Here is a 72,089-nt window from a genome sequence, read left to right as displayed (position 1 = left end):
ATTTCTGGGAGACACAAAACTGTAATTAAGTCTCATTTTGGTGATGTGGGGCTTAGCATAAGGGACTCCATTTGGGGCCCAGTGTTTGCTTTTAGCCTTTTTTTTTTTTTAAACATGTATATGTCTCTGTGTGTTGCGTGTATGTATGATTCCATTTTTTTAAACCATGCATGTAGACACATATTTCTAAAGAATACGAATGGAATCACTGAATTTATTTTCCTGTGACTTGCTTTTTTCATTTAATATATACTACAGTATTCCATGTCAGTATATGTAGAGCCATCTCTCCTTTTTAACACATAGTACCTATCTTTTAAAATTAGAAGATGGTCGGGGCACCTGGGTGGCTTAGTAGGTTAAGTGTCCGACTCTTGACTTTGGCTCAGGTCATGATCTCACAGTTCATCAGTTCGAGCGCCCTCCTGCCTCCGTTCAGTGCAGAGCCTGCTTGGGATTCTGTCTCCCTCTCTCTGCCCTTCCCCCCACCCTTGCTCTTGCTCTCTCTCTCTCTCTGTCTCTCAAAATAAATAAAAGTCAACTTAAAAAGATAAAATGAGAAGATGGTTGTTTGTGCTTTTCTTGTTTTGTTTTTTGTTGTTGTTTTTTTTTTTTTTTTTTTTTTTAATTTTTTTTTCAACGTTTTTTATTTATTTTTGGGACAGAGAGAGACAGAGCATGAACGGGGGAGGGGCAGAGAGAGAGAGGGAGACACAGAATCGGAAACAAGCTCCAGGCTCCGAGCCATCAGCCCAGAGCCCGACGCGGGGCTCGAACTCACGGGCCGCGAGATCGTGACCTGGCTGAAGTCGGACGCTTAACCGACTGCGCCACCCAGGCGCCCCAGTTGTTGTTTTTAATTTAGGATTAGGAGGCAGGCAATGAGAATGACCTAGAGAGGGCCAAAAAGAGACTGGTGAGGCCACGTGCTTGACACGTGATGACCTGTGGGAAGGAGCCTTGCTGCTGAGCAAGTGATGTCAGTGGCAGGGGAACACTAATATTACTTGGCCTCAGCCTCTACATCTCTGCAAAGGAAGGTGTGGCAAGTTGAGGAAAATCTCCTAATTCCATCCTTTTGAAAAATGTCTTCATTTCATTTTAGGTCACCATAGCACAAGCCTATCAAACTCTCAGAGATGTTTTCATGTTAAATGACCTTCCCTTCCCTTTTATTTCTTTTTCTTTTCTTTTCTTTTCTTTTTTTTTTTCCGGAAAGAATCAAAGACAAACTTCAAATATTTAGAATGTCAACTTCATCAGTTCAATGCTTTTATATGTGTTGCTGAGAAAGAAATTCCCAGAAGCAAACATGTCAAAATGATTTCTGCGAAAGGGGGGTGGGTGGGGAAGCTTATTTTCAAATGTCAGTGGTGAACAATATTCTTGAAATAGAATTATAGCCTTTGAAAGTCATGTTTCTTAAAATTAATTGTCCCGAGATTACAGTTGTGCTTTTATTTCACAGAACTTTCAAAGAACGTCGAGTGTACTATTAGCTGACAATTTGTTTTTCGTAAGAATGGCACTGGATCTCCTTAGTAGTTAGTCCATGTAAGTTAATAAAACGGGACAATGCCGTGAACACCGGGCAGGGCTCAGGGCAGGGAGCCAAGCAGATGTGCCTTTTGTGGTCCCCACTCTAGCTTGGAGCTTCTCCAGGACAGTTCTGCCTTTTTGCCTTAGAATTCACTTGTTTTAACAACTGCCAAGACATCAGGGGACACCTAGGAGTCAGAGATGGAGAGACAAAATTTGAATCTTCCTCAAGTCAGCGCAGAGGGGATTTCACAAAATGTGTGTCTCTTGGCAAAATGCCAATGTCGTTTTTCAATCGTAGAACTGTATTTTCAAATTCTCTTCACCAGCACAGGATGGCAGAGGACCCACCTGAATGGTTCATTCCATAGAGTCTGACAGGGAGTCTGATCTGGGAAGTGGGAGGCCTGAAAGTTCTAGAACAGCATTTTCCACACCTGGAGAGGGAGCCCCCTGATGAGGCCTGGATGGTTTCAAAGCAGTGACTTCATAAATCAGATGTATTGTGGCAGGGCCGCATTTCCCAACTGAAGGTTAAAGAGGCTTCCTTTGTTACAAGTTAGAATGGTCACTGTTCTGTTTCAATTTTTAAAAATAATTCGGTAATTAAAAACAAAATTTATCCTTCAAACAGAAAGTTTGAGAGCCATCAGATGCTTACCCAATGAGCAGGTCAGATGAACCAGCTCACATATGAGTTGTTTGGGGGTTTACCACTCAGCGGACACAGCTGGCTCATTGGGTGGGGTAGACCATTATGTAGTTTTCATTCTTTTATCCTTAGTTCTGCACTGTTTAATTTAGTCTATATAAAACTATGGTGTAAAGTGAGGAAGCAGAGTGAAAGGGAAATCCACCGCATGGGAGAAAATATTTGAAAATCCTGTATCTGTTAGATATTCCTTATTAAGGAATCAAGATCCAGAACAAATAAAGAACTCCTAAAACTCATTAACAAACCAAACAACCTCATTAAAAGTAGTCATCTCGAGTAGACATTTCACCAAAGAATATATATAAATATTTCCCCCAATCAATAACATGTATATATCTAATCACAGTCCTTGAAGTACCTGGCTGGCTCAGTGGGAAGAGCATGAGACTCTTGATCTCAGGGTCGTGAGTTCAAGCTCCACGTTAGATGTAGAGCCCACTTAAAAAAAATTAAAAAACAAATTAATAAAAATAAAAAGCCCAATTTGGCTTTTCACTTATAGAGAAAAAAAAGTCCTCTATTCACAATGTATGATTTCTGAACAAAAAATAACAAATAGCAGTTTGAAGCTGTGCGGAAAATTTATAAAAATAAACCAACTGGCATTTTCTAACCAAAAACTGCAAGCATTTAAGACAGCTGCTCTGGTCTATTTTTGATGCCACAATGCTGATACATTTCAATCTAAATTTTATTCTTATTTAAACAAAATTTTATCAACATAATAAATGTAAATTGCTTTTTGAAAAAAAAATCACAGGATTTGTGATGGAAAGCGTCATGTCTCTTCCTACACCAGGCCTATTCTCATGGGCAATCACTTTTTTAATTTTCATCCTTCTGGTAGTTACTTTCATAATTCTAAATATTGTGTCCATATCACTACTTCTAGATTAAATAGATATTGTCCAACAGCTCCCAGCCCCCAAATATAAGGATTTAACCTACACAATTTGGCCTTCTCGTTTCAATTTTTGATAATTATTTTATTTTTAGTTCTTTTTTTTAACCTTTATAACTTGAAATAATGTACTTAGACCTCCATATCTTATTCCATTAATTTTATACAATATTTCTTGTCTCTTCAGGATGTAAAATTAGAATTCTTCTCCAAATTTTACCTCTCAAATTAAGTTTCTTAATAAGTCTTCTATGGATTGTCTGAAGGTTATTTTTAGAAGTTGAAAACCATTAAACAGTTTATACATTATTGTAGCTATGTAGTGTTATTAACTTCAGAGATTTTTAAAATGCTACGACCCTAGTTCCTTCTGTATGTGGTCAATGTCAGCACTCCAGAGTCACTGTCTTAGGTGACAGTCTTAGGATTGTAAGGCCAAAAAGATTCTCTTTTCTAATACTCTACCAATTGCTCAAAATTATGCTACTTTCTAGGTTGCTTCCGGTTTGAACCATGACTATCCTGTACAACTGTCTGTTTTTTCTGGAGATTCTAAGTGCCTTTCTTTTTCTTGTCAAAAAAAAAAAAAAAAGGAAATGTGCCTCTTCTCAATAGGCTTTTGGGTCAGCTTCACTCTCTTATATCCCACATATCCCACGTCTTCCTTTTTCTTGGCTTTCCTCTCATCTCAAGAACTACCTGTATGTGTGCAAATAGCTTAATTTACTTTCTCATGCAACTTGTAGGTTGACCATATATGGCATTTTAAATTGAAAATCATTTAAAATTAATGTCAGGACACCTTGACTTACCATTTGCTCCAAAATAAATATGTCTGTTTATTTTTGCATTTTCCTTTTCACTGCTTTATACATATATATATATTTATTTATATTTATATAAATATACATAAAGGATATATTATGTTGAGGATATGTATGGATATATAGAGATATATAAGGATATATATATATATATATCCTTATATATATCTATATACATATGTACACATATATGTATAGATGTATATCCTTAATTGCTCATATTTACTCTCTGGCCAAGTACACTTCATGAGACTACTCTTCACTAAGGGTTGCCATGAACAACCCTTAAGATGGCAGAAGAGACCTTTCAGTAGTCAAGTCAATTTTCCATTAATATGTTTCTCTGACAGAAATGATCATCTTAAACCTGTTGTACTGGAAGCTTTGCAGTCAAGAGGCCACAATTTCTTACCTCCACATTTTACAACATTCTGTAGGTAGTAAAAGTGACAGAATTGTTGATGTATCAAAGTCCCCAGAAAATTTTAAGATAACAAAAAGCATTTCATGAGGATGTTAGTGTTATTAAATAATAAGATAAATATAATAACTAAGAAGTCTGCTATTTCAAAGCTTAGGCAAATGAGTTGTTGTTTTCATGATGGAAGTTTTAAGGTGATAAGGGAGAAAATATGCATTAAGCAACTTTAGTAAAGTAATAAATATTAAGCAGTATAAGTGAATAAAAAATTATATTGGCATTGTATTCCTAATTTTTGTATATATATATATATATATAAGCTTTGTGATAAGCCAACTTTGTTGTCTGTATGCTTGATATATATTATAGATTTTTAATATTAGCCTATTATATCTCTCAACATTTTCAGATATTTATGCTGTTAAACTTTCAAAAGTACATGTTTAACTCCTGATAATTCTTCAAGGGTTTCTATAAGTTCACTTTTCTATTTTGTTTGGTAATTCTTTAGTTAGTACAAATTTTTTATTTAGAAATGCTACTTTAAATAGTAGATTCAGGGGTGCCTGGTGGCTCAGTTGTTAAAGTGTCTGACTTCGGCTCAGGTCATGATCTCACAGTTTGTGGATTCAAGCCCCGCATCGGGCTCTGTGCTGACAGCTCAGAGCCTGGAGCCTGTTTCAGATTCTGTGTCTGCCTCTCTCTCTGCCCTTCTCCACTTGCACTCTGTCTCTCTCTCTTTCTCAAAAATAAATAAACATTAAAAACTTTTTTAAAAATAGGATATTCAAATATGTATTATAATTAAGGGAACAACACAATGACTACTTCATTTGTTTTGATTTTTTTCATGCTTACTCTTTTTTTTTAAATGTTTACTTATTTCTGAGAGAGAGAGAGAGAAAGAGAGAAAGAATTAAAGCAGGGATGGGCAGCACGAGAGGGAGACAGGATCTGCAGCAGGTTCTGCGCTGACAGCAGAGAACCTGATGCAGGGCTTGAAGTCACGAACTATGAGATCGTGACCTGAGCCAAAGTGGGACACTTAACCAACTGAGCCACCCAGACGCCCCTCATGCTTACTCCTTCCAGAGCATGACTATTCTAATTGGGCACATCTAATCAGTCTAATAAGACTAATCAGAATATCCTATTCTGAAAAGTCAAAACAAACACAACATATTGTCAGGTTTTTCTTACCTAATTAATGTTCATCAAATTACATGATATCTGTAACTTATCAAATAAAAAAGTTGCCTTATGTATATGGATTTAGAAATATAATAATGCAGCTATTTAGGGGCACCTGTTAGTAAAGTATTTGACTCTTGATCTCGGCTCAGGTCATGATCTCACAGTTTGTGAGTTCAAGGCCCCAGTTGGGCTCTGTGCTGACAGCATGGAGCCTGCTTGGGATTCTCTCCCTCTTTCTCTTTCTGTCCCTCCCCTGCTCACACTTGCACTCCCTCTGTCTCTCTCTCAATAAATAAATAAACATTTTAAAAAATAATGCAGTTATTTAAATGTTTTTCCTATTATTATACTTAAAATAACTTTTCTATTACATACTATGCGAAAACTAAATAACTACCTGTCTGTCTATCTATGTATCCATGTATCTATCTATCTATCTATCTATCTATCATCTATCTATATTGCAAGGACCAATTCTAGAATTTCTATGAAAATGCACACAATCTGGATTATCCAAAGTAATCTTGAAAGGGGCACCTGGGTGGGTCAATCAGATAAGTGTTCTGCTCTTGATTTCGGCTCAGGTCATGATCTCATGGTTCATGGGTTCCAGCCCTGCGTCTGGCTCTGTGCTAACAGGGCAGAGCCTGCTTGGGATTCTCTCTCTCCCTCTTTCTCTGCCCCTCCCCCACTCATTCTCTCCCTCTCTCTCTTTCTCTCTCTCTCAATCTCAAAATAAATAAATAAACATTTTAAAAAACCCAAAGTTTTTTGGGTTGTCTGTGCTGACAGCTCAGAGCCTAGAGCCTGCTTCGGATTCTATGTCTCCCTCTCTCTCTGCCTGTCCCCTCCCTTTCCATCTTTTTCTCAAAAATAAATAAACATTAAAAAAAATTTTTTTTAAACCCAAAGTAATCTTGAAAAAGAACAAAATTTAAGAATTTATACTATCTGACTTTAAGAATACTATTAAGCTGCAGTAATCAGCGTACTGGTGTAATGATAGACAAATCAGTAGGACTGAGTAGAGAACCTATAATTGACCCACATTAAAAAATATTTATTGGGGCACCTGGGTGGCTCAGCTGGTTAAGCATCCGACTTTGGCTTGGTCATGATTTCAGTTTGTGAGTTTGAGCCCCACGTCAGGCTCTGTGCTGATAGCTCAGAGCCTGGAGCCTGCTTCAGATTTTGTGTCTCCTTCTGTCTCTGCTCTTCCCCCGCTCATGCTCTTTCTCTCCTTCAAAAATAAATAAACATTTAAAAATATATATTTATTTATTCATTTTGAGAGAAGGAGGGAGAGAGTGTGCTCACACGGGAAAAGGGCAGAGAGAGGGAGAGAGAGAGAATCCCAAGCAGGTTCTGCACTGTTTGCATAGAGCCCAATGTGGGACTTGAACCCATGAACTGTGAGATCATGATCTGAGTGGAAATCAAGTGTTGGACACCTAACTGACTAAGCCACCCAGGCACCCCCCCAAACTTATGCATATTTACACAATTACTTGATTTTTACCAAAGCAGTTCAGTGAGGAAAGGAAAAGTTTTTCATAAAATGGTGCTGGGACAACTGGATATTGATATGGAAAAAAAATGAACCACCTGTACCTAATCCTTACAAAATTAATCATTTAAAATGTATCATGACCTAGACTTAAGAGTTAAAACTATAAAGCTTCCAGAATAAAACATTAAAAGGAATCTTCATGACCATGAAGTAAGCAAAGATTTCTTAGACAAGACCCAGAAAATAGTAACTATAAAATTAAAAGTTGATAAATTAGACGTCAGCAAAAATTTTTAAATCCTACTCCCTGAAATGCACAGTTAAAAAGATAAATAAACAAGCAAAAAGAAAATATTTGCTAAATATATATTTAGTAAAGGATGTGCATCCATAATATAGAGAGAACTCCTACAAGTTAGTAATAGAAAGACAAAAAAACTATTTTTTTGAAAAGGCAAATGATTTGAGCAGACACCTTCCAAAGGAAAACGTACTAATGGCCCATAGCAAATAAAAAAAGGGGTCAACATCATTAGTTACCAGGAAAATGCAAATTAAATTACAATTAAGTTACCACTACAACTAGCCAGAATGGCCTAAATTGAAAACATTAACAACACCAATGCGGGGAGAGTTGAAAAGACAGGAACTCTCATGCATTGTTTGTTGGTGGGCGTATAAAATGGTGCAATCACTTTGGGAAAAGTTCTGATAGTTCCATAAACATCTATCTTATGATTCAGCAATTCAGTTCTTAGGGTTTTCCCCAAGGGAAATCGAAAACACGTTCACAAAAGGATTGTGCAGGAATGCTTTGTAAGGAGACAGTTCTCCGTGGCTCTCTGGTGTTTTGCACAGCTTGCGGCTTGTGAGCGAAGCACAGGTTGTCTTTTGTTCAGCGCTATGTTTGTATAGAGAACGGCAGTGGAAGATAAAGTCTCCCGCCAGGACCATCCGATTCAGGTTCTCTAAGCTCAAGGTTTGTCCCCTGTGCCATAACTCCTGTTTGCTGTTGTCACTTGGCCCTGTATGTCACCCCCTGGAGATGGGCTTAGGGAAGTGGTGCAGATATTGATAACTCTGGCTACTGCCATTGCTGTGAGCAACAAAACCCTTTGTGTCTTATTTAGCAATCTCACATCTTCTGCCAGCATCCCTGAACCTCTGTTGGGCTAGTCTGAATCCTGCAAGTGAGAGGAAGACTCAGACCCACACAGTTCTTGGCATGTTCATAGCAGCTTTTCCCCCTAATTACCCTGAAGCGGAAACAACCAAATGTCCATCAAGCGGAGAATGGAGGAAATGAATTGTGATACACTTACAGTGTGGAATATCCCTCGGTGATAACTAGGGATGAACTAGTGAAACACAACATGAATGACTCAAAAAACACACTGAGTGGAAGAAACCTTTCACAAAATAGTACTAACTGAATGATTGCACATATAGGCGGTTCTAGGATAGGCACACCTAATCTATGGTGTATAAAATGAGGTCAGATCTAGATAAGTGTTGCATTTTTCAAAACTCATAGAATGGTGGTACACTTAATATTTGTCTATTTCACCATATGCAGACTTGTCTTAAGAGAATAAAGAACTATAGGCAAATATTAAGATCTACTTAAGTATATGCAAGCTGAAGTGTTTAGGGATAAAGCATACTCATGTTTGCAGTTTACTGTGAAATACATAAAAAAAAAAGGGGGGGGGGCACCCAGCTGGCTCAGTCAGTGGAGAACACAACTCTTGATCTTGGGGTTGTAAGTTTGAGCCCTATAGTGGGTATAGCGATTACTTGAAAAAATAAAATCTTAGGGGCATCTGGGTGGCTCAGTTGGTTAAGTGTCCAACTCTTGATTTCAGCTCAGGTTATGATCTCACGGTTTGTGAGTTCGAGACCCATGTCAGGCTCTGAGCTGACAGTGCGAAGCCTGCTTGGGATTCTCTCTCTCTCTCTCTCTCTCTCTCTGTCCGTTTCCTGCTCTTGCACACACATTTCTCAAAAGAAATGGTTAAAAATAAAATAAAATCTTAAAAAAAAGAAATACATTAAGAAATAAGATGGATTGGTGGGTGGATAGAGAACATGGATGGAGAACAGATAGATCTGTGATCAAACAAATACAGCAACATATTAATACTTGTAGAGTCCAATAGTGGGTATATCACTGTATAATTCTGCCAACTTTTCTATATATGCAACATTTTTCATTTAAAAAGTTGGGGGAAAATACACATTAAAAATTCTAATGGGGTAGAGATATATTTTATTGTTAGAGGAGTTTGTTAATGAAAATGACATTGGGAAATATTAATCAATGCCAGATACATCTATCTTTTCAATTCTTGCGTATAAATCCAGTATAAACCCAGAGATGTCTCTCAGACACGAGAGATAGAGAAAGGGAGAAAAGGGAAAGATGAAGGCAAGGTTTCCATCAATAGAATTTTCAGATGTGTCCATTAGCTGCATACACTTGACTAATAAAAAAGAGAGGAGCACCTGGGTGGCTCAGTTGGTTAAGTGTCTGACTCTTGATTTTGGGTCTGGTCATGATCTCACAGTTCATGAGATTGAGTCCCATGCTGTGTTCTGTACTCAGATTCTCTCCCCTCTCTCTCTGCCCCTTCCTTGCTCATAAAATATTATTTATCTCTCAAAATAAATAAACATATATTAAAAAAAGAAGAAAGTATCTTTTAAAATGATCGTGGACAAGTTTATTAGCAATATGATCTATAGAAGTCATCCCCTAATTCCACCAAAATTCTAATACAACAATCAAAATTTTACTAAGTAATTGACATTTATTATATATTAATTGTTTCAGTTTAGATAGCTCAGACTTATGACACTATTCTATCTTTACATATTATATGTGTGTCTTTTTAAACTTAATACAAAAATTTATTCCAGCATTAGAAGCATTACAGAGATGATCAAAATTATGTCATATTTCCTTTGAAAAGTATATCATTTAGTTTGTATCGCAGTCCTCAGCAACACATTTTGGAAAAAAAGATGTACTACTTTTTTTTTGTACTGCTTGTATTTTTAAGTAAAGGATTATATTAGAGGAGTTTTATAACTGTCTTCCTATCTATATCCCATGTAAGGAAGTTGGATAGGATGACCATAAATCTGCTTAGCCCAATGGTCTGCTCTTTGCTCTGTCTTCTGAGCAGTGAAAACACAAATCACAGCTGCTTTTTTTTTTTCCAAACAGAAAGCATCATTATTTTCTTCCTTCATAATGCATCATTTTCATAAATAGTTCAAACAATGCAGAGACAGTGAACACATTCTCATACATATTCTGTCCAGATAACTAAGTTTGCTGTTTGCTGGATATCATGGACATTTTTCATGCCAAAAAATAAAAATACATAGTATTTTTAAAAGACACACTGTCTTCTGCCGCAGTGGATATACCGTAATTGATTTAATCAATTCCTTGTCATGGACCCTTAAGTTTCAATGTTTTAAGTACTAAAAATAACAATATTATAAATATTCTTGTCCATGCCACACTTGTCCTATTATAACATTGGAATAAGTTTTTGGATCACAGTTTATGCATACTTTAAATTTTGTTAGATACCCTAAATTTCTCTCTTGGAAGGCTGTACCAATTTACAATTCCACCAACGATGTAAGAGTTTTTTAGCTACTCCTTCAGCTTCTAGAAACCTGCAGCTCCTGTCTTGCAAAGTAAAATATTTAACAAAGGAACTCTTAAATATTCACTAGAGGGACATTTCTCATCCTTTATTTACCAGAAAGACTTCCAGCCATTTCAAAGACTCTATAAAGGTTATTTCAATTGATACTCCTTTGTTGTAATTAGACCCACACATAAACTTCCCAGGAGATGGTAACCCACTTTATTTTTAAAAGCCTGTCTAGTTTTAAAAGCTTTCAACAGCCACTCTAAGGAAATCCTTTTGATGGCAAACTTCAAAGACTTGTTTTGGTTAAAGCTCTTTTCTTTTTGTTTCAACTTCAATAAAAAGATGGAATACCTGATTCCTTTACTTGAAAACTAGATTTTTGGTCATTAAAAGCATGTCTCCACAAGCAGAGCTGAATCCCACAGGACTGAGATGCTGCATTCATTCAACAAGGCTTGACCTTTCTCCTCCTGTTTGGAAAGCTCTGTGCTAGGCACCAGGGGAAGTTGCAGGAGGGTGGGAGGCTCAGGAACCTAAGGTCTGTTTGACCAAATGACAAAACAAAACTATTAAGTGCTTTGGAAAAACTAGGAACTAAAATGAATGCTTTTGGTTGAGTCACAAATGGCATATTTGTGTGGTTGCAACCAGAGCCAGAACCACAGATATAACAGTGAACCAGAAATTCTAATGCTCCATTAAACAACCCTGTGCAAATTACGCTTTTCAGGCTTGGTCCAATCCAGCCTGACCATAGAGCTTAGACAGGTTTAGAAACTTGCCCATGGACATCTGTAAGCGACAAACCCCAGACTCAGCCTCAAATCTATTTGACTTTGGGGTACATTTCACTGTCTTGGTTCATTTTTTCCCCCAGATTAAAGTAAGAATTTTCTTTTATTTTTATGTAATTGACATATAACATTATGTTACTTTCAGGTGTACAACACGATTTGCTATTTGCAAAATGATCGGGACAATAAGTCTAGTTAACACCCATCACCACACAGAGTTACAAATTTTTTTCTTAGGATGACAACTGTTAAGAACTATTATATTATTTTATATAGGTGCCAGAACAACCTTACAGAGTAGTTAGTGTGAGGCTAACTTTTTTTGCAAAGGACCTAATTGAGTTAAGAAAATATGTTCATAGAACAGAGGTCAGCAGAGTAGAGCCAAAGGGCCAAATCCAGTTCTTCATTTGTTTTTCTAAATAAAGTATTTTTGGACATAGCCACACTCATTTGTTTACATACTGTCTATGGCTGCTTTTTTGTTACACCAGCAAAATGGAGTGGTTCTAAAAACAGATAGCCTGAGGAAATGTAGCAAACTTACTGTCTGGCCCTTTAAGAAAAATTTGCAGACATACAGTAGGAATTAGGGTCAACATTCAAATTCAGTTCTGTCAGATTCCAAATAATTAGTGCCCAGTTACCTGGTCTAATTATACCTGCTCCTTGTGTGTACAAATTTTGCAAAGTTTTTGACAGTGTTTCTCTTATCCTTATAGACATGTCAGAGTGCTGTGGTCTGGATGATAGTACATTTACCTGTTAATTCAGTGTCTGTGGGTAAATATCATCCCACAGTCACCCCAGCTGAGCTCCTTTGACCTTCCTGGGCACTATAGTAATGACAGCCACCTGGCCTCTGTTACTTTGGGCCCCATCTTCCTCCTGAGTATTGATAAACCTGGCTCTGTGCTTTCTTACCATCATCCCTGACTTGCAGAGAAGATCACTGAACCCCTTAGTGTTGCCGGTGCCCCTCTAACAAGCACAATTCCAATGGCCTTGGTGAGTAGCGTGTCCTGGGACCCTCCTGTGGGACGTAATCCTCTGGCAGGTCTTCTGGCCACCCCTAATATATCTGTTCCAACATGCCCACTTTCCTCAACCTTTTTTTAAGCTTATTTTTATTTACTTTGAGAGAGAGCTAGAGAGCAAGCGGGGAGGGGTAGAGAGAGAGGGAGACAGAATCCCATGCAGGCTCCGTGCTGTCCGTGCAGACCCGGCTGCGAGGCTCAAACTCACGAATTGTGAGATCATGACCTGAGCCAAAATCAATAGTTGGTCGCTTAACCGAATGAGCCCCCCAGGTGCCCCTTCCCTCAGCCTCTTTATTCTTCCCTCTCCCACCTGCCAGGGAAACTCAGACATTTCTGCTTCCCTGAGTGTTGGCCATTGCTTTTTGCAAGGAGTGCTGATTGCTGCCTGAGCCCCAGGTTTGCCCTATTCCTTTGCCAGCCGGTTCAAGCAACTCTTTTGGTGGAATCCCTTTCCTCCATCATCAGGCCCAGCATGTCCTCATCCAGGTTATTGCCCTAGCACCCAGGACACGTGGTGGGAGCAGCTCAGGTTTGCCCAACCAGAACTTTGACCTTAGCATAGCAGACTGGCCTCTGGCTGAGAATTCAGACCTCCCTGGAGCTCATCTATGTCTGCTCGACTGCTACAGGAGATAGGGCCCTCTTTGTATGCCATCAAAAGGGCCTATGACTCTTAGCCATTAACTGCTTATTAATGGTGCTGAGTCTCTAATCATCCCTCTGCAGGGTATTAATACAATTTATCAGCAACCATCTAATTCGACTGTCCTGGAGGACATGGTTCTCCTCATGCTTCTCAAATTCCTGAATCATTTTATCCGCAGGAGTGTTCTTCTCTCCCTGGAAATTTTTCCAGCTCACCGTTGGTAAAATCTTTAGCAACCGGGTCACAACCTCGTGCCAGGCGTGTCTGTGCCCAACTACCACTCAGGATAGCATTTTGAACACCTGCCAAGTGGTAAGTCAATAAGTTCCAAATCTCATCCTTCCATCTGGTTTCCCAGACTCCAATTTCTGTACAATTTGCAACAGTCTGAGTCCTCTGAGAGGCAAAATGCCAGCATGGGATAAGATGTGCAAGAGATTTTATTAGGGGAAACACTGTGAGAGAGAATGAGGAAGCTGGAAGGGCTCTCAGTCATGACATATGTATGACCCCTCTGAAGGAGGGAGGGAAGAAAGGAAGGGAGGGAGAAAGGAAGGAGGGAAGAATGAAGAAATGTCCATAGATTACAGTGCAGTTCTAAGAAACTTTTGGCAAGACCGGGAGTGTCTTCAAGTCAAATACACCCCAGAGGGGAATCCTGCATCTTGTAGGAATGGGCTTGCCTTAGTATTCCTGCCACTCTGAGTCACTGACTGGGACGCAGCCAACGTGGGAAGTGTGGCCTTGGGAAGAATGCAGTGATGTATCCAGAGGACATCATCTGGGACCATCAGCCAATTAGGATCCCTACAGTCAGAAATCTAAGAGCTACATGCCTCCACTGTCGCACCTCAGGTGCCAAAGGAAAAGGGGGAAACTCCTTTTTTTTTTTATAGGAATTTAATTATTTCCACCTTTACTGAAGTATCATTGACATGTAACATATGTTAAGTTTAAGGTGTACAATGTGATGATTTCATACATGTACGCATGGCAGAATGATTGTCACGATAAGGTTAGTTAACTCCTTCCGGGGGAAACATCTTTTAGGGGAAACCAACAGCATGACATGTTCAACAAAACAGCCCAGCCAGCCCACGCAACAGGGAATGAGGTCCATAAGTGCCAAGCCCCACCTATATATACAAGCTTCTTAGTTTCATACTTTCAAATACAGCTCGACTACCAAGAGTCACTGAACACTTGAGGAAAATCTCTGATCTGGAAATCAGAGACCAAAACAAACACAAACAATGGTCACAAAACCATCAAAGTCACAACATGAGAAGAATCAGAGATTATTCAAGGAGAAGAAAACTTTTGTTTTTTTTTTTCTTTTCAGACTCTGTATTTCCATTGCTTTTTAAATTTTTTTTCTTTTTTATTCAATTTATTTTTTTAAGTCACATCCAAGGTAGTTAGCGTATAGTGCAACAGTGATTTCAGGAGTAGATCCTTAATGCCCCTTACCCATTTAGCCCATCCCCCCTCCCACAACCCCTCCAGTAACTCTCTGTTTGTTCTCCATATTTAAGAGTCTCTTATGTTTTTGTCCCCGTCCCTGTTTTTATATTATTTTTGCTACCCTTCCCTTATGTTCATCTGTGTTTTCTCTTAAAGTCCTCATATGAGTGAAGTCATATGATATTTATCTTTCTCTGACTGACTAATTTCGCTTAGCATAATACCCTCTAGTTCCATCCATGTACTTGCACATGGCAAGATTTCATTCTTTTTGATTGCCAAGTAATACTCCATTGTGTATATAAACCACATCTTCTTTATCCATTCACCCAGCGATGGACATTTGGGCTCTTTCCATACTTTGGCTATTGTCGATAGTGCTGCTATAAACATGGGGGTGCATGTGCCCCTTCAAAACAGCACACCTGTATCCCTTGGATAAATACCTAATAGTGCAATTGCTGGGTCTTAGGGTAGTTCTATTTTTAGTTTTTTGAGGAACGTCCATACTGTTTTCCAGAGTGCCTGCACCAGTTGGTCTTCCAACCAGCAGTGCAAAAAGACCCTCTTTCTTTGCATCCTCACCAACATCTGTTGTTGCCTGAGTTGTTAATTTTGGCCATTCTGACTGGTGTGAGGTGGTATCTCATTGTGGTTTTGATTTGTATTTCCTGGATGATGAGTGATGTTGAGCATCTTTTCATGTGTCTATTAGCCATTTGGATGTCTTCTTTGGAGAAGTGTCTATTTATGTCTTTTGCCCATTTCTTCACTGGATTATTTGTTGTTGTTTTTTTTTTTGGGGTGTTGAGTTTGATAAGTTCTTTATAGATTTTGGATACTAACCCTTTATCTGATATGTCATTTGCAAATATCTTCTCCCATTCCGTCGGTTGCCTTTTAGTTTTGCTGATTGTTTCCTTCACTGTGCAGAAGCTTTTTATTTTGATGAGGTTCCAATAGTTCATTTTTGCTTTTGTTTCCCTTGCCTCCAGAGACGTGTTGAGTAAGAAATTGCTGTGGCCAAGGTCAAAGAGGTTTTTGCCTGCTTTCTCTTCGAGGATTTTGATAGTTTACTCTCTTACATTTAGGTCTTTCATCCATTTTTAGTTTATTTTTGTGTATGGTGTAAGAAAGTGGTCCAGGTTCATTCTTCTGTATGTCGCTGTCCAGTTTTCCCAGCACCACTTGCTGAAGAGACTGTCTTTATTCCATTGGATATTCTTTCCTGCTTTGTCAAAGATTAGTTGGCCATATGTTTGTGGGCCCATTTCTGGGTTCTCTATACTGTTCCACTGATCTGAGTGTCTGTTTTTGTGCCAGTGCCATACTGTCTTAATGATTACAGCTTTGTACTACAGCTTGAAGTCCAAAGAAAACTTTTAAAAAACTTGTTTTTTAATGTTTAAGTGAGAGAGACAGAGTGCGAGTGGGGGAGGGGCAGAGAGAGGGAGATACAGAAATGAAGCAGGCTCCAGGCTCTGAGCTGTCAGCACAGAGCCCAATGTGGGGCTCGAACTCACGAATTGAACTGTGAGATCATGACCTGAGCCAAAGTCAGACGCTTAACTGACTGAGCCACCCAGGTGCCCCGAGGAGAAGAAAACTTTTAATATATGTTTCACTGCTAGGTTCGGGAAGAAAAGATAGGTTATTATATCCAAGAACAGAATAGGATGCTATATAAAAAAAAAAAAATTAAAGGGAAAATTTAAGAGAAATTAAAAGTATGAAACCAAAATGAGAAACCTCAAAATAGGTTGAAAATATAGTGGAAGAAATTTTCCCAGAAGTTTAAGTAAAAAGACAAAGAGACAGAAAATAGGAGATAAAAGACAATAGAAGTAGGGGAGCATTGTAAGGATTCAACGGCAAATGGTAGGAATTATGGAAATACAGAATAGAGAAGTGCATGGTCCCCATGAGGTAATTCATGAAAAGATCCTACAACTGAAGTGCGTGAGTTTCCGGTGAAAAGCTCCACAAAGTGCCTAACCCACAAAAGAATAATATTAATCCCAGCTCAAGACATATCATTCTGAAGTTTCATAAAGCTATGGGCAAAATAGAGAGTTGAAAAGTAATTTTTCTTAAAGAAGGGGAAAATTTAAGGTGTTTGTTTACAAAGGATCAAAAATCAAAATAGCATTGGATTTTTTCCACAGTGACACTAGAAGCTAGGAGAATTGTAGCCAAGTCTTCAATATTCCGAGGTCAGAATGATTTATCATCTGTACTTGGTCAAACCAAGTCAGTTAATTGTCATCATAGAAAAAAAGATACTTTAAAATATGTAAGGTGTGTTGGAGGAGGGGCCCATAGCTGGTGTATTAAATCAAGAATATGCAGATTATGACCTGCTGGGTGGAGGGAGGTTATCCACACCCTTGGGTGGAGGCACAAGCCATCCACATAGGGTTGACAGGGAACTCCCTCAGAATTTGAGCTCCCACTTTGGGAAGGAGAAAACCTGGGGTCCTTTTGATTGAAGAAAGCACAGCTTTAATGCATACAAAAGAAGTAACATCACAAAACTTATTACTGACAGATCCCAGAAGCAGGGGGTGGGGGGGAGGTAGGGGGTGCAATGAGTGGGGGGCAGTCCTCTGGCCCAGTTCACTAGGAACCCGAAGATACTTTTAGATGTTTAGATTTGTCTAGACCAAAACTATGATCCATAAGCTCATGATCCAAATTAGTATTCTAAATAAAGTCAGTGTTATCACTGATAACTTTAAAAAGCAAATGTACTTTAAATTTAGGACATAAATTTTACCCTTTCTCCCCGAGAAATGATTAAACAATGCACTGTCTTTACAGCATATGATGGAAATGGAAATAGTTTCGCTATATTGGATGGAAGCTTGTAAGGTACATTTTTCTATCTGAATCAGCTTTGTAGTTTATTGAGTCCTAGAAAATCTTTAGGATTAGGGAGGATTGGTGGGAGGACACCGAAATGCAGTTTATACCTACATTTGACTTATGATTGTTTCAACCAAAAGGTGTCAGTTCACATTAATTTACAGACTTTGGAGGTTATAAAATCATTCCTTCAGGAGCCAAGGAGATTCAAGAGTTTCTTGTCATAGACTGCAAATAAATGGCCACAAATTCTTTTCAGTGCTTATACAGTTCTGACACCTGTTGTTGTCATGAGTTCTAAATATTATATCTTTATATGACATGTAAAACTATAACATTTATTATAGTATTAAATATATATATTATATAAGTATATATAACATTGCATAATTAAATATTTGTTTACACATATATAATTATATATACATTATATTTAATAACATAAAAATAGGAAATTTCAACCATATAACAGTGCTATGACCCAATGAACTGTTTAGGTGCCAGTCCTAAGGATACAGGCAACAGGAGCTGATTTTTCTTTTTTCTCTTTTTAAAAAATATTTATTTATTTTTGAGAGAAAGAGACAGAGTACACGCAGGGGAGGGGCAGAGAGAGAGGGAGACACAGAATCTGAAGCGGGCTCCAGGCTCTGATCTGTTAGCACAGAGCCTGATGCAGGGCTTGAACCCACGAACCGTGAGATCATGACCTGAGCTGAAGTCGGACACTTAATCAACTGAGCCACTCAGGCACCCCGGCATTGGATTTTTCTACTTTGCTCATCCAAGGGTGGGGTTGCCTTTAGAATATTTAATTCAATTTTCGTATCTTTTTTTTTTTTAATTTTTTTTTTAACGTTTATTTCTTTTTGAGACAGAGAGAGACAGAGCATGAACGGGGGAGGGTCAGAGAGAGGGAGACACAGAATCTGAAACAGGCTCCAGGCTCTGAGCTGTCAGCACAGAGCCCGATGCGGGGCCTGAACTCACGGACCGTGAGATCATGACCTGAGCCGAAGTCGGCGGCTTAACCGACTGAGCCACCCAGGCGCCCCTCAATTTTCATATCTTAAAAAAATAACAGCATTATTGAGATATAATTCATGACCATAAAACTAACCCTTTTATTTTTTTTAAGTTTATTTATTTTTTTAGTAATCTCTACACACAATGTAGGGCTTAAAGTCAACCCCAAGATCAAGAGTCACATGCTTTTATAACTGAACCAGCCAGATGCCCCTTGACCCTTTTAAAGTGTATAATTTATGAAGGATATTCTACTTTTTTGTGTTGCTGTTCGGTTTTGGTACCAGGGTGATACTGGCCTCATAAAATGAATTGAGGAGTGTTCCTTACTCATCTATTTTCTAAAATGGTATTAATAGATTTGGTATTATTTATTCCCTTAAAATATTTGATATATTTCACCAGTGAAGACATTTGGTATGGGCTTTTCCTTGTGGGAAGAATTGTATTTACCGATTCAAGATTTTTACCCTGATATATGTCTATTCATATTTTTTTACTTCATTTTATTTTATTTTATTTTATTTTATTTTATTTTATTTTATTTAGTTTTGGTAATTTGTTCCCTCTAGGAATGCCTCTGTTTTCAACTATTTTTAAAATTATTGGAATTACGATGTTCATAAGTATTCCCTTATAGTACTTTTCATTTTTGTAAGGTCTATAGTGTTGTCCCTGTTTTCATTTCTCGTTTTGGTAATTTATACCCTTCTTTTCTTCTTAGTCTAGCTAAAGGTTTATCAATTTAATTTTTTCAAAGAATGTGCTTTTGGGTCTTTTTCTCTATTTCCTTTTGGTTTTGATTCATCGATTTCTATTTTTATCCTATTTCCTTATTTCTACTTAATTCAGGCTTTTTCACTCCTCTTTTTCTACCTTCTTGAGACGGAAGCTTAAATTATGGTCTTCCTTCTAATGTAAGCACTTAATGCTATTAATTTCCCTCTAAGCACAGCTTTGGTTGCTTCCCTTAAACTTGATATGTTGTATTTTTGTTTCCATACAGTTCCAGATATTTTCTAATTTTCCTTGTGATTTCTCCTTTGGCCCATGGGTTATTTATTTATTTATTTATTTAAAAAAATTTAATATTGATTTTTGAGAGAGAGACAGAGCACAAGGAGAGGAGAGGCAGCAAGAGAAGGAGAGACGCAGAATCTGAAGCAGGCTCCAGGCTCTGAGCTGTCAGCACAGAGCCTGACGTGGGGCTTCAACTCAAAAACCATGAGACCATGACCTAAGCCAAAGTCAGACACTTCACTGACTGAACTGCCCAGGCACCCCTAGAAATGTGTTAATTTCCAAATATTTGGGGGGTTCTTATATTTGTTTTTGCTAATTTAATTCCATTGTAGAAAGAGAACATATCTTGGATATTTTAGTCCTTTCAAATTTATAGAGGCTTGTTTTGTGACTTGCTATATATAATCTATTCTGGATGGTGTTTCATTTGTTTGAAAAGAATGTGTATTCTGCTGTTGGAGTTTTCTACATGTCAAATATTTCAAGTTGGTTGATATTGTAATGCAGGTCTTCTATGTCCGTGTTGACTTTCTGTCTTCATTGCTGAGAGAAGAGTTTGAGATCTATAACCACAAGTGAATTGTAAATTTATCCTTTCAGTTCTCATGATTTTTGTTTTACCTGTATTAGAATTTCCTTCCTTTTGAAAGCTAGTTAATGTTCCTTTGTGTGTGTTTGTGTGTGTATATATGTGTGTGTGTGTGTGTGTGTGTATATATATATATATATATATATATATATATATATACACACGTATGTATATATATATATCTACATATATATGTGTATATATATATATATATATATATATATATATATATATATATATATATATATATATGTGTGTGTGTGTGTGTGTATATATATATGCCACATTTTATTTACCCATTCATCCATCAATAAACACTTGGGTTGCTTCCACTACCACAAACATGGATGTTCAAATAGCTCTTTGAGTCCTTGATTTTGATTCTTTTGGGTATTTAAGAAGTGGAATTGCTGGATCAAATGGTAATTGTATGTTTAGTATTTTGAGAAGCCACCATACTGTCTTCCACAGCAGGTGCACCATTTTATATTTCCTCCAGCTGGCAAAGCCATGGGTTTTTTACCTCCCAGCAGGAATGAAGTCCATCCCTTCTGGCAGAAAAGTAGCTAGTTTTCTTAGCTAGCCCAGTCTACACTAGTAAAAACTAGAGTTCTGTGGCAACAGGTGGGGCAGGACAGAAGCAGCCTCAGGCATGTCTTGCCTGAGTAGATGTCACAGACATCTACTATCTCTATTAGAATTTCTAGCAGTTTTTCAAGAATCGATAGTTCTCAAATTGTTGTCTGTGTTTGGTTTCAAGAGCCTTGAAATGGCTGTTTTTGACAATTTTGTCCAGTTATGTACTTGTTTTGTGTGCAGAGGAATTGTTGACCATGTCACATAGCTGCTGCTGAAAGATTCTTCCACAGTTTCTTTTTTCTTTAAATTTTTTTTTAATGTTTATTTATTTTTAAGAGAGAAAGACAGACAGAGTAAGAGCTGGGGAGGAGCAGAGAGAGAGGGAGACATGGAATCTGAAGCAGGCTCCAGGCTCTGAGTTATCAGCACAGAGCCCAATGTGGGCTTGAACTCATGAACCTTGAAATCATGACCTGGGCCAAAGTTGGCCACTTAACTGACTGAGCCACCCAGGTGCCCCGTTCCACAGTTTCTTTTTATTTATTTTTTTAGTATTATTATTTTTTAATTTTACGTTTTTTTTTTTTTTTTTAACGTTTATTTATTTTTGAGACAGAGAGAGACAGAGCATGAACAGGGGAGGGGCAGAGAGAGAGGGAGACACAGAATCTGAAACAGGCTCCAGGCTCTGAGCTGTCAGCACAGAGCCCGACGCGGGGCTCGAACTCAAGACCGCGAGATTGTGACCTGAGCCGAAGTCGGCCGCTTAACCGACTGAGCCACCCAGGCGCCCCAACACAGTTTCTTTTTAAGTGGGGACCTGTATTAGTCATGTAAAAGAAATCCAACTAAATTAGTTAGGACTTTAAGAATTTTGAGTCACAGAACTTCCCCTTCTCCCAAACTGGCTGAAACAATATAGGAAATTGATGGCTCACAATTTTTTTAACTATTATTTGTTTATTTATTTTTATTTTTGAGAGAAAGAGAAGGCTCAAGAGGGGCGGAGAGAGAAGGGGAGAGAGAGAATCCCACACACCCGAGATGGGGCTCAAGCTCACCAGCGGATTATGACCTGAGCCAGATGCTTAACCGACCGAGCCACCCAGGCATCCCTATGGCTCACAATTCTAAACAGTCTATAGGATAGTTTATAAGTTAAGTCAGACAGGGGAGGTTTGATAGTGCAGCTCTAATGATGCCACTACACGCCTAGTTCTCCTTTCCAGCACTCATTTGACGGTACTGACTCCATCTTCAGGCTTTATTGGTGCCTTTTCCCTAGATGCTATCCCTTCAGGCTTTCCCTTTGAAGGAACAAAACACTTGCCCCACTTTCAGACCTCATATACTCAACACCATACCAGAAGAGCAAGGAGGCTGCAGTTTATTAGAAGATCCATCTTAGGTCTCTGTGGAACTCACTGGTTCTGACTGGGTTCCATGACCATCTCAGAAACATGACCATCTCAGAAACTGCCAGAGGGAATGGTTATGCTCGATGGCTTAAATGAGAGGAATGAATGCTCAGGAGGCAACCAACAAATGTTATACAACCACACAAATTAGCCCTAAATAAGAATAAATAAACAACTGTATCAGCTCCCCCAGCGAGGCTCATATGCTCAAAGCACTTAAAGAAGAATTGGCCTTTGAAACTAAAACCAGAGTCTTCATGCTGTCAGCAATTGATTTCTCGTTCCAACCCACCCTCCCCTCCTGTTTTGGCCTCATTCATGGCTACTGCAGAAAAGGCTCACCTTATGAAGGATATGGCCATCAGCAGTTACCCCAATAAGCGGCTTTTCCCCCCCTCCCTTTTCTTTGTCCATGTAGCAATTTCAAGCAAGGGCTCAATAATGCCCAACTCAGGTCAGTGCCTATCCCTTGGCCCAAATAGTGCTGCCAGAAGCAAAGAGTATTGTAACTGACGTTGTAACATGCCCATCTCAGTGGTCAGAGGACACTCTTCTGTTGCCAGAAGGGCAAAAAGAAAGCTTCTCAAGCAGTCAGGAAACAACAGGTACCAAAGACCCTGCTGGGATCTAATTGTGGGAGGCTCTCGAAAGTCAGGCTGAGGGGGCTGAACTTTACTGAGTAGAAAACACGTGTACAAGGGAGAGACCTATTGTCAACTTGTCGGTTTATCTGGGAGGTACAGGGCAGGGCAGATCCCACGGATTCATCTACATAATACAATGAAGTTCTGAAGACAGTATTGCACGTAGGTATGTAAATGATCAGGAAGGCCATTTATCCCAAAGCATATCTTTCCCCTGATTAGCCACCCAACTTTTATAAAACAAGAACACTTCAAAAGACCCGATTTCCAGCCACGCATTAGCAGAATAATTCTTCAAGCCTAGGAGTCTTGGGGGGAAATTTAGTTATTGTCAGCCTTCCCCAGGATTGTTATTTCTCCTTGCAACCTAAGCATGCGGCCGGGCAGTGCTAATTCAGGTCTTCCTTTGCCAATGTTGAACCAAGGAGGGCGGTGGAAGACGGCAGTCCCACAGCACGGCACGCACCAAGGGCTGGCCCTTGTCAACACCTATTGTAGGAATTCTTAGAGGGGTCCCGACACAGAGCTTTAGGCCAAGTTTCGCCTCAGAGGCCCACGGAGCTTCCTTTAAAGAAAGCCCACAGCAAGAGTCCCCACCCAAGCAAAAGATTCCCCACCCAGTCCAAGGCCGGGAAGATGCCCCACCCAGCGGCAGGCTGGGCCGGCCTCCTAGGCTGGTTTAACTGGTTGGGACGACCGAAGCCTGCTGGCACAAAAGGTCTGCACTTCGGGAGCTGAGGAGCAGCCAGCCAGAGGGTGGAGAGGAAAGCTCTTTCCTTTCTCAAGACCACCGCAGCCGCTGCCCCAAAACCTCCTTCACTGATACTCGCTGGAGGTAGGTGTTACATCCCACCCAGTCCCCCAAGACCCGGGACTGCGCAGGCGCTCGCTGAGCACCCGCGCGGCGCGTTCTCTCGCGCGCTCCCTCAGCTTCCTTAGCGAGCCCCTGGGCCGAAGGAGGCGCGGTGCTTCCAGGGTGTTGTAGTGTGCTTCCTCGACGAAAGGCCCTCACGTAAACTGGGCGCTGGGCGTCGGAGAACTACGCCTCCCAGCGTGCCCCGCGCGAGGGCACAGGGCGTTTGCCCTTGACGGCTTTAGCCGTCAGCGCAGGGAGGAGGACCCGGGAAGCCGGCAGCGGCGGTAGGAGGGAATGCGCGTGCGCGCTGGGCCGGTTCGTCCCGTTCTGTCCCAATCATTGTAAACAGGCGGAGGCTGGGGCGGGGTGGGAATGGGGCGCCCGAGGCCGGCCAGGGGCGCAGCGCAGGAGGCGCCTACGGTGGCTGCGGCGGCACGGTGAGCGCGAGGAGGCGGCGGCTGCGGCGGGGCGGGCGGTCGCGCGGCGTCAGGCACAGGTCAGTGGCGGCCAGCGGTGGCGTGCGGGGGTCGTGGCGGTGCCCCTCGCCTGCCCGCGGGGCGCTCTCCGCACCCACCTCGCAGCGGCGTCTGTCAGGCAGCGTGCGGGGCTGGGAGCTCGCCGCGCGCGGGGTTGGAGTTGGGGGTGGGGGGCGTGGCTGCCCCGAGTGCGGGTTCATCCCGGGCAGGCTTCTCCCCAGTTCTCGCCCCCTTGCCGGCCGTTCCTCCCATTTGCCGGCCGGGCCTCCCTCGTGGCACCCGCGTTTGTGATTTGGTGCTCTCGGGGTCCGGAGGAGGAGGGTCGGGAACCGGGCCCCTCCCCCCTTGAGTCTCCAGGCCTCAGGGCAGCTCTTGGGCACCGGAACGGAGGAGAGGGGACTCTGTCTTTTATATAATCACTGTTTTTTCATCGCACCCGGAGTATTGACCCGTCTCCGGGACTTGTCCAGTGGGCTAGGAAAAGGCTCTTGATGTTTCCCACCGCTGGCATGGAAGCAGTGGAGCTCCTTTGAGTGCTTCGGTCTTTCGTTCAGGTTTCAGTGCGAATGGGGACAGATCTGGAGTTGAGAATCCTTCTTACAACTCATTCTCAAGTATGCTTGTGCCAAAAGGCTCTTCTTGAGGTCGCACCCCCCTCCCCCTTTTAAAATTTATCCTTAGCAGAATGGAACAGGTTTTACACAATATTCCACACCTCAGTCTTAACCTGAAATAATTACGCTGTTTCGAGTTTTGCGATTCATTACTTCCGAGCCTCCCTCTTGCCTAAGCAGCTTGTTACTTCTAAGGCCTAGTAGAGTTCTTGACAGTAATTAAAATGTGAAGTCGAGATACTTTGAATGTGCATGGTAAGAGAAGTGCAGTCGTTTGGACATGGAGTTCACACACCATCTAGCCTGATTAGAAAAGCTTTCGCTGAATTTTTTTAGTGGAGTGGGCATGTTCAAAGGCTGCTGCAACTTTAGGTAGCATTCCATCATACTTGGGAGTTATTCATAAAATATTTAAGTGGTGATAAGGAGCAAGCTCACTTTTGGTTTGGTGATTATGGAGGCAGCACTTCCAAATGAAAAAATGGGACTGCGAATAAGAAAGGTAACCTCACTTGACACGTTTCCAGTTATCTTGGTGATTTGATAGTTCCTTTCTGAGTGTCTTCCCGAAAATGAGTAATTGCTGTAAACTGTATTGGCAGTAGGAGAGGTAGGAAGGAAGTTAGTAGAGTGGTTCCCACTTTTCAAAGTGACCCATAGATTTAAGTGGAGTAGGCTAGTTTAACAGTAACCATAGGGCGGTAATTCTTTGAACAAAGAATCTTGAGGCCATGTACCATAACTTAATTTGCTCTCTCTTCAAAATAATCTCTCATTTTAGGTCTTTCTAATTTAGAAAACCAGAAGTGTCAGAAAATGAATATTTAATTTGTATCGTTGTGTTTGCACAGCTGTTTGCTTGGCAAGGAGAGATTGGGCCTGAATGTAACCCCCAAATATGTCCTTTTTGAAAGAAAATTCCTGATCGAAACCTAAGTTAGTATATGTGGGAGGAATAAGGAAGAATGCAGGTCATTTAGTATGGGAGAATTACTAGTAATAATTCCATAGCAGCAGGTACTGTCCCAGGTGAAGAAGACTTCCAGATGGATAAGGCACTGCCCCTGCTTTCAGAATGGTCAGATTCTATCTCTGACTTGAACCGTTACCAAGTACAGTACGTTTTTGAGATTATTTTGACTGGACAAAGCGTGGGCGTATACAGGGTGTACAAAGGAGTTAGTGGCCAGTTTCCTAAAGGAAGAGGAGATTGAGAAAGGTGGCAGCGGTAAGGAAAACGTTATGTATAGGAGGGGATGAAAAGAGTAAGGATGGGCATTTAGGTAGAAGGAGTGTGAGCAAAAGCACAGGGGTCTAAGCTGCCATAGTGAGTTGGCAGAGGCGAAATTATGGATAGTCTTATACACAGTTGAAGTAATCCCAGCTTTTATCTTGTGAGCAAATAGGAGTCACTGAGACAGGATAAAGAAAAGAGAAGCCTAGGCCAGCTCAACCCATTAGCTCCCTGCTGTGTGTTAGGTGTTGTCTTAGGTACTTCATGCTTTAAATTCTTAAACTTGAAGGTTTAGGCATGACTGAGGCAGAAAATGAGAGAAAGGAACTTAAGGCAGAAGGAAAGCTGGACATGATTAGAGAGAGCATAGAACACTTTTAAAAATTAGAAGTCGTTCTCTACAACTATGGCATTGGGTTTATGGTGGAAGTAGCAGAAGATGAGGCTGCCTAGATAGATCCTTGAGCATTGCATGCCATTCTAGGGATTCTAGAGGTTTTTTTTCCTATAGATAATAATAGAGTTCATGGATTTTAATCAGGAAAGATTCTTGAAAGGTTTTCATTTTAGAAAGATCATTCTGGTATTACAGAATGCAGATTTCAGAAGGGAGGGAGGGGAGGTAAGGCAGGGTGCAGAGAGACTGGTTAGGAGTTTTTGTAATAATTGAGGTGACAAGTAAGACCCTACGTTTAAGGTAGCAGCAGTGGAGATACACAGGAGTAAGTTCCTAGCACAAACATTTAGAAAGTAGAATTCATAGGATTCAGTTACAGTTGGATTTTAACTTGGGTGATTGAATAGACAATGGTAAAGTACAGTTGACCCTTGAACAATGCAGGGGGTAGGGGTGCTGACCCCCCTGCAGTCTAAAATTCATGTATAACTTTTGACCCCCTCAGAACTTAACCACTAATAGCCTGCTGTTGACTGGAAGCCCTACTGATAACAAAAAGTCAATTAACACATATTTTATATGTCATGTGTGTTATATACTGTATTCTTATGGTAAAGTTAGAGGAAAAAAAAGTGTTATTAAGAAAATTATAAGGAAGAAAAATACGTTTACAGTACAGTACTGTATTTATCGAAAAAGACCACATATGAGTGGACCTGCACAGCTCAAACTCATGTTGTTCAAGGGTCAACTCTGTACTGAGACAGGGACTTCAGGAAGAGGAGCAAACTTGGGGAGGAACAGTATTTTAGCTTTTGGATATACTGAATAGGGAGTTAATCTATGAAACATTCAAGTGGAAACATTGGCTGCAGAGTCGGGTGTGTGGATTTGGAGTCTCCGAGAAGTCTTACTGTGCAAGTCAGCAGGCTGTATTCTAGGTGGTAGCTGAAACCTTTGATTTAGGTAATACCATGTAGGAAGAATTTACCAATGGAGGATAGTCCTGGAAATAGACAATGGAGAATAACATTTAAAGCCAGATAGAGGAATAAGACCTGGAAAGGGAAATTCCTGTGTCTAGAGATGCAGAGAAATCATGAGAAAATGTCATAGAAGCCAAAATGGAATCATTTCAAAAGGAAGTTGTACTTCAAAACCAACTCTCCAGGAAAAAAAAAAAAAAAATTAAAAAAAAAAAAAGCTATGCTCTAACTGCTTTGAGAACTTGAGTTAAACAAGGATTGTTAGGAGTCTATTGAATTTAATAACTAAGATCAGTTGTAACATTCTACTTAATGCTTAACTTAAATTCTACTTAATACAATTAACTTTTGGGGAAGGAACTAGGTTTTATTGAATTGAGGAGTTAATAGAAGGTCAGAGAGTGAAGAAAATAAATGTAGATTATTTCAAGAATAAATAAGTCTTAGCTGTGAAGAATGGAAAGAGGTGTTAGCAGAAGGTAGAAAGGGTTAAGGGAGTGACTTTTAACATGGCAAAGATTTAAGCCTGCTTTTTTCAAGTGTACAATTTAGCGGTTTTTAGTATATTCATACAGTTGTGCAGCCATCTCCACAGTCAACTAGAACGTTTTTATTATCCCGAGGAAGAAACCTTTTACGCGTTGTCAGTCACTCACCATTCCCCCTACTCCCACCCATTAGCAACCACTAACCTACTTGCTCTCTCTGGATTTGCCTACTCTGGACATTTTGTATAAATGGAATCATATATATTATCATTTGTGACTGACTTCCTTTACTCAGTATAATGTTTTCGACGTTTATCATATTGTAGCATATATCAGGACTTAATTCCTTTTTATTGCCAAATAATCTTCCATTGCCTGGTTGCACCATGTTTTGTTTATCCAGTGATCAGTTGGTGACTGAGTTTTTTCTACTTTATGGCTATTGTGAATAATGTTGGTGTGAATATTCATGTGCAAGTTTTGGTGTGGATGTATGTTCCTCCTGGGTATATACCAAGGAATAGAATTGCTGGATCGTATAGCGACTCTTACGTTTAACATTTTGAGGAAGTGCCAAACTGTTTCCCAAAGCAGCTGTACCATTTCATCATGCAGTGTAGGGATTCTGGTATCTCCATATCCTCACCAACACTTGTTATGTTCTGGGTTTTAAAATTTTAGTTATCATTGTGGGTGTGAATTGGTATCTCATTGTGGTTTTGATTTGATGATATTGACCATCTTTTCAATGGCTTTTGTAGGTCATCTTTGGAAAAATACCTACTCAAGTCCTTTGCCCACTTTAAATTGGGTTGTCTCTATGTTTTTGCGTTGTAAGAGTTCTTTTTGTTTATTCTGGATGCTAGACCCTTATCAAATAGATGATGTGCAAATATTTTCCGTTCTTCAGGTTGTCTTTTTACTTTCTTGATAACATCTTCTGATAGTAAAAGTTTTTAATTTTGATGAAGTACAGCCTGTCCATTTTTTCCTTTTTGTTACTCATGATTTTGTTGTCATATTTAAGAATCCATTGTCAAATCCAAGGATGTAAAAATTTAGGCTAGTACTCTTTTAAGAGTTTTATGGTTTTAGTTTTTATGTTTCGGTGTTAATTCATTTTGAGTGAATTTTTATGTGTGGTCTGAGATATGGGTCCGTTTTTTTGCATGTGGAAATCCAGTTGTTAAATACCCATCTGTTGAAGAGACCATTCTTTTCCCATTGAATAGTCTTGGCACCCTTGTTGGTAATCAGTTGACCATAGATGTTTGGGTTTATTTCTGGACTCCAATCAATTCTGTAGGTCTGTATGTTTATACTAATGCCAATACTACATTGTTTTGGCTATTCTATAGTTTTGTAGTACCTTTTGAAATCGGGAAGTGTAAGTGTTCCACCTTCTTCTGTTTCATTATTTTTTGTGGCTTGATTCAGGGCCCATTGTAATTCCATGTTAAACTGAAGATCAGCTTTTCCATTTCTGCAAAAGAGATTGTTGAAATTTTGATAGAGTTTGCATTGAATCTATATATCCCTTTGAGTTAGGGCATTATTATTTTGTCTTAACATTGTTGAGTCCTCCGGTCTGAAAAGTCTATATTCCCTATGTTGTACCTTTTACCTCCACAAATGGAATTTTTTTAAAATTTCATTTTTGGACTGTATCATCATACACAGTTAATTTTCTATCTTCATCTTGTATCCTATAACTTTGTTAAACTCATTTATTGTCTCTAATAATTTTCTAGTATATTCTTTTGGGTTTTCTATGTAAGATTCTGTCATCTGTGAATGGAGACAGTTTTACTTCTTCCTTTGCAATGTGAATGCTTTTTTTTTTTTTTTTTTTGCCTGGTTGTCCTGGCTAGAACTTCCAGTTCAATGTTGAATAGAAGTGGCAAGGACAAATCTCCTTGTCCTGTTCCTGGTCTTAGGAGGAAAGCTTTCAGTCTTTCACCATTAATTGTAATGTTAACTATGGGTTTTTCACTGATGCCCTTGATCAGTTTGACAAAGTTCCCTTCTATTCTTAGTCTGTCAGATGTTCTGTTAAATGTTGGTTAAGGTTCCTACATACTTTTTAATTTAAAAATTATTTTTCAAATTATTGATTTTCATTGTTATTTCATTGTGGTCAGAGAATATACTTTATGTGTTTTCAGTCTTATAAAATTTATTCAGATTTGTTCATGGCCTAACATATGATCTTTCTTTAAGAATGTTCCAGATGCACTTGGGATGAATCTGTATTCTGCTATTGTTGAGTGGAGTGTTCTGTGGATTTCTGTTAGGTTTAGTTTAAAGTATTGTTCAAGTCTTCTCTTTTTCTTATTGATGTTTTGTCTAGTTAGTCTATACATTTTGAAGTCTTCAACTATTGTTGAACAGTTTTTCCTTTCAATTTAGTTAGTTTTTTTGTTCCATGTCTTTTAGGGTTCTGTTATTAGGTGCATATATGTTTGTAATTGTTATCTTACCGTTTTATCATTAAATATTTTTCTTTGTCTCTTAGAATATATTTTTGTTTTAAAATTTATTTTGTTACTAGTATAGCCAGTCCTCCCAGCACTCTTTTGGTTACGGGTTGTATGAAATATCTTTTTATTTTCAACTTGTGTCTTAGAACCTAAAGTGAGTGTCTTATGGGCAATAGATAGTTGTATCTTTAAAAAAAAAAAAAATCTGTTTTGCTAGTGTCTGCCTTTTAATTTTGGGAATTCAGCCAATTTATATTTGAAGTAATTATTCATTAATAAGAACTCCTGCCCTATTACTGTTTGTTTTCTATATATTTAAAATTTTTTTTATTCTTCATTTCTTCCATTATTGCCTTTTCTGTTTCTTTGCAGTGTACTATTTTAATTCCTATATTTTGTTTACTACATAGTTTTGAGTTAGCTCTTAGTGGTTAACCTGGGGTTATGATTAACATTTTAATTTGTATTAGTCTAGTTCAGATTAATAACAGGTTAATTTCAACAGTGTACTCCTATAGCTCCACTCCCCTTTATAGTGCTGTTGTCACAAGTTGTATCTTTATACCTTGTATGTCCATCTGATTTAAAACTGTTGCTTTATGCAGAGAAAATAGATACAAATGAAAAATACATTTATGCTATCTTTTACATTTACCTTTGTAGTTACTTTTACTGCCGTTCTTTATTTCTTCATGTGGATTCAAATTACTGTCTAGTGTCCTTTCATTTCAGCATGAAGGACTCCCTTTAGCATTTCTTGTAGGATAAGCCAATTAGCAATGAATTTTTTCAGATTTTTTTCTTCTGAGAATGTATTATTTTTTTCTTTCAATTCTGAAGGATAATTATACAAGATAAAGATTCTTGGTTGACAGTTTTTTCCTTCCAGTACTTTGATTATGTCATCCCACTGCCTTCTGGCCTGTATGGTTTCTGATGAGAAGTCAGCTGTTAATGAATGAAGATGCCTTGTATGTGATGAGTCACTTCCGTGGGCTTCTTTCAAGATTCTCTCTTTGTTTTTATAACTATTTGATGAAGATGTGCCTCAGTGTGAATTTCATTGAATTTCTCCTGCTTGGAGTTTAGTGAGCTTCTTTGATATATAGATTAATATTTCATTAAATTCGAGAAGTTTTTAGCCACAGTTTCTTCAGATATTATTTCTTCACTTTTCTCTCTCCTCTTCTTTTGGGACTGCCACTATACTTGGTATGCCAGATGGTGTACCACAGATCTCTTAGGTTTTGTTATATTTTCTTCATTAATTTTTCTTTCTGATCCCCAGACTGATATATATCAATTGACCTGTCTTTAAGATCACTGGTCTTTGTCCTGCCTTCTCAAATCTGATGTTGAGTCTGTATAGTGAATTTTTCATATCAGTTGTTATACTTTTTAATTCCAGAATTTCTATTTGATTCTTTAAAAAATAATTTTTTAATTTTTATTTATTTATTTTTAGTGTTTATTGACTTTGAGAGAGAGAGAGAGAGAGAGAGTGCACACGTAAGCAGGGGAGGGGTGGAGGGAGAGAGAGGATCCCAAGCAGACTCTGCGCCATTAGCACAGAGTTCGATGCAGAGCTTGAACCCGTGAAAGAGGAGATCATGACCTGAGCCAAAATCAAGAGTTGGATGCTTAACTGACTGAGCCACCCAGGTGCTCCTAAAAGTAATTTCTATCTTTTTATTGATGTTCTCTACCTGGTGAGACAGAATTCTTACGCTTTCTTTTAGTTTTTTTAGGCATCATTTCCTTCAGCTTTTGAACATACTTAAATCAGATCTTAAAGTCTTTGTCTAGTAAGTCTGATATCTGGGATTCCTTAGGGAGTTTCCGGTGATTGCTTTTTTTTTTTCCTGTGTATGTGGGCCATTCCTTCTTGTTTCTTTACATGTGCGTAATTTTTTGTTGAAATTGGACATTTTGAGTATTATAAAATGGCAGTTCTGGAAATTAGGTTCTCCACTTTCCCCAAGGTTGTTGCTACTTGTAACTGTTGTTAGTTGTTTAGAAACTTTTCTGAACTAATTTTCTAAAGTATATATATTCTTTATTATGTGTGCCCATTGAAGTCTGTGTTCTGTTAGCTTATTGGTCAGCTAATGATTGGACAGGTATTTCCTTAAAACATTTCATACCAAAAATATCTCCCAGTATGTTCAGAGGGGTGTTGTGCTACTGTTGAAGTATTCCTTGAGCACTCGGCCACTTTACAGCTCTGGTTAGTCTTAATTTCCTGTTTGTATAAAGGTCAGGGTCATCCAGAGTGAGCCTTCTTGGTACAGTAAACTCAGTGAGATTCACACTGAGACTCTTAATCAAACAGTTGAAAAACAAAGAGAGAATCTTGAAAGAAGCAAGACAGAAGTGACTCCCCACATACAAGAATCCTCAATATCACTTAACAGCCAACTGCTCTGACTTCTTAGCAGAAACCATAGAAGCCAGGAAGTGGTGGGATGACATAGTCCAAGTACTGGAAGAAAAAAAAAAAGTCAAGAGCTGACAAAATTCCTGAGCATGTGCACAGCCCTGGGCATACACATTGCGTCCTAGATTTCCCAGGAATCTGTTCAAGGTCTTTATTTCCCAAAACATCTCATCGCCCAGCCTTACCACTCAAGGTTTTTTGGTCAGTTTGTTTGCCCCAGCTTTTACTCATTGCATCAGGCAGCAGCGCTGAAAACATCTGCCTGTAAATGTTTTTGGCAAATACCCTTTGTGTCCTGTAGTGGCTTTAGCTTTGGGGAAAGTCTGAGGTAGCAGTATTAGGTGAGATAAAGCTCGACTTTTCAGAAAGTCTTCCAGGGAGCCCTTAGGTAGGTCAAAACAAATAGTTTCAGTTTGTTTGTGAATGAGGTTTGTTCTGCCGGCCAGTGCTGGGAACGTGTGCTGCTGTTTTCATGGCTGCCACTGATCTGCGGAGCTCAGGGTAGGACGAGAGTAAGTTAAATGCCACAAAGCTCTGTGTTTTTACCAAGATTTAGTGGTGTCTTGAATAAGTAATCCTGGGATTGCTGCAAGCTTTGGGTTAGTTTCTGCTGTTCTGGAAAAGTTGATTCTCACAGTTTTTAGTTGCTTTTACGGAGGGGTGGACTTTTGCTGTTTCTCATGCCAGCATTTTGCCAACATTCCATCTATTACACTACACTTAACTTCTAGGCTACCTGGTATTCGTATAGTTCAAGTGAATTTCATGTAGCATACAGTAAGCCAGCATATTCTTCTCAGTGCTTTATTTTTAAAGGATTTTAGATGTGTATAGAGATGCAATGTAAATAAAGGTTTCTTGGCTGTTATAAATGTGATGTTAAGTATCCTTTTACTTATATTCTTGCTTACTTTTGTGTGTTTGAGGATAAGGTTTTAATAGTGGAATTGCTAGGTGAGAATATTAATTTTTGATAGGTTTTGTTAAATTGCCCTTTTAAATGTATCAGTTTACACTTTTACGACTAATGTATTAGGGTGTCTCTTTCTACACACCCTTCCATTATTGGGTATCAGACCTGTTCATCTTCAGAAGATTTGCAGTTAAAAAAGAACATGTCTTTAATTTCCTATTCCTTAATTTTTAAAATCTCTTTTTTGTGTGTTTTGTGTTTATACCCTCTACCATTTTTTTCTTTTTAAAAAAATTTTTAATGTTTTTTTAGATTTTATTTTGTAATATAATTTATTGTCAAATTGGCTAACATACAGTATGTAAAGTATGCATGTTTATTTTTTCTGAGAGAGAAAATCCCAAGCAGGCTCCATGCTTTCAGTGCAGAGCCTGATGTGCGGCTCTATCCCACAAACCCTGAGATCATGACCTTAGCCAAAATCAAGAGTCAGATGCTTAACCAACTGAGCCACCCATGTACCCCTTGTTTTTCTTTCTTTTTACTTTTTTTTTTTTTTAATGTTTATTTTTGAAGGAGGGAGAGACAGCGTGTGAGTGGGGGCGGGGGCAGAGAGAGGGAGACACAGAATCCGAAGCAGGCTCCAGGCTCTGAGCTGTCAGCACAGAGCCCGATGTGGGGCTCGAACCCACAAACTGTGAGATCATGACCTGAGCCAAAGTCAGACACTCAACCGACTGAGCCACCCAGGCGCCCCTTTTTTTTCTTTTTAAAACATTTTATAAAATATTTGCCACATGCAGTGTCAGTATTTTTTTCCACGTTTCTTCTTGGCTTATTATTTTTTTAAAGTTTAAGTTTTTTTAAAGTTCATTTATTTATTTTTAATAGCATGCAGACGCTCTGGGGGCAGGGGCAGAGAGAAAGGGAAAGAGGGAGAATTCCAAACAGGCTGCACACTGTCAGCGCTAAGCCTGACACGGGGCTTGAACTCAAGAACCGTGAGATCATGCCCTGAGCTGAAACCAAGAGCTGGATGCTTAATTGACTGAAACACCCAGGTCCCCCTCTTCTTGGCTTTTTAAATGTGTTTACGATGTTTTTAAAATTTTTTGAGGGGTTTTCAAAGGGACAATCACAAAGAAAAGGCAGGAAAAACCTCATTTTTCAGAGTGTTAGATGGGGGAGAAATATAGTTTAGAAAATTTCAAGTTTTGTCCAGACATTTTTTTTTTTTTTTTTAAAGTTAGTGAAAGCTCGAGCGCCAGCATGAGCAGGGGAGGGGCAGAGAGAGAGGGAAAGAGAAAATCCTAAGTAGGCATCGGGCCTGTACAGAGCCTAATGCAGGGCTTGATCTCAGAGGGTGAGACCACGACCTGAGCTGAAATTAAGAGTCAGACGTTTAATCGACTAAGCCACCCAGGTGCTCTGTCCAGACATCTTTATACTCTTGCTTTTTTTTATAGTTAATAGCACAAGTAAATATTGGCTAATCTTCTTATTGCTTACTGAGTGCCTACTATATATGAGGGATTCCATTCTACTTAATCTTGCCAATGCCTTGCCAGATGTCAGTATTCTTTTGTACAGATAAGGAAATTTGGTCTCTGAAAGGTGATGGTACTTAGTCAAAACCCATAGTTGTGTTCCAGAGTTAAGATTCGAGCCCAGATCATCAGACTCCAGAGCCCAATATACTTCCTATTTACCAAATTAGCTCTCTGTCGGGATATTTCCCAGTTTCCTTACAGAGGGAAGGGAGTCTGCATGAGACAAATATGATTGTGTTTTTCTCAGCCGTTAAAGATGCTGCCAAAGGAAGAACAACTTAATTTCTTGTATGTTCTTGCAGAGATATTTTATACACATACAAAGATACATGTATATCTTTAAACATGTATATCTTCCATTCTAAACAGTTGTAGTACATGGAGTGAGGGAATCAATATTTGTTGAGCGCTTGCTGCGTACCAGGCACTAGGCCTATTTCTTTTTTTTTTTTTTTTAATTTTTTTAATGTTTATTCATCTTTGAGAGACAGAGAGAGAGACAGAGCATGAGTGGAGAAGGGGTAGAGAGAGGGAGACACAGAATCCGAAGCAGGCTCCAGGCTCCCAACGAGCTGTTAGCACAGAGCCCGACGCGGGGCTGGAACTCACAAACCGTGAGATCATGACCCGAGCCGAAGTGGGCCGCTTAACTGACTGAGCCACCCAGGCGCCCCAACTAGGCCTATTTCTTTGAGTGAAGTCCTTAAAACTGATTGCCTTAGAAAGTTGTACAAATATTTAGATATGAAGCTTCTGCATAAAAAATTGTTAAAAACAAAAGTACTAGTAAAACATTTGGAATTGCTTTCAGAGCCACCCAGGTGCCCCCAGTTTGGATACAGAAATACTGAAGAGAAAAAAGAGAGGGAAGATGAGGAAGAAAGCTCCCCTCTCCTATACTAGAAAGAAGACTTTGTAAGGAAAATTTATAAATTGTAGCAATTTAAAGATGTTGGCAATTTTAAGTAGTTTCTTCGGAAGTTAAAATAATAAATCAAGACCTTTGACGTTCCGCTTAGGAAAATCATGGGAAACAAAAGTGTGGATGTAAAACTGGAGAAGAGGCTCGTTGAAGTCTATATTGTTAACCCCCTAGTGTGGTAACACAATTGGAAAGCAGCAGATACCATCCAAGTTTTTCAACTTAAGTTTAGTGTTTTAAGAAAATGAGCATATTATGACATTAAATTTAGCCTCCTTAGGTTTTCCTTAGGTTACTTTTTCTTTTTTTAAATTCACAGACTTTTTTAAAGCAGTTTTAGGTTCACAGGAAAATTGAGCAGATGATAGAGATTTCCCATATGCCCCCTGCCCCCACATATGCATAGCCTACCCCATTATCAGCACCCCCTTCACCCCTTGCCGGAGTGGTACATTTGTTATGCTTGATGACCCTACAGTGACACTTCATAATCACCCAGAGTCCACAGTCCACATTAAAGTTCACTTTGGTGTTGTACGTTCTGTGGGTTTGGACAAATACGTGACATGTACCTACCATTGTGTTATCACACAGTGTTTTCACTGCACTAAAAATCCTTTGTGCTCTGTCTGTTCTTCCTTCCCTGCCTCCTTCCACAGCCACAGCAACCATTGATCTTTTAGCAGTCTCCAGAGTTTTGCCTTTTCCAGAATGTCATATAATGGGAGTCAGTACAGTATGTAGCCTTTAAATTTTTTTTGTTTTTATTTATTATTATGTTAAAATATTTATATATGTATTTATTTTGAGAGAGAGAAAGAGAGAGATGGAATCCCAAGCAAGCTCTGTGCTGTGAGCACAGAGCCCATCGCAGGGCTTGAACTCTGCTTAACTGACTCAGCCACCCATGCGCCCCAGTATGTACCTTTTTAGATTGGCTTCTTTCACTTAGTAACAGGCACTTAAAATTCTTCCTCCATTTAAGATTCCACTCATTTATTTTTATCACTGAATAATATTCTGATGTCTGAATATATCACAGCTTATTTATCCGTTCCCTTATGAAAGGGCATCTTGGTTGCTTTTAAGTTTTGGCAATTATGAATAAATGTAATTCTCTAAGCCGCCATGAACATCTTGTGTGCAGGTTTTTGTGTGTACATAAGTTCTCTCAACTCATTTGGGTAAATACCAAAACACCAAGGAGTGTGATTGCTGCATTGTATGTTGTATGAGGATGTTTAGTTTTATAAGAAACTGCTAACCTGTTTTCCAAAGTGACTTTGCCATTTTGCATTTCCACCAGCACTGAATAATAGTTCCATATCTTCATCAGCATTTGGTTTTGTCAGCATTTTGGATTTTGGCTATTCTAATAGGTATACAGTATTTTCTTGTTTTGTTTTTTTTAACTGAGGCATAACTGACATTTATTTTAGGTGTACAATGTTATGATTCCATATTTGTATATATTGCAAAATGATCACAAGAAGTCTAGTTAACATCCTTTGCCATACGTAGTTACAAAAACATTTTTTTTTAATGTTTTTAATGTTTATTTTTGAGAGAGACAGAGTGTGAGTGGGGGAGGGCCAGAGAGAGAGAGTTCCCTCTCTCCCAGAATCTGAAGCAGGCTCCAAGCTCTGAGCTGTTAGCACAGAGCCAGATGTGGGGTTCAAACTCATGAACCGTGAAATCATGACCTGAGCCGGAGTCAGACGTTTAACTGACTGAGCCACCCAGGTGCCCCAACAATTTTAAAAATAGATATATCATTTTTTTTTAATCTAGATTTTTTTTATCAGGTTCATCGTTTTAATTAGAAATGTTCCCTAATGATATGGAGCATTTTTCATATGTTTACTTGCCATTTGTATATTTTCTTTGGTGTCTGTTCTGCTCTTTTACCCATTTTTAAATGGATTTGTTTTCTTATTGTTAAGTTTCGAGAGTTCTTAGTACATTTTGGATAACAGTCCTTTGTTACATTATAGTCTTTTATGAATATTTTCATCCAGGGTGGCTTGTCTTCTCATTCTTGGTCTTAAGTCTCTTAATTTTTATGTTTACCCTGCCCACTCTCTTTTTCTTACAAAATATTAACTAAAGAAACTAAATTCCATACCCTATAGATTTTGAAGCTTAATCAGATTAAGATTTTATTTGCTTATTTTTGCAAGGCTGATGTGTGTGTCCATCAGAGAGCACATTAAGGTGTTTCTTTTTTGTGTAAGATATTAGCAGCCATTGATAATCATTACCAGTACCCATTTTTAACTCGCTTATTAAGTGGTGATAGTCTTTCATTTCTTTGTTTATTAGGTGGAAGATTTTGATCAAAATAAATTTGCTGCATCAACACTTTGTAATGGAAGTTCAGGATAAATGCCTTTTTCCCCCTTTATTTGCCAGCTATTGCAAATAATGAGATGGTTCTCTAGCATTCTGCAAAGTGACCAGTGAATTTTATTTTTGAGTCTATTATGAACTCATGGATTTAAATATACTTGATACATTTTAGTTCATTGCAATTATTTTATTAATTTTTGACCAGTGGGATCATCTTCTAGTTGCCTTCTGAGTCATTTGGACTTGATTTCAAGCATCTTTTGTAACTTTATTTTTTTTTAATGACATGATATTTCAGTCTCGTCTTGTACATATCCTGCTCTGAGATCTGGTGTCAGCCTAATGGAAATGTCTAATAGTTGCATGTTATGTTGTTATGTTCACACAACTTAATGTATATTTATGTCATGACAATTTAGTTCATATTTGAAAAAAAATACACATAAATTGAAAGAGAAGATAATATTTTTAATTCACTCTTAAATAACTAAATGCAGCCTGTGCCTGCTGGATACTGTACATATTAATAACTTTGTAATCAGATTGGACATTACCACTGTCATTTCTTATCCCATGTTGATTTTCACATGGTACTTAAAAAAAAATTATAGCTACTATCCCCAAAATCTCACTTCACAAAAATATGCCATTGACAGGAATGTAGCTCAACCTAATGTTGAAATTGAACTTCTTTTAGCTGGTAGTTTGTACAGTGTCTGACAGATGTTGAGCACTGCTCTTTGTCTCAAATTGAAGATGCCCCATGGCTCTATTATGACTTGGCTTATGATGCTCTGGGTGCCTCAGTGCACTGTTTGGGAACCATCGACTAGGTATTTCTGCCCAGTTTCTGTTGCAACCAGTGGTGTGCATTTTCAGTTTGTTTGTTTGTTTGTTTGTTTGTTAGTAATCTCTACACCCAACATAGGGCTTGAACTCATAACCCCAAGATCAAGAGTGGCATGCTCTTCCTATTGAGCCAACCAGGTACCTCCTTTGGTGTGTGTCTTAAAAGTTATTGTTAAATAAAGTTTGTTTGTCCTTATACTCTCCAGTTAAATTCTCATGTAAGATTTCCTTGAGAATAGATTATCTGATTATGAAATGTGGCAGGAAGGAGGCCTGTCTTCTCACCCCTCAAAAGGGTATACCATACCTCTAAAAATGTTCTGTTTCACTGATAAGTACCAAATGATATGTATTATGATTTTTTTTAATAAGAAAACTTTTTTTGTCCTGTGTATAGAATGACTGCTAGTGATACCACTTTGATTTTGTTTAAAGGCAAGAGTCCACTGTGGGTTTTCCCCTGATACTTAATATACATCTCTACTTTTTGATTTGGGCAGCTGCACATAGGACTGAACTGTGTCCTTTCCAGCCTACCTTGTAGACAGAAGGTGGAATTATTTTCTGTATGTTTTGGCTGCTCATTTTCCAACACTTGACATTCGAATCCTTAGAGTCTGAACTTTCACTTTAAATAAAGGACATAAGCTATGCTCTTTTATATTATTTTTTACCTTGAAGCATAGTTGACACACATTGTTACGTTACTTTCAGGTGTACAAGGTAATGATTCCACAAGTCTATACATTATGCATTGTTCATCACAAGCCTAGCTACCATCTGTCATTACACAACCCTATTACAATACCATTGACTATATTCCCCATGCTGTATCTTTCATCCCTGTGATTTATTCACTCCATAACTGCAAGCCTGTACCTCCCACTACCCTTTACCCATTTTGCTTAACTGCCCTCCCCTCTCCCTTCTGGCAACCATTAGTTTTGTTTTCTGTATTTATGAGTCTATTTCTTATGCTCTTCAGATTTCATTCTCATCTGGAGGTTGATTTTACAGATTGCATTATGTTAATTTCCTGAACTAACTTGTTAGTTTTTCTGTTTTCTTGTCATTAATTGTATAGTAGTTGTCAGCATTGAAAATGCATTCATTTTCATTATAATGAACTTCAGAATTTAAAATTTTTAAATTTTCTTTTACATGAATATCTTGGGCATATTGTTCCTTTCTTCTTCTTCTTTTTTTTTTTTTTTTTTTTTTTTTTTTTTTAGTTTATTTATTTTGAGAGAGAGAGAGGGACAGAGAGAGAAGGGGAGAGAGATTTACAAGCAGGCTCTGAACTGTCAGCATGGAGCCCTGTGTGGGGCTCAAACTCACATGAGATCATGACCTGAGCTGAAATCAAGAGTCAGGCAACACTTAACCCACTGAGCCACCCAGGCACCCGTAGGCATATTATTTTAATCAGTGACACTGATAATGTTAGAAAGCTGAGTAGAAAACATGAAATCACTGTGTCATTCAGTGAATTTCTGTGAGTGGCATGTGGGACTCTAATTAAATGTTTGTTTGGATAGACACCTGGGGGTAGGGGAGAAACTAAAGGTGAAGTCTTAGAATATATAAGAAGGGTATAGAAAAGAAACAATAACTTCACATAAAGAGTAAAATCTCTATTAAGGTACAGCCCTAAATAGTTGTTAGTAGATTTGAAAGGACTAATTATGTAACAAGGGCAATTGATCTGTGGGGATGTGCATGAGAAATTGTCGTCAAGCTTGTAAATGTGAATACTCGTGTGCATTTACTGGGCATAGGTCATAAACCTCAAGCATACTATCATGGGGATAATTTCACTGCTGATGTTTTGAACCCCTCTAAACCCTATCTGCTTCATCTGAAGGATTATATAGGTCCCATTTTGTTTATAAACTTAAAACATTTTTTTTCTTGGACGGTAACATTCATATTTTAAGAGAAATCCCTTTTTCTCTTTTATTTGGTTTTAAAATGAGATTGCCAGCATCCTTCTTTGTGTGTGTGAGACATGATTTTTTTAAGTTTTAAAATTGTATCAGAATAATTCTGAAGATAGTTTAAGGTATCCAGTAGTGCTCGTGTAGAGTGACTACCGCTGGCTGAGACTGCCGTCCATCGAAAGGCCTGCCTGCAAAGTCAGTCCCGGCTGACACAGGAAAACTTGATGTTGTGTTTTGCACAGTACATTCAACTTTTCCTAGATGAGAAGAGTGGCTTACTGTGTCTCAACTGTTGGTAAAAACAGTGCGGTTTCTGCTGAATATCCTGCTTTCTTTTTGGGAGTCTGGAGTCCTGTACGTGCTAGGCTCCACAAAGACCTTGTGCTCAGTCTAAGGAGCTGCCTGGCAGACAGCACTTCACACGTTACTGTTGAAAGAATTCAGCCTGTCTCTGTGAGCCCACTGCAGGAGGGCTCTTGGAAGCTTGAGCCTGGTTTCCTCTGGACTTCTCTCCATGTGCCTTTTCTTCTGCTGTTTTTGCCAACCTTTTATAGTAATAAATCTCAGCCTTGGGTATGACTATATGCGGAGTTATGTGGGTCACGGGATGATCTTGGGGACCCCCCCAACATAGTACTGAACGACTTACAATGGAAAACGCTATTCCCTGCCGCATTCTTGCACCCCCCTCAGTCTTATTTCTTTTGTTATTTCCTTATTTCTAAATAATATATTTACACTGCTGTTTTTTTAAGATACCAGTTGTAGGTGTTGTCAAATAACCGGGTGTTGTGGTAGATGAGGATTTAGGTCTCATACCTTTTCCAGAATTCCCTCCCTTAAGCCCTCTGATGCAATCCTGCCTGTCACAGAGCTTGATTGAGTCCGTGTTCATTGTTTTCATTATGATGACTGGACAAATGTGTAATGCTGAGCTAGGCGATAGACTACAATTTCATTTTCTCATCTGCCTTTTTCTTTTCCTTATAGTTAATGGTTGGTTACCTTCTGTTTTTATTTGTTTTTCTATTCTGTTCTTATGACCAATTTATTCCAAAAGCCCCAGCAGTTCTTCACCAGATTTCACTGTTCTTTTCCACATGGTCAGAGGTCTGTACATCCCACTGTCCTTGGGAACTCTTCCTCCTGTGTCACTGTGGACTGTGTCAGTAGTTGGTCACAGGCCTGCTTTTCCTGGGGCTTCCTTTGCTGCTTTCCAGGGTTGCACTCAGGTCTTTGGAACTCAAGAGAAAGTGTATGGGAAGTACATTCCTTGATGCTGTGTGTCTAAAAATGTCTATGTTCGACCTGTACACTTGAATGGTTGTTGGAACTAATTTTCTTTTAGAGTTTTGAAGATATTTTTTCATTGTCTTTAAATTTCCAGTGTTCCTGTTGACATATTGGTCCTGATCTTTGTAAGCATTTTTCCTGGAGGAATCTCTTAGTAATCTCATTCTGTCCCCTTACGCTCTGAAACTTCGTAATGTGCTTCAGGGCAGGTCTCTTCAGTTATTATGTGGGGTACTTAGTGGTCTCTTGTGATCTGAACTTTAATTCTGAGAAAGTTTCTTTCCACATCATTTGAAGAACAAGAATGTGTTGTGTGTCCAGATACTATTTACAAAATTTGGCATTCCCAAATAGTAGGTTAATGCTAGTTAGAGGTTCAGTAGGTAATGTATTAATGAGCCCGTATTTGGATTTTCTTGTGGAGATTTAGATTGGAGACTCTTAGTTTACAGCTTATTTTTTAAAACTATAAAAACAAGGAAGACCTGCTTCTACTGAGTTTTAGCCTGGTATTTATTAATAAAGAATGTTTATAAAATGCTAAATTTGTTTGACTTATAAACTAGTTAAGCAAGTTATTGGTTTTCTGGCATAGGTCTTTTTCTGTGTAGATATTATCAAGTATAATAAAACATTAGAGTTCTTCTCGGAAGCTCATTTTGGGAGACTTTAATTTAGTAATCTTTCTTTCTTCCCTACTTATATTACTTTGTCCTTCTGCATGGATGATTCTTATTACATGAGCTGATTAATACAGGTACCAGAGCAGAAAAGACTGTTTTAAGAATAATGTATATCGGGGCACCTAGGTGGTTCAGTCGGTTAAGTATCTGACTTGGCTTAGGTCATGATATCATGGCTTGTGAGTTCGAGCTTCGTATCAGGCTGTATGCTGACAGCTCAGGGCCTGGAGCCTGCTTCTGGATTCTGTGTCTCCCTCTCTCTCTGCCCCTCCCCCACTCATACTCTGTCTCTCTCACCTTCAAAAATAAATGAATGTTAAAAAAAAGAATAATTTTATTCTCTTAGTTCTTTGGAGAAAAGGTATATGTTTTTATTTTTATTTATTATTATTTTTTAAATTTTGGAGAGAGCAGGGTAGAGGAATGGGGTGGGGAGAGAGAGAAAAAGAGAGAGAGAGGGAGGGAGGGAGAGAAAATCCCAAGCAGGCACCATGCTGAGCGCAGAGCCCTATGAGGCTTGATCCCATGACCTGGGATCGTGACTTGAGCTAAAATCAAGAGTTAGACACTCAACCAACTGAGTCACCCAGGTGCCCCTTTTATTTTTATTTTATTTCATTTTATTATTTTATTTTATTTTATTTTATTTTATTTTTCTATTCTATTCTACTTTATTTTATTTTTTATTTTATTTTTTAGGAAAAGTGAATGTTTTTAAACCATTGAGTCTAGTTTTATGAAACTTTTTCTTTGCTTTACCTCAGCGGTAACTGTCATAAAAGTGCTTTATACTTTTAGTACTTTTTGTCAGATACTGCAGAGGTAACACTTTTTACCTTTAGTATAGTGCAACTCCTGGTTCTGTACTGTATTTTATATGCAACATATAATCTTTAGTATTTTAATGTTTGTGCATTAATATTTTCAATTTGTTTAATGATTTTGCTGCTAAGATTTCGCCATCCCATTCCCATTTTTTCCTTTACAATTTTATCTTATTTTAAAGTTTATTTATTTATTTTGAGAGAGAGAAAAAGCATGAGTGGGGAAGGGGCAGAGAGAGAAGGAGATTGAGTCCCAAGCAGACTCCACAGGGTCGGTGCAGATCCCAATCGGGTTGAACTCGCAAATGATGAGATCATGACCTGAGAGAAAGATGCTTAACTGACTGAGCCACCCAGGCTCCCCTCCTTTACAGTTTTAATTTTTTTTTAATGTTTTATTTTTTTTTTTGAGAGAGAGAGAGTGCGACTAAGGGAGGGGCAGAGAGAGAGGGAGACACAGAATCTGAAGCAGGCTTCAGGTTTTGAGCTGTCAGCACAGAGCCCAGTGTGGGGCTTGAACTCACGAACCGTGAGGTCATGACCTGAGCCGAAAAACCTACTGAGCCACCCAGGCGCCCCGTGTGTAATAATTATTTTTAAAGTGGACCTTTTGTAAAAAGCATACAGTTGGATCTGCTTTTTGTGCAGTCTGATTATCTCTGTCTTTTTAAAAAATGTTTATTTATTTATTTTGAGAGAGAGGTGTGTGTGGATGGGGGAGGGGCAGAGAGAGGGGGAGAGAGAATCCCAAGCTCGATGTGGGGCTCAAATTCATGAACTGTGAGATGACCTGAGCCAAAATCAAGAGTCAAGCACTTAACCTACTGAGGCACCCAGGCGCCCCATCCCTGCCTTTTTATTGGAATGCTTAGTCCATTGCATGTGATGTAATTACTGGTTTTAATTCTATGTGTTGTGATTTGCTTTCTGTACAATTAACCTTTTCTTTGGAGAATTAATTTTTTTCTCTTTTGCTTTTATTTTCCCATGTGGTCTCCATTGACACTCAGGTGGGGTGGCGTCACTACCACCGGGTGATGGTGAAAAATTCTGACTCTTCTCTAGGTGTCCTGTGAGACTACCCAGCAGCAATGGAGCAGGGAGCTTAGTTACTTACAGTTTGGGGGTGTGGGGTGGAGGTCCAGATTCTTCACCTGGTCTCCATAGACACTCCTGTAGGAGCAGAGCACTCTTAACCAGCTGGCAGGTGTGAAAGGCCCCAGCTCCCTACTTGTCCTTTTTTGACAACCTCCAGCAGGGGTGCTGGGCCACCACCTGAGGGCACAAATCTAATCTCCCTCTTACTGGTGCAGATAGGGGCAGAACTTCATGTTTTTTGGTGTTTGGCTAGAGAGAGCAGTTTTTGTTGTTTTATCTGTGCCTGTCTGGGATTCTGGGTTTCGGACTTCTTGAGAAGCACATCTGAGATGTAGAGGCAAAAAGAAAATGCAGGGAACTCACAGCTCTGTTGTTGTTAGAATCCTGAAGTCCCTAACCCACCGGCCTTCTTCTCTGCCTTTTGTCTTTTGTCTGTTTTTTGTTTATTTTTAACTCTATTATCCAGGATTTCTAGTTGTGCTTACCAGGAGGAATAGTGATAGGTATTCTTTCTTCAAATGTTTACAAATTTAGAAGTAGGAATTTCTAATTTTTGTTTTCTTATCTTTGGCTATTTATACTTAAACAAATTGGACCATTTGAGGCCTGTTCTGCCCTTTGATTTGGTGAAGTTTAGGCTTGTTGCGGCTCCCCAGTTCTCAAAACAGTGTGCCCTAATGGAAATACCAGTTGTTGTTGCCTTTAAATCATCCTGTTTTCAGGCCTTCACCCCTTCATATGCTGCTACTTGCTGCCCTTCCTTTCACTCATTCCCAACTATAGGGAAGCAAGTCAACAAATATTTCTCTAAAGTAGTTTTTGCAAGATAATCTATTAAGCACTTTATGGACAAACGTGTCTTCTTCATCAGTCTAGTATGGAAACTAAGTAATGATAGTAAGGAGCTGGGAAAATGTGTGTGAGTGTGCGCATAGGCGTAAGTTACAAAAGGCCGCAGGAACACGGGAGAGAATGACCACATGCCTGTGTGGCATTTGATTGTGCACGTTCCTGCTCTGACTCCTTTCAGTGTCAGTTTTGTCACTACTGGCTTTGGAACTGGTGATGAGTCAGCTCCCACATCAAGGCTGAAGTTCTCAGCTTGGCATTTGGTTGGTTTTCAGTTCAGAGTCCATCTTGTCTTTCCGAGCCTTCCCTATCCTCCTTCCCAGGAACTGCTCCCGTCAGACCAGGCTTGCAGCCATCCTGCAAATAAGCCCCGTGTTTTCTGCTTGTGCCTTTAACTGTGCTGTTCTGGCATGGATGTCCTCTCTTCTGGGTGTTACATGCAAAGGGCAGCGTAGTGGAAAGAAGATCCCAGTTTTACTTCTTCCTTGCTGTGTGACTAATGTAAGTTACTGCGGCCCTCTGAGCCTTGGTTCCCCTGTTTGTGAACACGAAAAAGTACTTCTTTTCTAACACTATGTACTAAGGTTAGTTAATGTATATGAACATGGCTGAAACCACAGGAGCTCAAATAAAATTCAGGCTCCATTGCTTTGTTTCCTTAACTAAAATGTACGGCTAAAGGTCAGGTTCATTCCTTCTAGTCTTCGTCTCATCAGCAGACACAGTATGTTGAGAACATGGAAAAAACTAAGTAGTTCATTAAGTAAATGTTTGAGTACTTCCCATAATGCTCTGTGTTGTGTTAAATGCTGGAGCTCACACATTTGCTGGACAGGACAAGTGGGTGTGCAGGCAGTGAAAACACAGCACGGTGCATGCAGTGCTGGAGGTGTTGGAGGTGTGTTCCAGAGATTTGGGGGGCACAGAAAAGGAGTGATGAGGGAGGATTCCTGGAGAAAGAGTTGCTGGTAATTGACCTTTTTTTTTTTTTTAAACAGCTTTATTTAGGTGTGATTTACATACACATCAGATCCAGCTACTCTAAGTGTATAATTCAGTGATTTTTTAGCAAATTAACCAGTGTGTGTAAGCATCACCACAATCCAAATCTAGGCTGTTTCTGTCACTTCAAAAAGATTCCTCATGCCCATTTTCAGGCGCCATGTCGAAGGAGGGGTAGCAGTTGGCCATGCAAAAGTGCTGGAAGGAGGGCTGGACTCCCGGGAGTGAAGACAGCCTTGGCAAAGCCAGGGGAGCACGAGACCGAGTGGTGGAGTGTGGGTGGGATGGATGCCTGTAAGGGGTTTTATTTCTGTGCTGTACGGCTGTGTTCTCGGGGGCTGTCTTCTGGCTCCTCCGTCTTTGGAGCTCAGTTTGCTCACCGGTAACGTGTAACTGTTATGCTGTCGGGCCCCAGCTCCACCTAAATCCTGTGAGTGTCAAAACTTACGATGCCTTCGATTGAAGAGAGAATAGAATGTACTTTTAAAAAACAATAGCCAAAAGAAAAACAGAAGAATTAGAGTGATGCTTACAGATCCTCTAATGGAACTCTCTCCTCTTTTTATGCAATAATGCATAGTGGGTACAAAATTTATGAAATGTAGAAGGGTAGGAAGAAAACTTACGTCACTTATGATCTTTCAATTCAGAGAAAATTGTTAACATTCTCGCTCTTATGATTTGTTTTGCATAAATGTTTATGTACTTAAATATTGATATTGTGCTGTAAATAAAGTTGTATTTCCCCACATTATTAAATAGTACTGAAAGCTTGATTTTAAATGCTGCATGATTTTTATGAAATTAAAAACATACTCTGTTCATTTTTTTCAATTTTTTACAATAATAGTAATAAAAGCACATGGTAAGTTTCAAACTACATAGAAGGAATAAAAATCTTTCTCCCATTTTACCACTTCCAAGAGTTAATAATTGTTAACTTTTTCTTTTCTTAATGTTTATTTATTTTGAGAGAGAGAGAGAGAGAGACAGAGTGTGAGCAGGGGAGGGGCAGAGAGAGACAGAGACACAGAATCTGAAGCACACTCCAGGCTCTGAGCTGTCAGCACAGAGCCCGACACGGGGCTCAAACCCACGAACCGTGAGATGACCTGAACCAAAGTTGGATGCTTAACCGACTGAGCCACGCAGGCGCCCCAATAGTTAACTATTTCTTACATGCTTTCAGAAACTGTGTGTTAATTTATATTCCATTATGTGGATAAATCATAATTGAATTGATCTATTGATAGCCTACGTAGATGATCGTGTTTTTGCTTTTACAGTGCTAAAATGAATATTTTCATGTGCACATCTTTGATTTCTTACAAAAATGTATGTGAAGGATAAATTCCTGAAAGAGGAATGCCTGGATCAGAGAGTACATTTTATATTTTGATATTGCCAAATTGCTTTTCAGAAAAGATTGTGCTAATTTATACTTCTGTCATTAGTAGAGAGTCTCACGAGTCCTTCTTTGCTTATATCTTTATCAACATTGGGTATTATACACTTTTTTGTTCTTTGCCAGTCTGATATTAGAAAAGTAACTTATTGTTTTAGTTTATACTTTAAAAATTAGAACTGTACCTGAACATTCTTTTTGCATGGATATTAGTCATTTTTCTGTGAATTATATCATGTCCTTTGTGTAGGTGTCTTGATTTGTTCATATTTTTACTGATTTGTAAGAGCTCTTAGCTCTTTAAAGAACTTAGCTATTGCAAATTTTTTTTTTTTTTTTTTTTTTTTTTTACAGTTTATTTATTTTGAGAGAGAGCTTGCAGGGGAGGGACAGAAAAAGAGGGAGAGAGAGAATCACACGCTGTCAGCACAGAGCCCAATGAAGGCCTTGAACCCACAAACCGTGAGATCATGACCTGAACTGAAACCAAGAGTCAGATGCTTAACCAACTGAGTCACCCAGGCGCCCTGCAGAATTTTTTTTTTTTTTTTTACATTTCTTTTGAGTGTGTTCATGGTCAGATTTATTAGTCTTGTCATTTAGGGCTCTTGGATTTATTAAATTGCAAAATAACCTTAAAAGTGAATGCAAAGAGAAACAAGTGATTCTAATAGTTTTCCAAAGGAGTATCATAAAGATATTAAAGTGGAATAAGAACTAATAATCCAAGTAACTTTTGAATAATGTACATAGACTGTGTTACCTCTGTCTAAAGAGGAAGAAAAAGTGACCAAATCTTGAACTCTTATTGCATTTGTCCTGTATAGTGTCCATTCTAGTGAATCTATTTAGTGTCTTTTCGGATTGAACAAATAAGGGTTCCCTTGTTTCTTTTAACATAACTGCAATACAAAATAAGTTATTATCAACACATGAACTACCTAATATCATGCACTGTAGAACTATAATGAATGATCTATAATTGTGTGAATCATCAAATACATCGCTATAAATATTGTAAATTTTAATTCTCATTCTGAACTATTCATGTGTAGTTGTATTAAGCTGTCTGTGTAATTTATTATTCATGGTTGTTTTTTCATGACTTAAAGAAAAATAGATTGCATGTTGGATAAAACAGTCAAAATGAAACCCCTTCTTTTTAAGAGGAACTCTGTATTCGACTTTGAGAACTCCCATTTTCATTTGGTTCATTTTTCTAATACTTAAAGGTGCCAGTGCTTTCTGCCTCTTTGAGAACTGAAATGTGTGATGAATGGAATGTAACTTGAGATGTTAAAATGAACGAGTATTTTCAAAAGGGTTGTAAAGAAAAATATTTTTGATTTGTAAATGCAAGGTTAATCGCCGTGCTTTGTGCGGTGCTTTTGTGTTCTGGTTGGTGTTGATGATCTTTTCTCCCTCTGTGCAGGTGTAATGGATAGGTAACAGAGAAACCCTCCTCACTGTCTCGTCAGGGAGGCAGAATGACTGAGTGCTTCCTGCCCCCCACCAGCAGCCCTAGTGAGCACCGCAGGGTGGAGCATGGCAGTGGTCTTACCCGAACCCCCAGCTCTGAGGAGATCAGCCCTACCAAGTTTCCCGGATTGTACCGCACTGGCGAGCCCTCGCCTCCCCATGACAGCCTTCATGAGCCTCCTGACATAGTGTCTGATGATGAGAAAGACCATGGGAAGAAAAAAGGAAAATTTAAGAAAAAAGAAAAAAGGAGTAAGTGCCATTTTTCTCTACGCTTTTGGTATATTTTGGGTAAACTTTTACTCTAATCACTGTGCCTGCTGTCTGCAAAGATTCTTGTTTGGCATTTTCTGTTCTTTACTTTTCTGGGTCTCAATTTTTGTATACTGGAGTTGTATCTTAGGGTCTTAGTCTTGCGAACAAAATTACTGAATTTCCAGAAGTGGTAAAGGTTTCGTAAATGGGTCATTTTAAATAATGTATAAAAAGTAGATATTGAAATTTTACCCTTACAGAATATTACTTTCTTGGCTGGGTTGTGTAGGCCAGTTGGGGTACAACTTTACTGGAACTGTGAAAAAGGTAGTTATTTGTTTGTCTTAAGCAGATGCCACAATGCATTCTCTCTATAGGTCCTATTCTGTAGGAAAGTCAAATTGTTTAAGCATAGCTCTTTAGTATGTTAAAAGCAAATGAGGTGATTTATTTTGAGTTTCATGTTATACTTAAGTCAATTTGGTTTTGAAGCATAGCATTGAGATAGAATGCACAAATTGTGTGCCACTTGAATGAGCTGTCACAAAATGGACATGCGTCCTTGTAATTACAAGCATCTGGAAATAGAGCATTATCAGCACGCTTAGAAATTCCCTCCCATTACCCCTGCAGAGGGAATCCCCCACACTTCCCAAAGGTAAGCTTCTTTCAGTATAGCTTGAAACTGCCTGATTTTGAATTTATGTAAATGAAAGCATATTTCCTTTTGTGTCTAGTTTCTTTTGCCCAAAGTTGTATTTGTTAGATTCATCCGTGTTATTCCACGTGGCAGTAATTTGTCGTTTTTATTACTGGATTTTGTTTCATTGCATTAATATGCTAGAATGTATCTATTCTGTTAATTGGTCATTTGGGTTGTTTTCAGTTTTTGACTTGTGAATAGTGCTTCTGTGAATGTCGTACGTGGTTATACATTTCTGTTGTGGGATTGCTCTCTTAAAAGGCCATGCTTATTTTAGCATTAGTAGATCCTGCAAAACGATTTTTCAGAGTGGTCGTACCAGATTGCACTCACACCAGCAGCGTCTGAGAGCTGCAGCTGCTCTGTATCGTGGTATTCTCGCCCTTAAGATTTCTGCTCTTCTGGTTGCTGTGGCGTTTGTGGTATTTTAAGTAGAGGGTAATTTGTGAAATTTTTAAATTTAATCTTCGTTATGAAATGGCTTATTAAGGTAGCTGGCTAAAGAAAAGAACAGGAAAATCATATTTTAAAATAACAACCAAACCAAAGTAGGATAACTGATAGGATATAAAACAAGTGTCAGTGTGTGAAAACCAGGGCTCAAGATGCAGAGAAGTGGGCTGATGCATTCGGCCACCATCCAGAGATTAGGGAACTTTCCTGGTTCTGCCCTCCACCCAGTTGAGACTTCAGCCTCTGCTGGTCTCCAGAAAGAACTTCACAGCTAGTGACAGGAGGGCAAAGTGTGACACGGGAACGGCTGGAGCATCTGAACGGCAGGGCCATTTGTGTCGTGGTGTCAGATTGCTTCAATAACAGGGACCAGATATATGAAAAAAAAAATCTAAATAAGAGGCCATTATTCAGATGATGATTTTTCATCATTTTTCATCATATATTATAGAAGGACTCCTTGCATTAGCCCTCTCTGCAGATCCTTTGTTGTGTGTTTACAATATTTGGTTTGGTTTGCCAAAATTCCACGGGCACACACATGAACCCGGTTACAAAGGTGCCTGGCACGCCGCATTCGCCCTCTTGTGGTCAGGAGATGTCAGTGCAGCATCTCATGTTAGCTGAGAAGAAACCCCTTTCATGACTGGCAGCACCCAGGAGGGATTGGCCATGAAGTGAAAAGCAAGGTAGCCAGTCCCAGGTGGCACTGTTTTTGGTCCTGTTTTCGAAAAGTTCATGGACGGTTTGACATGAAACAGGTGTATGACTTATATTCCCTGCATTTCTTTGGCAGCTGAAGGCTATGCTGCCTTTCAGGAAGATAGCTCTGGAGATGAGGCTGAAAGTCCTTCCAAAATGAAGAGGTCCAAGGGAATCCATGTTTTCAAGAAGCCCAGCTTTTCTAAAAAGAAAGAGAAGGATTTTAAAATAAAAGAGAAACCCAAAGAGGAAAAACATAAAGAAGAAAAGCACAAAGAAGAGAAACATAAAGAGAAGAAGTCAAAAGACTTGACAGCAGCTGATGTTGTTAAACAGTGGAAGGAAAAGAAGAAAAAGAAGAAGCCAATTCAGGAACCAGAGGTGCCTCAGGTTGACGTTCCGAATCTCAAACCCATTTTTGGAGTTCCTTTGGCCGATGCAGTAGAGAGGACCATGATGTACGACGGCATTCGGCTGCCGGCGGTTTTCCGTGAATGTGTAGATTATGTAGAGAAGTATGGCATGAAGTGTGAAGGCATCTACAGAGTTTCAGGTATTGGGCACACGCGCTTCTCTTAGGGGTTTTTAAAAATTCACTTCCATTTTTCAAAGGAAGGGAAAAGAAGAACTTGTGAGGAAAATTGTGGCATGGTTCCTAATAAGTCTTACTCATTTCCTCAGTCCTTCCAGTTGCACAGAAATCCCCCACACTGTGTGTGTGTGTGTGTGTGTGTGTGTGTGTGTGTGTGTGTGTGTGTGTGTTTTAGCAGTTTGCTTTTTTTGTGATATTCTCTTCTATCAGGAGCCTTGAAACACGAGTTGTTCACAGTTTTCAGGAGCCCGGATGAGTCTAAACAAAGTATATGAGTCATGTCCCTTCACTTGGGTGCCCTCAGACTATGCTTTATTCTTCTCACCTCCTTCCCTCTGAGCAGGGCTCAGTGTTGTGAGGGAGATCAGTAGGACAAGGAAAGCTGTCTTGGTTAAGGGACGCTTCTTGGCCAGGAGACACTTTTATTGACCTAATCATAGAATGTATTTCCTGAGTTCGGCTGAAAGAACGTGAAATGTTACTTGCTAAGTGTTTAGGCCCCAAATGTCAATGTTTTTGTCAGCCATGTGCAGCTATTACATATATTAGTGAAACTGATTTTCTGTTTATGTTTTCCATACATGTGAAAGTTCACATTTCTTATTTGGCAAGAATGTAATTCATATTGGATGTCTAAAATCCAGCTAAATGTATGCTACTTAAAGAAAAAAGATTTTATTTCTTTCTTTTGTACTGTACAGGATGGAAGTCCTGACCTGTGGCAACATCTGTGTTCTAAATCATTACTTTCCCATGATTTAGTTCTTGATACTGGAAATCTATTTATTTATTATTATTTTTTTTAATTATTATTATTTTTTTAATGTTTTATTTATTCTTGAGACAGAGAGAGACAGAGCATGAACAGGGGAGGGGCAGAGAGAGAGCAAGACACAGAATCTGAAGCAGGCTCCAGGCTCTGAGCTGTCAGCACAGAGCCTGACGCGGGGCTCGAACCCACGAACTGCGAGGTCGTGACCTGAGCCAAAGTCGGACGCTTAACTGACTGAGCCCCTATTATTATTATTTTTTTAACACATTTATTTCGAGAGAGAAAGACAGTGTGCATGTAAGTGGGGGAAGGGCACAGAGAGTTAGAGAGGGAATCCCAAGCAGGCTTTGCACTGTCAGTGCAGAGCCCGATGTGGGGGTTCCATCTCACGACCGTGGGATCATGACCAGAGCCGAGATCAAGAGTTGGACACATAACTGATTGAGCCACCCAGCTGCCTCTGGAGATCTATTTTATAAAACTTGTTGTTGGTCACACATTTTCATGGTGAGTCAAATCATACACATTTAGAATATAGAGACATTACACTTAGTTTTTCCATTGATTTGGTTCACACAATCAATTTTTAGAGGGCAGATTTGATATATTTGGCTTTTGGGGAAAGGACAGGCATCTCTGATAATTGGGGAACCCTTAACATAGTACCCCTTAGCGTATCATTGTTAAGAATATTTTGGCTAACATGCTACCATTTTATAGAAAATATAATCCACAGATAGGGCATTGCATTTGAATTTATAATTCTTTAGTAACATGAAAATAAACACATTTAAATGAACTTGAAAATTTGACTTTTAAAACTAATGATGAATCGATTTTTAAAGATTTAAATAATACCAACATAGCTGCTTCTCTCACTTGAGTCTGATAGGAAGGAATTTTGTTTTAGGTGAAAGTTTCTCTGAAGAGTTTCTACAGCTTTGTTCAAAGGATTCTTTTGTCTTTGACCTATTTTTGATGTTTGCATTCTTTTGGAGTTGCAGAACTCTGTTTGTGTGTCAGAGCACTCAAAGGGAGCTGTTCCCCTGATCATTGATTCCTGGAGGCTGAGCTCCTGCTTTGATCAATTTTTTATCATTTTTTAAGCTCTGACAGTGTGCTATATTCAGGATACCGTGGATTAGAGTTAATGGCTGTGACTTTTTTTTCTTTCTTTGAATGCTCATAAGACTGTTTTCTGCTGGAGAGTTTTTGGTTCTTATTCCTATTATAAGTGCTAGTTTTATTTTTTATTTTGTTTTTTTAAGTTTATCTATTTTGAGAGAGAGTGTGCATGTGCATGCACATGTGTGTGAGTGGGGAAGGGGCAGAGAGAGAGAATCCCAAGCAGGCTCTAATTGTCACTGCGGAGCCTGATGCAGGGCTCGAACTGTCGAGCCATAAGATTATGACCTGAGCATAAAACAAAAGTTGGACACTTAACCGACTGAGCCACCCATGTGCCCCTATAAGTTCCAGTTTTAAAACATACATATCATTTTGTGTATGCTCTCTCTCTACCTGAGATGTTTTTTTAAGCATCCAGTCTTTAAAAAGAAAACAATTTTGATAACTTCAGAGTAACAACAAACCAAAGACATTCTAATTGTTTACTTGTGCAGTTTTCTGGGTAGGCACTATTGGAGAGAAAAATTAGATGCATATAAATACATGTGAGAGAGAGAAGAGGTCTTTGCTAAGAGATTCAATTAAAGTTATCACTCACCATGTTTTAGTCATGTCATAAAAGTAAGAAAATGGGGATTATTTTCTAACTTTTATGTCAAAATGAAGATTATACAGAAATAAGCTTTATTTTGTTACTTTCATATTTAGAGTTATTGATTTTATTTTGTCAGCACTGGATAAGTGACACATTTTTTGTAATGCCTTTGGAAGGTTTTCACATAAGATAAGAAGCCCAGATGTAATAAGCACTATTGATTATAAAATGCTCTTCAGGTTAGATGACACTTAAGCATTTGCACCTGGACCATTACAGTCTCTCAGCCTTAATCTTGTTTCAGGTAATTGGCCTAGAATTTCAAGTGTTAAACACAACAGAAAGCTTCCTTGTGCTTTTATGAGCATTTGCTGGCACTGAATCCATATCACTTAAATTCAGATTGGACCGAGGGCTTCAAAACTTATAAAATGTTTGAAAAACAGCCATTTTGTGTGTCAGTGTTTCTGTGCAGTAAGAAAAACAAAACAATTGGATTTGAGAAACCCAAGTTTTACTTTTTTTTGTGGTGGTTCCAGCTGTGTTCCAGATTAAGAAAATATACAAAAATTCAAATTTAAAAATAGAAATTAGTTGGGGATTATTTAATGGACACTTTTTTTTCACAGAGTGTGTTTAGATAGCAAACCCACCTTTTGTATTTATGATACAACGTTTGCTTATCAAAAGTAATGACCTACAACTTGTTGGAACATGCTTATAAATACCGAGTTGTGCTGTATGTTGTCAGTCTTGTGACTTGTTAGAAAAGGCCATTGGCCCTTTTTTGGGGAGCAAGACTTATGCTTGGATTGTAGTTGAATTTTTGCCTGAATTTTTACCCACCTAGCTTTAAATTAAAAAAAAAAAAAAAAAAATGTCCCTTGAATCACTTGGCATGTTTTAAAACTTAAAACATTCCCTGATTGCTCTGACTTTTGTTCTGAATATTGAGTTTTCCTGGTATCATTTAGCTTTTGGTTGAATTCACCCTCACAGTGTAGTCTTTTATGTTATCATCCTTACGGAGGAATTGTATGAACCTCGAGCAGGTCATTGCTTCATAACTAGAGGTTTGGCTCTCCTCAAATCTCTTCCCACAGCAGTGGGTGTCATGGTGAAAAAAGTTGTGTGTTTGATTATTTTCTTGATACCCTCTTTCCCTTCGGAATTTGGATGTTTTTAGGAATTAAATCAAAGGTGGACGAGCTGAAAGCAGCCTATGACAGAGAGGAGTCTCCAAATTTGGAAGAATACGAGCCTAACACCGTGGCCAGTTTGTTGAAGCAGTATTTGCGAGACCTTCCCGAGAATCTGCTTACCAAAGAGCTGATGCCTCGCTTTGAAGAGGCTTGTGGGCGGAGCACGGAGAGCGAGAAGGTGCAGGAATTCCAGCGCTTGCTCAAAGAGCTGCCAGAATGTAACCATCTTCTGATTTCTTGGCTGGTCGTGCACATGGACCATGTTATCGCGAAGGAACTGGAAACAAAAATGAATATACAGAACATTTCTATAGTGCTCAGCCCAACTGTTCAGGTACATGGCCTTCCCTGCACACGTGCCCTCTGATGCTGACCCTGGGGAGTCATTTTCTATTGCTAAATCGCACACCAAGCAGTTAACCAGCAAAAGTAGATACTAGAGTATTGGTCTTGTTCTCTCGGAACACGGACAGTGTCATGACTAGCATGTAGCTGTGCAATTTGAGTGTTGTACGGTCTTTGGTGTGGTTCTCCAAACCAGTTCCTGATGACAGTGATCCCTCATGAGTAGAGGAGGAGCCCGTGGTACCCACAGTTACAAAGTTCATCTGTAGACTTTGGGAGATTTCATTTATTTCTTCAAATAGCTTCATTAAGCTTCATTGCTTAATTCTATTACACCCTATATCAGACTCCAGCACAGAGGGACCTGACATCATTTGTTTGGTCAGGGATTTATCCTGATGATTTCATTCATAAAGATAGATCCTAGAGAAGGATTTTATAGAATTTTAATCTGAGGAGGCATTTCAGGGAATTGGTAGTATGTTAATTGGTGTCTCTTTACAGCATAAATACTTGGCCTTTGTTTATTGCTGTTGACTGGGTGCTGGCACAGAGCGTTTATTGTCATTTAATTAGAGTTATACGGTATGCTCCATATTTTATTCAGGCCAGACACAAAAGGCAAAAAAAATGAAGTGATGATGTTTGTATTATTTTAAGCTCTCTTTTTGACCAGTATACTAGGTTATTATCAGCCATTGTTACAATGCACTGTTGTTGTAAGGGTGTATTTTCTTGTATTCAAGATTCTTTCATCGCTCATTGACTGTATTTTGGAAGCAAAATGTTTCTCAAATTTCAGTTTGATCGTTCAGACTAGTCAGAATTTCAGAATTTGGTAAATACTATATTGTTACTTAATATTACTATAGTAGGGATGATAGTTTCATAGAAGGTTCAAGTGTGTTGTTAAGTTTTAGGTAGAAAGTAATTGATGTCCTGATCTCCTAGCATATGAACGTGATATTTAAACACTGGTTGTGCATATGTGCCTGCAAAGCATTGATTTCCGGAGTAATGGCTCTCATGTCAAGCCCAGCTTGACAACTCCCGGTACTCTTCCTTGCCCTGTCCCTCGCTACATACACTGGTATGTGTTGAAGGTCTCAGAATAACTCGAGAGTAAAGAACATAAGATTTTTAAGATCAGTATTGCTAAAAAAAAAAAAAAAAAAAAAGAGAGAGAAAATTGATGATCATTGAGTTCTGCATCCTTTTTCCTGTCCTTTTGTTTATTTATTTTTTCAAATTCCTTATGGTGCTTGAATACATGCTTAAATATATGCTGTTTTTCCATTCTCTTAAGTTGGTCAGTAATTTAGCAGAGCATGTCCAGTCACTGCCTTGGAAAAAAGTCACTCCCATGTCTACGATTAAAGGATGTACTATGCAGCAGACACAAATTAAATGAAATAAAATGATAATTTGAATAGGTTTTTGGGGTTTTTTTGGTTGGTTTTTTTTTTTTTTTTTTTTTTTTTTGCAAATCTTTTTATTTATTTTTTCTTAGATTAGCAATCGTGTCCTATATGTGTTTTTCACACATGTGCAAGAGCTCTTTGGAAATGTGATACTAAAGCAAGTGACCAAACCTCTTCGATGGTCTAACATGGCCACTATGCCTACACTGCCAGAGACCCAGGAGAACATCAAGGAGGAGATCAGAAGACAGGTGTGTGTGTGCTCAGCCCCACCTTCAACCCTAAAGAGCCTACCTTTGCTCTGACCCTTTTGGATGATTATGATGATCAACAGGGATGGTTCGGAGGAGGAGCTCTTGTTCACTGAGCACTTTCTGTGGGTCTGGAAATTGTTGGGCACGTTGTTCGTGGCACTCCGAGGGCAGAAATCTCTGCCTGGCCCTATTTCATGCCGGTGAAGTCAGAATATTGTGGTAGAAAGAATACAGATTTTGAAACCCAAAAGACCTGGCTTTAAATTCTTGCTGTGGTTAAAGTTAACTGATTTTTAGGCATACTGCTTAACCTCTGTTAACCTTGATGATCCCGTTTTAAAATGGGTCATCTTGTGGTTTGGCATGAAGATTACTACCATAAATGAGATAATGGTGCCAGACACGTTGTAAGGAGTCCAAAAGTGTTAACTTATCTGGACAGGGTTGCTGTTATCAGCCATGTTTTCCAGATAGATATAAACTTGTGGAAATTAACTCACTGTGTCACGTGGCTTTAGTAAACTGTAGAACCAGAATTTGACCCCAAATCCAGTGCTTTTCCACCATTCTGTTTTGACAGAAAATACCGTTCATTTGATGTGTGTGTGTTTAGCAAAACTGATTACGAAATTCAGGGCCAAGAAATCTACCTATATTTGATTATTGTTATACTTTTTATTTGCATACATATTATCAAATTTTTGCTTGGTTTTCTTTCCTTTTATCTGCTCTGAGCTCCCATCATTAGTTGTTGATGTGTTGTGGGAAAGGGATGTGAATGAACTGTTACTGAACCAATGTAAATTAATGATGAGAACCTAATGCCCAGGCAAAAAAGGATTTTCAGTGATAGCCTCGAAGAAAATAGTTCATGCCATTATATCATTCCCTTACTAATAATTGAAAAATGGTTGTACATCTTTAGAAATTTCATATGGTTTTATTTTACGATGATGAGACATGGGATACCACTCAGTGTGTGGTATATTGTTTTCTAGGAGTTTCTTTTAAATTGTTTACATCGAGATTTGCAGGCTGGGATAAAGGATTTATCTAAAGAAGAAAGATTATGGGAAGTACAAAGAATTTTGACAGCCCTCAAAAGGAAACTGAGAGAAGCTAAGAGACAAGTGAGTAAATTTGGCATTTTGGTACGTCATGTCGATAATAGAATATAAACAGAATGCGCTGGGATTTTTAAAGTTAAGTTTCTCTTAAAACACAATATGTACATGTCTCCTGAAGTTCCCTGAGTGTTCCCAGTTCTGGATTATTGATCCTTCATTTTGGTATCAGGGAAATGATTATTTAGGAAGTTGGTTTTTTGGTTTTTGTTTTTTTTAAGTCAAACAGATGATTTTACTAAAAGCTGTTTTGTCATTTCCTGCTTGGTTGTACTTGTAAACAGAAGCAATTGGATAGTGATACATTTCAGAGACTGCTGGGGAATTTGAAGCCTTTGAGTCAGCTCTTGGGAAACATGAGGAGGCAGTTTTATTCACCTCATAAAAGGAAGAGTAGCTTGTGACTCCTGCTAAGTTTGGGGCACACGAATCAGACTTTTCATCTCCTCTCATGTATGTTTCTTGGTTCTGGGGCCGTGGGTTGCCTATCGTGTATGTTGCTTGGTTCTGGGGCCGTGGGTTGCCTAGCCAAAAGGCTGAGATCTCAGATCTCTGGACCCTCTTACAACCTGTGTTCAGATTCAATGGCGGGCCCCACAGTACTTCCAGGGAACGTTAGTCAGCATCCATCAGACTGCTAGAGCATGATCAGTGGTGGGTCACCATTGTGGTTGTGCTAACAGACAAAGACAGCTCATGTATTTATGTTGCTCTGAGATTAGAGATTTGCATTTATGTGGAAGTTAGCTTTGTCAGAGAGGAAACATGAGATGTTTGCACATGCCTTCTAGGACTGGCAGACTGGCAAAAGCCCTTTGTGTGTTTTTCTTCCTTCTTTTCTCCTGCTTACCAGATTATCTGTCTTTTTTTTTTTTTTTTTTTTTTTTCCCCTATGCCTGTTGTCGTTGTTCTCTTCATGCTTCAGTCTGGAACCAGTGACTGACCGATTAGCCCTCATGGTTGTAATTGTTACCCACGTGGCATTGCCTCTCAAACTTGAAGTGAAGGGTCTCTGACCTGTGACAGGGATAACTATGTTTGGTTTTCATTACTCTTGCTTCTCCTCTCTCTTGGTTAAAAGAATTGTGACAGAGCAAACCAGAGGCACTTTAGAAAGGATGGATTACTTTTACTCTACCAATTTTCTTTATGCTAACTCTTTATAGCTGCTCGTTCATTTATAAAATTCTCAAAAGGTTTTGTCAAGTTGATTTCAACCTTGAGAAATAAATTATTTATTTATTTTTTAATGTTTATTTGACAGAGAACAAGCAGGGGCAGAGAGAGAGGATATAGGATCCAAAGCAGCCTCTGTGATAGCCAAGAGCCCGATGTGGGGCTTGAACTCACAAACCGTGAGATCATGACCTGAGCTGAAGTCCGATGTTTAACCAGCTGAGCCACCCAGGCGCCCCAAAAATCCTTTATATGTAGACAACATGACTGTCTACATACAAAATCTATAAAAAAACTGATAAGTGAATTTAGCACAATTGTGGGATACAAGACTAGATACACAGAAGTCTGCTGTATTTCTGTATATTAGCAATGAGCAATCAGATATTGGACCTAAAAAGAAGAACGAAGACCGAAATAGGTGGAGTGATATATCTTAATATTGTTAAAATGTTAGGTTTTCTCAAATTTATCTGTGGATTTAATCCCAATCAAAATCTAAACAGGTGGGTTTGTAGAAATTAATAAGCTCTTCTAAAATTTATGTGAAAATACAAATGATGTAAACAATTGTAGAAAAAGAACAACATTGGAGGACTTGTACTACCTGATATTAAGACTTGCTCTGAAATTACAGTAACCAAGATAGTAGATGTTGGATAAAGACAAGCATATAGAGGAGAAAGTCCAGAAATAGACCCACCAATATATGGGCAGTTAATTTTCCACAAAGATGATAAGACAATTCAATGGGGAAGGATTTTCTTTTCAACAAATGGTGTTGGAACAATTGAATATCTGTATGCAAAAAAAGAATGACCAAAACAAAATCCTTGACTCTTTCTACACAGCATATGCAAAAACTAAGTCAAAGTGAATCTAAGACCTAAAAAGAACTTCCAGAAGAAAGCATAGAAGATCTTACCGACTCTGACTCAGGTCAGGCAGTAATTTCTTAAATAGGACACAATACCCATGAACTGTTAAAAAAAAAAAAAAAATTGTTAGATTACATCTCATCAGCATTCTAAAACCTCTTCAGGGGCACCTGGGTGGCTCAGTCGGTTGAGCACCTGACTCTTGGTTTCAGCCCAGGTCGTGATTTCACAGTTCGTGAGATCGAGCCCTGCGTCGGGCTCTACGCTGATGGCGCAGAACCTGCTTGGAATTCTCTCTCTCCCTCTCTCTCTGCCCCTCCCCTGCTCACACATGCACATGCTCTCTCTTCTCTCTCAAAATAAATAAACATTAAAAATAAATAAAAATAAAACATGCTCTTCAAAAGACACTGAAGAAAATGAGTATACAAGGCAGAGGCTGTGACAAAATATTTGCGAAAACACATACCTGATAAAGGACTCAAATATATAAAAAACTTAAGACAACAAAATTTTTTTTTTAGAGTTTATTTTTTTTAAGCAGATTTAGGTTCATAGCAAAATTGAGAGGAAGATACAGAGATTTCCCATATACCCTCTGCTCTCCCACCAGAGTATGGTACATTTGTTATAATAAGAATTCAGTTTTTAAAAGGGCAAAAAAGCTGGGGTGACTTGGTGGCTCAGTTAAGCGTCTGACTCTTGATTTTGGCTCAGGTCGTGATCTCATGGTTCATGGAATTGAGCCCTCCCGTTGGGCTCTGCGCTCACAGTGAGGAGCCTGCTTAGGATTCTCTGTCTTCCCCTCTCTGCCCCCCTCCCCCTTGTGTGTGTGCACACGCTCTTAAACATTTTTTTTTAAAAAGGCAAAAAAGTTGAACAGGCACTTTACCAAAGATCATGTACGGATGACAAATAAGCACATGCAAATAAACAGTGCTCAACATCTTTTATCATAAAGGAAATACATATTGAAACCACAGTGAGATACCACTACACGCCAACAAGAATGATTAAAAATAAAAATACCAGGTGTTGCCAAGAATGTGGGGCAACGGGAATGCTCATTGTTGCTCTTGGTAATGCAAAATGGTACAGTAATTTTGGAAAACAGTTTGGCAGTTTCTTATAAAGTTAAACATATGGTTACCATATGACCAAGCAATCCCACTTTTAAGTATTTAAAAGAAGGAAGCATATGTACCCACTCGAAGCATATATGTACGAAATGTACATAACAGCTCTGGTTATAATAGTTCAAAACCAGGAAGGATCCAAATGTCCATCAGCTGGTGAATGGATAAACAACTTGATGTACATTTATGTTGTGGCATGTTACTCAGCAAACTACCAATACAAACAACAAAATAGATGAATAGTAAAAGCTTTATGCTGAGGGCACCTGGGTGGCTCAGCCAGTTAAGCATCTGACTCTTGCTTTTTTGGCTCAAGTCATGATCTCATGGTTTGTGGGTTGGAGCCCACTGTTGGGCTCTGTATTGCCAGGGTGAAGCCTGCTTGGGATATTCATTATCTCTCTCTCTCTCTCTCTCTCTCTCTCTCACTCACTCACTCTCTCACTCTCTCACTCTCTCACTCTGTCTCCCTCCTTCCCTCCCTCCCCTTCTTTCCCCCTCCCTCTCTCTCAAAATAAACTTAAAAAAAAAAAAGCATAATGCTAAGTGAAAGAAGCTACATAAAAAAAGATATTCTTACTGACTGATTCAATTTATATGACACTCAAGAAAAGGCAAAACTATAGCAATGGAAAACAGGTCAGTGGTTGCCAGAGGCCAGCAGATGGTGGAAGAACCCAAGGGTACTTTGTGTGGTGATGGAAATGTTCTGTAATGTGATTATTGTGCTGGTTACTTAACTGTATTCATTTGCCAAACTAATTGAATTGTATACTTAAAATTGACAACATCCAAACAAACAAAAAGATCACAGACGGTCATTTATATGGATGGGTTCCAGAAATGGTGAGCACGTTAACCAGAATTAAACATTTTTCATAGTGCGACCACAGACTAAGATGCACACCTTACTTTGGAAGCACAGTTAACAAATGCTCATCTATCCAGTGGGTCACCTGACCGTTACTGCTACTTTTACAATTCTGGGAAGTGAGAAGGAAGTTTGATGATGGTGTGGAATTGTTGAATATGTGTTACATAGGGGCTGAGCAGTTCTTTTTCATTTGTCTTACCCAATAGGAGTGTGAAACCAAGATTGCACAAGAGATTGCCAGTCTTTCAAAAGAGGATGTTTCCAAAGAAGAAATGAATGAAAATGAAGAAGTTATAAATATTCTCCTTGCTCAGGTAAGCTAAACTTTGGCTTCAGGTAAGCTCTCTACTTTGCAAGATCCTTTCTTTTTTTTAAAAAAAAATTTTTTTTTTTAATGTTTATTTATTTTTGAGACAGAGAGAGACAGAGCATGAATGGGGGAGGGTCAGAGAGAGGGGGAGACACAGAATCCGAAACAGGCTCCAGGCTCTGAGCAGTCAGCACAGAGCCTGACGCGGGGCTTGAACTCACGGACCGCAAGATCACGACCTGAGCCGAAGTCGGACGCTTAACCGACTGAGCCACCCAGGCGCCCCTGCAAGATCCTTTCTTAAGAATAAAAATTGTACATAATTAAGGTATACAGCGTGATGGTTGATACACCTATACATAGTGAAGCGATTACTATGGTGAAGCTAATTAACATTGTTTCCTCATACAGTTACCTTTTTCTTTTGTGATGGGAACACCTGAAATCTATTCTTTTAGTACATTTCCACTAGTTAATACAATGTTATTAACTATAGTCCTCATGCCTGTATACTAGATCTCTAGACTTACTTATCTTTTTGTAATTGCAACTTTGTATCTTTTGACCAACATCTCGCCATTTTCCCCATCCCTTAGCCTCTGGTAACCACTGTTCTACTCTACTTCTAGGAGTTCTACTTTTTTTTTTTTTTTTTAACATTCCACATAGAAGTGAGATCATACAGTATTTGTCTTTCTATGTATGGCTTGTTTCACTTAGCATAGTGTCCTCCAGGTTCATTGTCATAAATGGCAAGATTTCCTTCTTTCTCATGGCTGAATAATATTCCTGTGTCTGTGTGTGTTCATACACACCCCGCATCTATCCATTCATGCACTGACCATGAAGCTGTTTTCATATTTTGACTATTGTGAATAATGCTGCAGTAAACGTGGCAGGGCAGGTATCTCTTCAGTCTTCTTTTCATTTCCTTTGGGTATATGCCCAGAGGTGGAATTGCTGGATCGTATGGTAGTTCTTCTGTTCTGTTTTTCATAACGGCTGGGTTCGGTTTACATTCCTACCAACAGCGTGCTCTGTGAATGTGGTCTATCACATTTATTGACTTGCATGTGTTGGACCATCCTTACGCCCCAGAGATCAATCCTTCATCATGGAGTATGATCTCTTTGCTTCTGTGTTCATCAAGGATATTGACCTGTAATTTTCTTTTCTTGTAGTGTCTTTGTCTGGCTCTGGTAATCATAATGCTGGCCTTATAAAAGGAAGTTTGAGAGCATTCCTTTTTCCATTTTCTTGGAAGAGTTTGAAAAGGATTGGCATTACTTCTTTAAATGTTTGGTAGAATTTACCTGTGAAGCCATCTGGTTGTGGTTTTTGCTTGGTTGGGTGATTTTTGAGAACTGATTCAGTGTTTGTACTACTCTGTTCAGACTTGCTATGCCGTCATGGGTCAGTCTTGGTAGGTACTGTGTTTCTAAGAGCATACCCATTTCTTCTAGGTTATCCAGTTTGTTGGTGTATAAATGTTGATAGTAGTCTCTCATGATGCTTTGTATTCCTGCGGTATCAGTTGTAGTTTTTCCTCTTTCATGTATGGTTTTGAGTCCTTTTATTGTAGCTAAAGGTTTGTCAATTTTGTCTTTTCAAAAGACGAACTCTTGGAGTGCCTGGGTGGCTCAGTCGTTTGAATGTCTGACTCTTGATTTTGGTTCAGGTCTTGATCTTTTGTGGGTTCAAGTCCCACATTGGGCTTTGCACTGAAAGCTCAGAGCCTGCTTGGGATTCTCTCTCCCTCTCTCTCTGCCCCTCTGTGCATGCTACTGTGCACGTGTGTGCTCTCTCAAAAATAAACATTTACAAAAATAAAAAAACCCAACTCTTAGTTTCATTAATCTTTTGTATTGTTTTTCTAGTCTCTATTTCATTTATTTCTGTTCTGATCTGTATTATTTCCTCCCTTTTGCTAATTTTTAGTTTGTTCTTTTTCTAGTTCCTTCAGCTGTAAAGATACGTTGTTTGAGATCTTTCTTTTTTCTTAATGAAGGCATTTATCACCATAAACTTCCCTCTTCGAGTTGCTCTTACTTCATCCTGTAGTTTTGACACGTTGTGTTTCTACTTTCATTCATCTCTAGATATTTGATTTCTTCTTTGACCCGTTGGTCCTTCAAGAGTGTGTTGCAAGACTCTAAATGGTCCTCATATATTAGAATTTGAAAAGCTCAACCACAGAGGTGTGAGTCTTTTAAAGAAACTCGAAAGATGATTAAGTGGCTTTAATGGGATCATGCCTGTTGTATTTGTTGGTTTTAACTTTTATGTGGTGTTTGCTGAAGTGTTCAGGAGAAACTATCCTCAACTGACTGCCACTTCCTGGACACTGTTCTAGATGCTTGATCTCATTTTATCCACACACAGGTCTGAGTTACAATGTTTTCCATAACTTACAGGGGAGTTGTAATTAATTTGTTTCATGTTAATGAGATGGCACTTTAAAAAAAATGAAAGTTTATTCTTTCATTTTGAGAGAGAAAGAGTGTGTGAGTGAGCGGGGGAGGGGGAGAGAGAGAATCCCAAGCAGGCTCTGCCCTGCCAGCACAGAGCCCAACGCGGGGCTTGAGCCCATGAACCATGTGATCATGGGCTGAAACCAAGAGTCAGACACTTAACCGATTGAGCCACGGAAGCGCCCAGACTTTTAATATTTTAAAATGTGTTTTTCCTGACCACAAAGTTTGGGATCCTTGAAATGTAACAGTATAGATTTTATCTGATTGTTGTTGCTGATAACACCTGTTTAGATATTTTCATTTTATTCTTTGTGGGTGAACTCATTTGTTGGAGATGAATTGCTTTATTATTCATTCATTGATTTGATAAATAGCTCTTGAGTACCTACTGTATTCCAGGCATAGAGTTGGAAATGCGCTCCTTTCTTTCTCTCTGCATTTCTCAAGTCAGCCTCACTCTGTTCTGGAAACTCCCAGAGGTTAACCAGAAATGAAGTCCTAGGTTCTGATGGCAGTCCGTGTGTTTCCAGAAATTCACATGTGTGGGGTACCTAAAGCTTTAAAAGTTCCATTCCTTTTCTGTCACTTTTTTTTTTTTTTTAATGTTTATTCATTTCTGGGAGAGAAAGTGAGAGTGCTAGTGGGGGGAGGGGCAGAGAGAGAGGAAGACTCGGAATCTGAAGCAGGCTCTGAGCTGTCAACACAGAGCCCGATGTGGGGTTCGAACCCATGAACTGCAGGATCATGACCTGAGCTGAAGTTGGGCGTTTAACTGAGCCACCCAGGCGTCCCCCTTTTCTTTCACTTCTGAGAAGGACATTGTTTTACCTAGCAGGAATACAGCTCTTCCCCTGAAGACAGGATAAAGTCCCAGATTATGTCTTTAGTTCAGAGTTTTTCAGTCTGACATTTTTCAGAACATGAGCTTTAATGGGTCCCCTGGGTAAAGGGAAAGCATCTGTGTTTAGAAACACATGGGGAGGGAACGCTGCATATTACATCTCTGAGAGCTTGCTTGTGCTTGCTGGAGGCTTTGAGTACTTCCCTCTAGAATTTGACCCCAGTGGCATTCAGGTTCAAACACAGGTGCTTATCCTTTCAATACCTAGAAGTTGAGAAGGAAATGCTGTAGACCCTTGCCTCCGACTCCTTGTTTTCTATAGCCTGACATTTCTGCCTCTGAAATTTTGTCTGCTTTGGTTCTTTTCTAGACTCATTTCTAGACTCATAGGTTGGAGGGGTTAGCTTCCCTTTGGTGATCCAGTTTTAGAAATGCGTATCTGTGAAAGCAGAATATTGACTGTTTATCATCTCTGGGGACGTGGGTTGAGGAGGACGGTGGATTTTGGTGAGGAGGAAAGATTTCATCTGGAATGTTTTCCCTTTACTAGGATTTGCTTTAGGGTGATACACCAGCTGCGTATCTCCTGGGTCCTTCTTTTCCTAGTTCTATCTTGACCCCGAAATAGATGAGAGAGGTCCTTACTGAGAAGTAGAAAGGCATTCAGGAGGGACTGGGAATCAAAAACAGACAGTCACTTGACCTTTGTGCCCAGGGTACTGGTTCATCGGGAGCCTTTGCAAATTGAGGACAGGGGATTCTGAGGTGGCATTTTTTGTCTTGGGAAAAATCTAGATATTCCTCCCAAATAACTTAGTCTACTTTTTCTCAGCCTTTCCGTGACATTAGTTAGGGAAACAGGATTATAAGCTTTGTAGTACAAGCTTTCCCATAACTTGTGTTACGTATGGGGCTAAAGAATTTAAGGCAACATAGGAGACCCCAAAAAGGTGACATTCCCTAGACTCATACTCTCGAAGGTGCTCACCAGTGGTCATTATTTCAGGAGAACGAGATCCTGACTGAACAGGAGGAGCTTCTAGCCATGGAGCAGTTTCTGCGCCGACAGATCGCCTCCGAAAAAGAAGAGATCGAACGCCTCAGGGCTGAGATTGCTGAAATTCAGAGGTAGAGGAAAGCAGAGGGTCTTAGTTTTAAGTTCGCAGGAATGTTTACTGGAAAACGCACGTAGTTGTTTCAGCTCTCAGACTTCCACGCAAAAGAACTGGGCATCCGAACCAGTCAGCTTTACCGTTTCTTCCTAAGTGGCTCCACTGAGTGGACCCGTGGAGCGCTGGTGAAGGGGAAGGAAGGGCGGGAGGGCAGCGGCGCGCTCCTCTGCTCACCGGCTCTCTCGGCCTCCCGCCCGCAGCCGCCAGCAGCACGGCCGCAGCGAGACCGAGGAGTACTCCTCCGACAGCGAGAGCGAGAGCGAGGACGAGGAGGAGCTGCAGATCATCCTGGAGGACCTCCAGAGGCAGAACGAGGAGCTAGAAGTGAGCACCGGCTTCCAGAAAGTTTCCCTTAGCAGCGGTCTTCCTTTCTGTGGGAACGAGCGGGAGGCTGAGGAGAGAGTTGAGGGGACGTCTCACCGGAGCCGGCCGGGCGCGCCGCACAGTGTGGCCTCAGCGGGCGTCCTTGGGCTGTGGCGGCTGCCCCGACTGCCCTCGAACCGCTGCGAAAGATCTGGGCTCAGTTCCCAGAGATGAGCAGAAAGAGCAATGCTGGTGGAAGAGGTCGAAAAGCCTCCTGACTCTCCTGTGGGTAAAATGGGGACAGAGCTTTCTCTTGTCCCTTAACCCTCGGAGCAGCCAGTGTGTCGGCCCCAGGGATCGGGGAGGCAACCGCGTGGTGAAAAGCAAGAGATTTCTGTGATCGCGATCGGAGTTCCCCTGCTTACCCCAGATTAATCATTGTCTCCAGATGTACCTCAGGGGTTGAGAGAGGAGAGCCGTTCTCGTCTTGCTCTAAGAACAGGGCGACGGCTTGCTTTCCCTCGTCCCGGTGCACTCAGCTGCTGGGGCAAATCAGCCTCCCACTGCATAGAAAATAGAATCCCGCACAAAACCGTCGCCCACAGAAGTCCCGTGGACAGAGTTCCGAGGGGCTGCCCACCAAGGTCCACGTCCCAGGACACTGGCTACGGCCACGGGTGTGTCGTGGGAGAAGCAGAGCAGCGGTTGAGGCCTGGGCCACCAGGTGGCTTCCCTTCTTTACAGGGGCCTCCCGTTGGCACTTTAGTTTGCTTTCCTAACATTTGGCAGACCACATGAAAATCCTAAGTAGGAAGATCTATTCCAGAATTGTAGTACTTGGGATCTAGGTGTAGCCGCTGTAAGAGAGGATACTCTCGCGGTTTGAACAAGACGGTTCTGTCCCTCGCCTGGCAGACATGCACGTCTGCCACCCTCCACACGGGAAGCCCTCCCCCCACTTGGAAAACATTTGGGGTCCAGAGTGGCCTTAGGTCTTGCCCACTCTCAGCAGGAAGGGGGAAGGAATCCAAGGATGCCTGGTGGTTAAGGGCCTCCGCTCATACCTTGTTAGCAGAGGCACAGTCACGTGGCTGTAGGTAGCCGCAAGGGAGCCTGGGAAACGCAGGCTGCGTAGAAATGCCACAGCACAGAGAGGAGAGGGTGCGCCGTGCAGCCAGTAAGTAGCCTGCTACCGAGGGAGGTTTGTAGGATTCTGGGATTAGCTACTGTCTGGCTACCTCGACTTTGCTGAATGCACGCGGATCATTTAGAACTGATAGTTTTCTGTAGTTTTTGCTTCAGTAGCACAGCTCAGGTGTAAAGTAATGCCATTCACAAAAGACAAAGGACGTTCACTTTGGAGATAAATCTGGGATTTGATCCTGTCTCTGACGTCCCCCTCTAATGGCTGGTCGAGTCGCTCTCATCTTCTGCTTACTTAAGGGCTAGTCAGGAGCCAGTTCAAAACATGCACCTACTTGAAACACTGAAATATTTATTATTATTAAGCGAACTGTTTTCTCTTGGTACATTTATGTTTTCCAGATGTGTTCACTCTTCTGTAATTAGCAGCAGTTTCGTTCTTGAATTTTGTGCATTCGGGGTCGAGGTGTTGACGTGTCTCATTTGCACATCCGTGTTCCTGTCTCCAGTCTCACAACTGAGTTGACTAAAACAGAATAGATTGCTGTGTAGCACACCCTTGCTAACTGTTCTCTATTCCTGAATCTGTTCCTTTGGACCTTCTTGCTTAAGTGACGACTGTTCTTTTGTCATTCCTCAAGATAAAGAACAATCACTTGAATCAAGCAATTCACGAAGAGCGAGAGGCCATCGTCGAGCTGCGGGTGCAGCTCCGCCTGCTTCAGCTGCAGCGAGCCAAGCCCGAGCCGCCAGGGCAGGACGACGAGGAGCCCGAGAGGCGCGGGGCCGGCCAGCCGCCCAGAGACGGCGCCCCGGAGACGAAAGCGGCTAAGGAGCAGCCGAAGGCGGCCAAGGAGCAGGCCAAGCCGTCGCCGAGCAGAGACAGGAAGGAGACGCCCATCTGAGCAGCCCAGACCCACCGAGACCCGTGCATCTTACTGTAATCCCGAGAGTCAGAGTGCACAACTCTGTGCTGTACATTCTGTAAAGATGTCTTTTCTCCTCAGACTCTTTCTTCTCTCACACGTATGACTTCTCCGCGTCAGGCTCAGGTTACACGGGAGGACAAAGCAGTGCACGCATTGTGGGCTTGTAGGGGACAGAGGAGTTTTCCAGATAGTGTCAGCTTATTTGAAGATTAATTTTCCTTGTTAACTTAAAACTATTTTAACCCTTGAGTGGCTTCTTTTTAAACCAAAAATCGTCTTTCTTTGCTTTTTTATTACAGCAGAATCAGGATCTCTTTCTCTCGGTGGGGTGGGGGGGGGTGGGGGGGGTGGAGCCAAACAAGGTAAATCCTGTTCCTGCCTTGTGGATTGCCCCGTAGTGTCACCCTCCGGGATCTCTGCTTACTAGTCACTCTTGCTTGTGCCTTTTACACCTTCTCGGTGCAGATTCTATAATGGGGAGCTGCCTCAGATTTCCTGACTGGCCAGAATGGCTGTTACTGAGGTTACCTTTGCCCACCCTTGTCACCCTCTCCTTTGACGGCCCTAAACCAGTCCATGAACCTGAGTCACCGGATGGCCTGACCTGTCACAGAGCTGCCAGCGGAGCCCGCCCGCTGGCCCCGGGGCAGCGTGGCCCCCGTGTAGGAGCAGCCGCTAGGCTCCTGCGGGCTCCTCGCTGCCGGTGATCACATGCTTTTCAGTGGGTTGGTCGGAGGTAGCCGCCTGACCTGAGGCCTCCACACAGAGGACCGGTTCCTTAACCCGGAGATCTTCTCGTGTGACTGATCTTCCATTAAACACAGGATGACTTAGATTGCTTGCTTGGGCTGGAATGTAAAAGTCTCTTTGCCTGAATAAGCCATATATGCTCTTAAACAAAAGTGTTCAGTTACCCATATCCTATGATCTCAGTGAACCTGCTGACGGACTCCCAATTGACAAGATTGAGCAATAGAAAAAAACTTTTCCTTTAAATGATAGCTGTGATTCCCCGACCCCGTTTTCTTGCTTCTGTAACTTCTCCGGTGACTGAGGCATCTGGGAGGTCAGCTCTCGGGCACCTTTGTTCAGTGACGCTCTGTCTGAATAAATGGCACCCGTGAGGTAGGTCAGCTCTCATGGCTGTGAAGATAAACCCCACGCACTCAAGGTGATGGAAACAAACCCCCCACGAGGGCTCTGTCCTCTCCTAGTTACTATTTATTTTCAGCACCTGTTCGATGCGGTTTTTTATTCTCTACCTATTGCACTGTTGTGACTTGTTGGCCATTGTTTGATTTTTGTACGAAAAAAAGC

General features: G+C 39.8%; 1 protein-coding gene across 4 annotated transcripts; it reads left to right on the top strand.

Moving 5' to 3' along the window:
- Positions 1-23,585: 23,585 nt before the first annotated feature.
- On the top strand, positions 23,586-71,061 carry RALBP1 (ralA binding protein 1). Of its 4 annotated transcripts, none has more exons than XM_042909461.1 (10): positions 23,586-23,701; positions 49,944-50,242; positions 52,198-52,656; positions 56,377-56,726; positions 58,248-58,409; positions 59,411-59,542; positions 63,807-63,914; positions 68,232-68,353; positions 68,598-68,721; positions 70,485-71,061. In XM_042909461.1, the coding sequence occupies exons 2-10, from the start codon at positions 49,999-50,001 to the stop codon at positions 70,746-70,748; spliced, it is 1,965 nt and encodes a 654-aa protein (XP_042765395.1). In that variant the 5' UTR covers positions 23,586-23,701; positions 49,944-49,998; the 3' UTR covers positions 70,749-71,061. The 4 variants fall into 4 exon arrangements, with proteins under 4 accessions (XP_042765395.1, XP_042765392.1, XP_042765393.1 ...); XM_042909458.1 differs by lacking the exon at positions 23,586-23,701 and adding an exon at positions 24,052-24,159; XM_042909459.1 differs by lacking the exon at positions 23,586-23,701 and adding an exon at positions 24,154-24,218.
- Positions 71,062-72,089: the final 1,028 nt, after the last annotated feature.

This window comes from Panthera leo, chromosome D3 (genome assembly GCF_018350215.1).
Source record: "Panthera leo isolate Ple1 chromosome D3, P.leo_Ple1_pat1.1, whole genome shotgun sequence".
NCBI lineage: Eukaryota > Metazoa > Chordata > Mammalia > Carnivora > Felidae > Panthera > Panthera leo.
The sequence above is the reverse complement of the archived record's forward strand: the minus strand, read 5'-3'. Positions and strand labels throughout refer to the sequence as shown.

Coding starts and splice junctions, on each gene's coding strand:
- RALBP1 (XM_042909461.1), top strand. CDS start 49,999: ATGACTGAGTGCTTCCTGCCCCCCACCAGCAGCCCTAGTGAGCACCGC. Junction 68,354..68,597: donor GAGATTGCTGAAATTCAGAG/GTAGAGGAAAGC, acceptor TCCCGCCCGCAG/CCGCCAGCAGCACGGCCGCA. Junction 68,722..70,484: donor GGCAGAACGAGGAGCTAGAA/GTGAGCACCGGC, acceptor TCATTCCTCAAG/ATAAAGAACAATCACTTGAA.